Source organism: Miscanthus floridulus, chromosome 16, assembly GCF_019320115.1.
Source record: "Miscanthus floridulus cultivar M001 chromosome 16, ASM1932011v1, whole genome shotgun sequence".
Lineage (NCBI taxonomy): Eukaryota > Viridiplantae > Streptophyta > Magnoliopsida > Poales > Poaceae > Miscanthus > Miscanthus floridulus.
The window spans coordinates 75,550,627-75,622,715 of record NC_089595.1 but is presented as its reverse complement, the minus strand read 5'-3'; the positions used below and the strand labels follow the sequence as shown (position 1 = coordinate 75,622,715).

Sequence of the window (72,089 nt, the reverse complement as noted above, 5' to 3'; positions counted from 1 at the left end):
CAACAAAGGTGCCGAGCTAGCTAGAGCTCTCCTAACCAATTCTAGGAGCAAGGTCACACAAACCTATGCCACTAGTACTTTAAACAACAAGGGCGCTCCTACACATGCTAGTAAGCAAAAGCACAAAGACAACTAAGCTCGCTAGCAATGCTCAATAACAAGGCAACAAATGCCAAATTAGAGAGCATAATTACTTAGCTACACAAACTAAGCAATGTGACTAACAAGGTTACACAAACCAAATTAGCCACGCAAGGGAGCTACTTCTATGCTACACAAGCAAGAAGGTAACTAGCAAGCTACACAAGCTAACTAATTACAAAAGCAACAACACAAGCTCAATGTATATGAAAGTAATCGTAAGCTTGTGTAACGGGGATGCAAACCAACGGAAAGAACAAGGTTGACACGATGATTTTTCTCTCGAGGTTCATGTGTTTGCCAACACGCTAGTCCTCGTTGTGTCGACCGCTCACTTGGTGGATCGGTGGCTAATTGGCATCACCCGCCAAGCCCACACGTCGGGCGCCACAAGAACCTACCCCAAAAGTGAGGGTAACTCAATGACACGCTTTACTAAAGTTCTCTTCACGGCTCCCGCGGGGCGAGCATAATGCCCCTCACAAAGCACTTCTCTGGAGCACCGCACAAACTTCTTGCAGGCTTCAACGGAGACCACCACCAAGCCATCTAGGAGGTGGCAACCTCCAAGAGTAACAAGCACCACTGGCTTGCAACTCGATCACCTAGTGCCACTCAATGCAACCTCATGATGCAACCGCACTAGAATCGCTCACTCACATAATCAGATGATCACTATCAAGTATGTGTGAGATGGAGGGCTCCCAAGCACTACTACACAAGCCACCAAGGCTCTAGTGTGCTCTCCCGCTGGCCCAAGGCCGACCATGGCTTCTATTTATAACCCCACGAACAAATAGAGCCGTTACCCCTTCACTAGGCGTTTTTCGGGTCGACCGGACATAGCACCGGACGCTGCACCGGACACACCGATCGTGAATACCGGACGTGTCCGATTGCTATACCGGACATGTCCGGTAGCTGCCGGACCGCCACGTGTCCAACCGTTGCCTCCAACGGCTCTCTGACAAGACGATCGAACGCTTAGCACGAAACGACCAGACGCTCAGCCGCTATGTCCGGTCGAGTCCAGTAAGCCTCCAAGGCCGACCGGACGCATCTGTTAGAAGCTGACTGGACGTTGAGCCTCAACGTCCAGTCGGGTACAGTAAGCACCCATTGATGATCAGACGCATCCGGTCACACTAGACTGGATGCTGCCAGCATCCGATCGACTGCTCTGTTGAACACTGCTTTTTTATATTCACACCGGACACGTTTGGTGTGGCGACCAAATGTGTCCGATCGTTGAGTACATCGCCAAATACTGGACGTGTCTGGTCACCATACCGGACGTGTTCAGTCACTCTGTAACCAGCGCGACTAACTCCTTTTCGACTCTATCTCCTTCACCCTTGCTCAAATGTGCCAACCACCAAGTGTATCACCTTGTGCACATGTGTTAGCATATTTTCACAAACACTTTCAAGGGTGTTAGCCACTCAACTTGCCATGCCACTCGATCCTAGCGACGATGCAAAGTTAGATCACTCGAGTAGCACTAGATGAACGATATGCAAACAAGTTTGCTCCTCTTGATAGTACGGCCATCTATCATAAACCCGGTCATGAACTTCTCTACACACCTATGACCGGTGAAATGAAATGCCCTAGGTTATACCTTTACCTTGCACATTCCATTCCATCTCCTCCAATGTTGATGCAACACATGCACCAACATGATCAACAATGATATGATCCACTTTATATCATCACGTGATCATATTGGTTCATCGATCTTGACTTCACTTGCTCTTCACCGTTGCCATCGTCCATCGGTGCCAAGTCTTGCTCAAGCTTCACCGCCACGCAGTCCATCACTCTAAAGCCTTCGACTTGCCCTTCACGCTTGCAACCGGTCCATCAAGCCAAGTCTTGTCTTGATCTTCTCCACCTTGATCACATGACTCAATGTCATGTCTCATGTGCAATGAGCTCCTTCATCATCACATGTGTGAGCTTTGCAACATCTCCAAGCCATTTTCACCTTCATGGCATATGTTGCTCACACACATGTACCTGTGGACTAATCACCTATGTATCTCACATAAACACAATTAGTCCACCTAGGTTGTCACTCATTTACCAAAACCACACAAGGACCTTTCAGGGGGGCACCACCCCTACCTGTCCGGTGGTACCACCACCTCTAGGGTGGTGCCCACCTAGCCTCGCTCTATGCAGTGAAGAAGGGGCTAGCACCATCACTAACGGTGTGCAGCCCCTAGCACGACGGTGCACCACCAGGGGGCGTCCGGTGCCACCGCCGCTTTTTACCCGAGGCTAGCAAAGTTGAGTTTGAGCAAAGGGGGTCACCGCCATGGGCACCGTCGCCCTATGGCCGGTGCACCGCCCTCATAATCCAAAGAGAGAGAAAAATAGGCACGGGCACCATCAAGGCCACCGCCACCCCTAGGCGGTGCACCACCTCTACTTGTCCAATGCTAGGGAGTCTAACGGCTAGTTGAAATAGCCGTTGGAATTCAACTGTTGGAGGTGCACCGCCATGTCCGGTGCTAGGCACCGACCATTCCGGTGCCCTTGCAGAAATGTGTTCTAAGGCTCCAATAGCTCTATTTGGCTTAGGGGCTATAAATAGAGGTGGAGCTCGGGCTTGGCTGAGGTTGAGCACCTTGGGGATGTGTTGCCCTTTGTGTGCTTGGTTTGAGATGCCTCTAACTCACTTGTGCTTGCGAGAAGTGTGAATCCATTGTGAGTGAGTGATTCTAGTGCATTGCATTATGAGATTGCATCGAGTGGCACTAGGTGTTCGAGTTACAAGCCGGTGATGCTTGTTACTCTTAGAGGTTGCCACCTCCTAGATGGCTTGGTAGTGGTCTCTGTAGAAGCACACAAAGAAGATTATGCGGTGTTCTAGAGAAGTGATTGTGAGGGGTGTTGTGCTCGCCCCGCGGGAGCTGCGAAGAGCAATTCTAGTTAAACGTGTCATTGAGCTACCCTCACTTGGTCTGTGGGGTTCTTGTGGCGCCCAATGTATGGGCTTGGTGTGGTGCCAATTAGCCGCCGAACCACCAAGTAAATGGTCGATACAACAGGGACTAGCGTGTTGGCAAGCACATGAACCTCAAGATAAAAATCACCATGTCATCCTTGTCTTCCCATTGGTTTGCATCCTCTTTTACACAAGCTTATATTTACTTTTCATATACATTGTGCTTGTGTAGTTGCTCTTGTAATTAGTTAGCTTATGTAGCTTGCTAGTTACCATCTTGCTTGTGTAGCATAGAAGTAGCACCCTTATGTGACTAATTTGGTTTGAGTAGCATTGCTAGTCACTAGGGATGAAAACGGATCGGATACGAACGGATATCACTCATATTATATTTGTTTTCATATTTCTGTTCGGATTCGGATTCGGACACGGATAGCGTTCGGATACATATACGAATACGGATTGACTCGGTTACGGATACGAATAATGAGTATCGAATACGGTATGAATCGGATTCGGAGAAGGTCGGATACAAATATCTATTCGGATATTGAGTAAAAGCAGCATACATATATATATCATATGTGCGCAAACCATTACACCACTCTATGAGTCCATAATCCATCTAGATTAAGCCGAAAGACTAAAGAGTAAAGCAACAAATAAGATAAAGATACAGATACATCATACATCAAACATCATACAAGCACCAATCTTCACGGCATGAGTAGAAATAGCCAAGCTCATGGCTTCATGGGTCTCATGGAGTCATGGTCATGGATTCAAGATCTACAATCCTTATATAGGCCATTTTTTTCATTTGAGAAAGTTTGAACAAAATGTAGTTTAAATTTCATAAGTGTGTGACATAGTTTTAGAAAGTCTGTATGAGATTCAAGAATTTGTGACTAGTGTTTGATAAAACTTTCTCAAATGGAAAAATGAGCTATGTAACAATTGTAGATCCTGCTGAGATGATCAAACTTGGTATTCAAAGTTTTTTCATCTGAGGTCATTTAGTGTCTCATTTGAGCAAGTTTGACCAAGTCAAATTTGGTCAAATGAAAAAACAACACTTTGACTCTAGTATTATCAACTCTAAATGACTTCAAATTAAAAAGTTTTGAATACCAAGTTTGTTCAACTCATCAAGATCTACAATTGTTGTTTTAGTCAACTTTTCATTTGAGATAGCTTGGATGGTTCAAATTTGTGATTTTTAAATTTCGATGCTTACAAACTAGTTTTCGGAACCCTGGATTGTCTCAAATTGAAAAGTTTTGAATACCAAGTTTGTTCAGCTCATCAAGATCTACAATCCTTATATAGGCTATTTTTTCATTTGAGAAAGTTTGAATAAAATGTAGTTTAAATTTTACAAGTGTGTGACATAGTTTCAGAAAGTCTATATGAGATTCAAGAATTTGTGACTAGTGTTTGATAAAACTTTCTCAAATGGGAAAATGAGCTATGTAACAATTGTATATCTTGCTGAGACGATCAAACTTAGTATTTAGAGTTTTTTCATCTGAGGTCATTTAGTGTCTCATTTGAGCAAGTTTAACCAAGTCAAATTTAGTCAAATGAAAAAACAACACTTTGACTCTAGTATTATGAACTCTAAATGACTTCAAATTGAAAAGTTTTGAATACCAAGTTTGTTCAACTCATCAAGATCTACAATTGTTGTTTTGGTCAACTTTCCATTTGAGATAGTTTGGACGGTTCAAATTTATGATTTTTAAATTTCGACGTTTACAAACTAGTTTTCGGAACCCTAGATTGTCTCAAATTGAAAAGTTTTGAATACCAAGTTTGTTCAGCTCATCAAGATCTACAATCCTTATATAGGCTATTTTTTCATTTGAGAAAGTTTGAACAAAATATAGTTCAAATTTCACAAGTGTGTGACATAGTTTCAGAAAGTCTATATGAGATTCAAGAATTTATGACTAGTGTTTGATAAAACTTTCTCAAATAGAAAAATGAGCTATGTAACAATTGTATATCTTGCTGAGGCGATCAAACTTGGTATTCAGAGTTTTTTCATCTGAGGTCATTTAGTGTCTCATTTGAGCAAGTTTGACCAAGTCAAATTTGGTCAAATAAAAAAACAACACTTTGATTCTAATATTATAAACTCTAAATGACTTCAAATTGAAAAGTTTTGAATACCAAGTTTGTTCAACTCATCAAGATCTACAATTGTTGTTTTGGTCAACTTTCCATTTGAGATAGTTTGGACGGTTCAAATTTGTGATTTTTAAATTTTGATGTTTACAAACTAGTTTTTGGAACCCTAGATTGTCTCAAATTGAAAAGTTTTGAATACCAAATTTGTTCATCTCATCAAGATCTACAATCCTTATATAGGCCATTTTTTCATTTGAGAAAGTTTGAACAAAATATAGTTCAAATTTCACAAGTGTGTGACATAGTTTCAGAAAGTCTATGAGATTCAAGAATTTGTGACTAGTGTTTGATAAAACTTTCTCAAATGGGAAAATGAGCTATGTAACAATTGTAGATCTTGCTGAGATGATCAAACTTGGTATTTAGAGTTTTTTCATCTGAGGTCATTTAGTGTCTCATTTGAGCAAGTTTGACCAAGTCAAATTTGGTCAAATGAAAAAACAACACTTTGACTCTAGTATTATGAACTCTAAATGACTTCAAATTGAAAAGTTTTGAATACCAAGTTTGTTCAACTCATCAAGATCTACAATTGTTGTTTTGGTCAACTTTCCATTTGAGATAGTTTGGATGGTTCAAATTTATGATTTTTAAATTTTGACGCCTATAAACTAGTTTTCCATTTGAGAAAGTTTGGACGGTTTAAATTTTGAAGCACTGAATGATTTCAAACGAAAAAGTTGTAAACAACAAAGTTTCATAACTTTTTGAGATCTACAATTTTTATTTTGATCATTTCTCCATCCAAGGTCGTTTGAATAATATCCGGATAATATCCGTTTTTAAATATCCGGATATATCCGATACTTAACCGGATTATCCGATATCCACCGGATATCGATGATATTACATCCGTATTTGATATCCGCCTAAGATATCCGTTTTAGTATCCGTATCCGAAAAAAAATTACGGATATCCGAGTAACTATCCAGATAAGTGTTCATATTTGTTCGGTCGAACGGACGGTCGAATAAATATCCGTACCGTTTTCATCCCTACTAGTCACAGTGCTTAGTTTATGTAGCTAAGTAATTTGCGCTCTCTAATTAGGCATTAGTTGCCTTGTTATTGAGCATTGCTAGTGAGCTTAGGCTTTGTGTTTTTTCATACTAGTTGTGTAGGAGCTCCCCCGTGCTTGAAGTACTAGCAGCATAGGTTTGTGTGACCTTGCTCCTAGAATTAGTTAGATGAGCTCTAACTAGCCCAACACCTTTGTTGTATAATTAAGATCTTTATAAGGTGTTTGAGAACTTAGATAGAGGAGTGTAGTCTTGGCTAGATCGATAGTTTTAATTCCATATTTGTTTCGGTTAGCTGGCGCGATTAATTTTAGAAAGGACTATTCACCCCCCTCTAGTCCGCCATCTCGACCCTACACGCAGGTAGAGGGCGGTGACGCTGTTTGCGTGTGGTCGAGCGCCAAGCGCGCTAGGGTGAGCTGCCACAGGAGAAGATAAGGTTGGGATAAAAAAGAGATTGACACATGGGTCCCACTGAATAGTAGCAGACAACATCGAATCCACTATCCATCAGCAGACAGCATCGAATCCACTATCCATCTTATTCCTATTTATCCCTCCAATCAAACACAAAATGGGTTGATCCCGTCCCTTATCAACCAAACAGAAAATAGAGCCATCCCGTCCCCATCCCGTCTCAGAAATCAGAGACAAGACCGTCCCGCTTCACCTTAACTCCCAACCAAACGCTACTTTAGCCTACGTCGGCCCAAGTGCATCTCAATGTTTTTTCCCCAACTGGACAAGTGGACATTGGAGTTCAAAAAAAAACAAAGAGGGCATTTTTGCAATAATTTTCTCACTGCTTTATTGCGCAAACTTGACACTAGGAAACTGTGAAAATGCAAAGTGTCACTAGAGGCCATTCTTGCAAAAAGAGGTGATAAATTTGCAAATGCCCGCTGCTACAAAACAACTCTTTTTTTTTCTGGCAATTGAAACTCCTACCGATGACGACTGCTCCCTTGGTCTAAGAAAAAATAATAATTCTAGCACAATATCATATTTTAGTATCTTAAATTTGACCAATTATACATAAAAATATTGATATTTATGATATTAAATAAATATCATTAGATTAATTATAAAATGTATTTTCATAGTAAATTGATTTGAAGCCATAAATATGAATGTTATTTATTAGAAACTCGGTTAAACATGAACTACTTTAACTAGCCCGTAACCTACATTTTTTAGACCGAGAGAGCATGCTCCTCCAAGTCAACTTAAGGAAACCGAAGAAACTATCAATGTTGTCCTCTTTCTAGACCATACCTGAGAAATTGAGACCCTTGTGTAAAACTTAAGATATTCTATATTGAGTCGTGGCTATAGCCAAAACATTTTCTTCAAATTATTACTCCCTCTATCAAAAACATAAGACATACACATATTTCAAGATTAAAACTTCATTAATTTTATTAGTAATTAATCTATTTATACGAAAGTTTTGCGCAACAAAAGTGGTTAAATTGGATTTGTACCAAGAAATACTTCTGGTCAAAGTGTGATCTTGAAGGCACCAAATAAAACCAAAAAGTACTTCCTTTCGTATAGAGACATGCTCATGGGTCATGACTAAAAGTATCTCCAAGAGTCTTTCTAAATTTTAATATCTAAATCATCATTTGGAGAGTCATTTACATAAAAAATGTATTTTATATCTTTTCACTGTCTAACAATTTTTCTACTACTCGTCCACACTCTAAAGTCATTCTCGTTTTATATTTTTAACTAGCGAGAAATTAGGAATAAAAGATGACTATATTTGGATAACTATTAAAAAAATTATTGGAGGATAGTTTTTCATCAAAATCTCTATTCCTAGCAATTAGGAATGATATAGAGAGTCTCTTAGAGTTCCTCTAATCTATCCACTAGCTATGCACGTAGGGATAAAGGGCCCTATGACAACATGGAAAAATAGTGTCGCGAAAGGCAGGCAGAGACAATGGCAGCATAGTTAGCCAGGTAACATAGCAACATTAAGGCCCAATTTGTTTGTATTTTGGAGGTATTCGGTTGAATTTAGGGATTTGGGCCTAGTGTTTTTAGGAAGTTTTTGTTGGTTATTATGTTATTTGTAGGAGCCATCTGTATGATGTGAATTTTGCAAAAGCACCCTCGCAAGCCATAGACGGGCCAAGGCTGTCATCTCTTGACGTGACAACAACGGCTCGTGCTCCCAGGCGTGATCGCCAGATGAGGGGGCGTTGTACGAGAGCGTCTTCTCGAGTCGACATGCACGGATCCTACTATGGACGTGCGCGTGATGAAAGTTGCGCCAAAATCCATCCTCATCTAGCCATCTGGTTGTTGTCACCGATGTCGTAACCCTAGGCCGCCGGGCTCAAACCTCCCATCGATGGGTGAAGGGGACGAGGAGGATGTAGCTGTGGATCTCGTCGAGCATGCGCAGCACCACCATTCGTGCCATCCCCATCGGCAACAGTTCTTTCTAGCCATACTACCAGTACCGGCACCCTGCTCCATCGTCCCACGACGTCTACAGGTTCTTTCCGGCCGCCACGGACATCGCGCCGGAGGCGGTGAAGGTGGACCCGCAGCCCAGGGTCGAATCGTCGGGGTCGGTCTCCATTCACGCTCGCTTTGTCGTGTCCCACCGGAGCCCAGAGCACAAGGCTTAGCACTGCTAAGGAAGCATGCCAAACAAGCTAAGGGTCTATTTGGATTCAAGGGTTAATTGTTAGCTAGCTAAAACTTAGTCTAAATTAGCTCTAGTGTATTCAAACATAAGGGCTAATAGCTGCAATAATTTATTTAGACATGTCTTCAACTAGTAGTTAACCAACTAGCTAATCAACTACGACTAATTTAGGCTAATTTTTTTAACTCAGTAATTACCCATGTGTATCAAACATGCCCTAATTACCGCATCTACACTGGCTTTAAACTATTCTCACATTTCGATGAAACATGGTTTAATTTATCTGACTAATTACAGTACTAGCTCTTGTTTTACCTTTTTCTTTCCTTCTCTCCTGATAGATGATGCGTGATTAGATGCTTGGTCCAGCAAAAAGGCACGTACCTTTGAGTTCAGTGCCCCAAGAACTGACCTGTACTCTAAAAAAAGAACGGACCTGTGAGAAGTGAAATTGACAAGCAAAACAGACCAAAGTTCCGACGAAGTTTAAAAGGTAACATTGAATATCACATGGCATATTGTACGAGACGTTTGGATAGTAATAAAAAAATAAATTATATAAATTCTCACTAATCTGTGAGACGAATTTATTAAGCTTGATTAATCAATCATTAGCACATGTTTACTGTGGCAACACATTATCAAATCATGGATTAATTAGGCTTAAAAAATTCGTCTCGCAAATTAGTCTCAATCTATGGATTTAGCTTCATAAATAGTCTATATTTAATACACCATGCATATATCAAATATTCGATGGAATCGGAACTCAAGTTTAGAAGTTTGAACCAAACACGGTCTTTTATAATACCAAACTTTTTCAAGCCTGGACCACCTTCTTTTATGGTAGACACAATTCCAGGTGCGGAAACCACCCCCCACTTAAATAAAAAAACAATTGTGACATACCAGCCAGCTGCTTACTGTTGTTTGAAAAGAAACTAATGCCTGATCATTGTCCTTTACTATTGTTTGAAATAATATATCAAAAAGTGTGTGCAGCATTATTATTGAGAACCTTGAAATCTGATGCATGTCCTTTCTCTGTATTAGTGTTCAGTATTTTTTTTCCTTGCTGAAAATCTACATGTTATTCTGTGTTTCAGGGAAGCAACAGAAGGAAGGCACAAGAGTGATGTTTGTATGAGCAACCAAATTTGAGTTTGGTGAGTCCTTGTCATTAAGGTGTACAGTCCTTGTTATGAATTTGTGAAGCACTTGGCCACTGATATTCATTGTGTTGGGTGCATTCAATAGTGAATTTTGGATGGTTTTAGATGATTGAATAGTATTCTGTGAGAGAGAATAAGCTGAAACAAGCTGAGACTGTACCAGCTGAAGGCTGTGATTACCTTGTCATGAAGGCGTAAAGTCGTTGACCTGTCCATCTTTTTAACTTTCTGTTTGTAATAGTAAAAATATGGCCTGATATTACTTTGTATCAGAGTTGCAAACATGAAGTTAAATCCCTTCTGGGCACTGTGTGTTCTCCCTAAACTGTACTGAAAACAAAAAATGTCCTGTGTTTGCCTGTTCGTTTATACTTTATACTGGACTTATATTCCTGTTTGTCCAGGTGGAACATTTGGTAACTTCTGTTTTGCCTCCATCCAGCACACAAACAAGTTCTGCTCCATCAATCAATCCTTTCACTTCATACGGTCCTACTCCCTCCGTCCCGACGAACGGTAAAGAAGTCAAAAACGATATTTTTAATGGGACGAAGAGGATATGTTGCACACCATTTTTTCAAAAAACGTAATTCACGCCATTTGATTCATTCTCCACACTTGTACTAGGAATCTAGGATCCATGCCGGCAGCATCTTTGTTCGGGACTACCATTCCATCTTGTGTTTTCACTTTTGGCCTCTTGAATTAGACATTAAAAAGTTTGTAAACATGGTCATTATTTGAAATCGACCAGACCTGTACGTTTTTACGATAAGGAAAGCTTTATTAATTTCAAAATCGTTACGTCGAGATGATACAAAGACCTTGAAACACTTCCGGCCTCTGTATAACAAGGATACGCACAGCCTTACAAAAGATCTTGTGAGCAATTTGAAAAGCCACTTACTCAAAAGGGTTGTGTTCTTGATGTCTAAATTGTGAATTCCAAGCCCACCTTGGTTTTTGGGTTGGCATAATATGTCCCATTTGGCTAATCTGTATTTTCGTTTTTGTTCTAAAGTAGTCTAATTTCTTGAGAACTCCTTTTGGGATCGTAAAAAAGTTGGGTTTGCATAATATGTCCCATTTGGCTAATCTGTATTTTCGTTTTTGTTCATCACTTTGCCAAAAAAAAACCTTGACCTAAAGTAGTCTAATTTCTTGAGAACTCCTTTTGGGATGTAAAAAAGGACATCATATACATTGTTAAGCTGCTAAGCACTGAGTTAATTAGTGTCAAGCGCCCATCAGTTAACAGATGTTTTCCTTTCCAGCTGCTGAGTCTTTTTTCACAACGTTCTTCTACTCTTTTTCAATCTACATTTGAGAGCCTCCTATAATGTATAGGTATGCCTAAATACCTCATTGGAAAAGCTCCTTGATTACAACCAAAAAGCTCCCTATATTGGGGCAAAGATTCTTGTACTACTCCAAAGCATAATATTTCACTCTTGTGGAAGTTTATTTTAAGCCCTGAAAGTTGCTTGAATGCACAAAGTAATAACTTCATGTTGCGAGCCTTTTCGACGTCATGATCCATAAAGAGTAACACATCGTCGGCATACCGTAGAATAGATAGACCTTCATCAACTAGATGTGGCACTATTCCACTTATCTAATTATCTGCTTTGGCTCTTTTAATTAGTATAGCTAGTATATCAGCTACAATGTTAAACAGAATAGGGGATAGTAGATCCCCTGAAGGCCTTTTTTTGTTAGAAAGTAAGGAGGTCTGACCGCATCATTAATATTGATTGTCACGCTTCCACCTGATATAAAAGCTTACACCCAAAAGATCCACTCAGAAGAGAAACCTTTCATCGGCATTGTTTGCTAGAAGAAAGGCCATCTAACTTTGTCGTAAGCCTTTTCGAAGTCTATTTTAAAAATAATTCCACTTTGCTTTTTACAATGGTTTGGCACATATCTAAGCCGCTTGATTGTCATGGTTGATTTGGCTATTATTTTTAGATAATTATAATCCTATTTTTCCCTATTTGTAAATAGGTTGTTTTGTCGTATGTGTGTACGGGTGAAAGGAATCTAACGGGAAAACAGTAGCCTCGGTCCCCAAAAGAGTCAATGCGATGCTTCTCCATGCTCCATCGGAGCCAGTTCCCCGTTGGCCGTTGCAAGTACCCAAGTCCGCAGAGTAGGGCTTCGTTCGGCTGAGTATGAAATTTTGCTGGTTGGGTTTTTTTTTTCCAGTCAGAATAGTATTTTCTCTTTCATAACATTTTAGCTAAAACAGTGTTTTCAGTCAGTTTCAGCTAAATTTCAGACCAGCGAACGAGATCTTGACTATCTTCAACAATAACACCTAAAATAAAAGACTCATTCAATATTTGAATAGCACTAAAGTCAAAGGCTTCAATATCCATTCGACATCCTCTTCAACAACAGGACAAAAAGAGAATTCTTTCTATAAATGGATTTTCAGAAGAGATAATACTCATATTTAAGTTGTGTCTCTCAAATAATCTAAAATAGATCTTCTGTATGGATATTTTATTGGAGACTGATTTTAAATCTCCTACCGCTTATTTTGGGTTTGGGTGCGAGTATAGAGACACCGGAGTAGCAATGGCCACCCTCTCTTCCGCTCTCCTCTTCGCCGCGCTCCTCGCGGCCGCCCAGTACGTGCTCCGCTTGCTCCACTCCTTCCTGTGGGTCCCACTCCGCCTGGAACGCCGCTTGCGGCGGCAGGGAATCCGGTGGCCACCGCGCAGCCAGATCTCCGGTAACGCAGCCGACTACCGCGACTTGCTAGCCGCCGCCAGGTCCGCGCCGCTCCCCTCCTTCCGCCACGATGGCGTCGTCGCCCGCGCCACGCCGCAGTACGCGGTCTGGCCGGCGCGGCACGGGCGGCCGTTCGTGTACTGGTTCGGGCCCCGGCCGCGGCTGGTGATCTCCGATCCGGAGCTCGTGAAGGCCGCCATGACCGACTCCACGGGGGCCTTTGATAAGGCGGCGCCGGCGGCAACAACCCGCTCGCCAGGCAGCTCATTGGCGAGGGGCTCACTGGGCTCTTTGGGCAGACGTGGGCGCGCCACCGCCGCGTGATTTCGCCGGCGTTTAACATGGAGAGGGTGAAGGTGAGGAGGTGTTCCTTGAGACTTGGAACATGAAAATTTGAGACCCTGATAAATCAAACCTGGTAGCAATTCTTTTTTTCTATCTCAACAACTAGGGGGTGTATGTCTTGCTAAAATCTTGTGCTAATATGAGCTTAAGTTATTACTTTTGTGATTGTTTCGTAAGAGTATGTGCCAGTGTTCTTTAAACTCATTTATAGAACTACTAGGTTTAGACTTTCAATCAATTTTGCTGAAACATTAGTCCTTAGTAAATGTGATGTTGATGCCCCTTTGATGTGATAAGTGTGGACTTTAGCTTTTACTTAATGAATATACTTGTATTGAACAAGAACCTTATGTGGAACTTAGCATGGCAAGGTAATGTTCATCTGTGGTCAGTGTTTCTTCTTTCTGATTTGCATGGTTATCTGATGGGTGCAGCTAATCAAGTATCATTTACCACTGAACTCAATATTTGTCCCTTGTAGGCTTGGATACCAGAAATAGCAGCTGCGGCTACATGTGTTCTGGATAAATGGGAGGCCGAAGGTGGAAGCCGGAGTTTGAGATCGATGTCCATAAAGCATTCCACACTTTGAGTGCAGATGTCATTTCCTGTGTGGCATTTGGAAGTAGCTACGAGGAGGGAAAACGAATTTTTTAATTGCAAGAGGAACAAATGATGCTTGCTCTTCTTGCAATGAGGACTGTTTACATTCCTGGCTTCAGGTGAGATTGTCTCTTTTCACTGCATTCTTAGGATCCACGCTGTTTAGTGGCAGTGTATAGATACATCATTATATGACCTGTTTCACCATAGGTTCGTACCAACAAAGAAGAACTGAAAAAGGCAGTGGTTAAACCAGGAAATCCAATGCTCCTTGCGCAAATTGATTGAAATCAATGGAACAAAATGCGAGGATTCAAAAAAATTGCTTCAGCAAAGCTGGGAGCGAATACAAAATGGGAATTGAAGAGATAATTCATGAGTGCAAGACATTTTACTTTGCTGGGAAGGAAACAACAGCGAACTTGTTGACATGGGCAACACTTCTTCTTGCATTGCATCAAGAGTGGCAAGTCAAGGCCCGTGATGAAGTTCTTAAAGTGTGCGGAAAGTATGAGCACCCTAATGCAGAAAACCTGAGTGATCTCAAAATTGTGAGTCTATCTATTTGAATAGTTCGTACATTTTTAGTGCTTGTGAGATGATTTTATGCTATATTTATGTAGAATATTTCTGTTTGAATGTAATTAGTAAAGCTTTTGCTGTGTTGCCATGATCAGGTAACTATGGTGTTAAAAGAAACCCTCAGGCTGTATCCTCCAGCTACATTCATCAATAGGACTGCCACTAGGGATATCAGGCTGGGTAAACTAGACATCCCGTGTAACACCCTAGGTGTTTGGCTTCCACAAAAGTGCATTCCATTTCATAAACATATGCATCATCTATCTCATCATGCCATTGTCACTAAAACATACATATGCAACATTCGCAATTCTGTTTGTTTCATACTTGATTTGCTTGTGAATGGTAGTAGTGCAACATGTGAATGCAACATGAGTTTCTCATACCTTGAAACAGGGCAACAGGGTAGGAATGTGACAAGTTAAAATTGCAACAAAGGCATGAAACATGTGAAACATGGAATTGCAACATTTGAGTGAATTGATTGTTTTGTTGATTTATCACATGTGATCATTAGAAATTGGTATAGCACTTGTGTAAAGTGGTTGATTATGGTCTAATACACATTAACTACACTTAGGGTAATTGATGGGACATTGCTCATGTGGATCAAAATGACAAAAATGCCCTCAAGTGGAGGTTTGACTTAGAATGACCTTTAAAGTGCCACTGTTTGACTGATTCAAAAGACCAACCTAGAGACCTTGCATGGTTGTGCACCCTTTACCAAAGTTGTAGCCAATTTATCAAGGAACAAAAGTTGTTTTATGACCAACTCATGAAAATGTGTGGAACAGCCTCAAACATGGCCCACAAGTCAGATTTAGGGTGAAATTCTACACTTAGAATTTTTCTAAGTCCTTAAAACGATTTTCAGTTTCGTGTGTCATTGTTGGGAGCCTTGTATCTCCCTAACCAGGCCGAACAAACTCGAGCTCCAATTGATGAAGTTGTTGTACTCACTTAGATCTTCAATTTTGTTAACTATACCATGAACCAGATCGCCACCGTTTGGGAGTTACGGATCGTCGAATTCACGTTGTCAGTCGTCGTCGTAGAACACTGAATCAACGTTTCAGAAAACCGACAGAGCCCGCCGTGGCCGATCGGCTCAGGAGCTGAACACCGCGTGGCGCGCATGCTCTGCCAACGTCTCCACATCGCGCGTCCGAGCTCCAGATGAAAGCCAGCGCCTCGCCACTCGCTCTTCATCTCGCCAGTTCACAGACTTGCCATTTCCTTCCTCCGTGAGCATGGCGACCGGGACGCCGTGGCAGCCGCCGAGCCAAAATCCACCTCAACCGAGCGCCTTGGTCCGATTCATCCAAGCCACAGCACCACCGTGAGCTCCTCCACGTCCGCAACCACACCGTCATCGCGTTTTCGCCTCAGGTAGAGCTCACCGTGAGCGCGGCTCCACCGGGTCGCCATGACCGCCACCGGCAGAGCTCGCACGCGGTTGTGCCGCTCAAGCCCCTTGCTGTCTCATCTTCTCCTTGCTCTGAGTCCTGGGTGTGATGCTGATGATTGTAGGGTCACCCACTAGGGCCATGACGCCGTCGCCTCGTCGGAGCCGGCCAACCCGTGGCCGTGCGCCGCCATGGCCGTCGCCATTGCCTTTATCCGCGGCAATAGCTTCAATAGATGGTTCCACTAGATGCGCATGGGTGAGGCGAACACCGTAGCACCGATGACCTCGCGCGGAGCTGTCACCGGCGACGAGCTACGCCGCCGTCCTTTCTTCCTCCCCTGCCTGTCTCTCTGTCTTGCGGGACCCCTTTGTTAGTCGCTGAAGCGGAGGCGGGAGTGAGTCCTGGGCCGCGTTGTGGCTGGGTTGCGCTTGCGCGTACGTCGCGGGCCGCCGTGTGCTTTTGGGCCGGCCCAGCAGTAGGGTTAGGTTTTCATTTTTGTTTGTTTATTCTTTTTCACAGATTTGTGTATATTTTCAAAAATATGTATCTCCTAGTTGGTAGATTCAAATGATGTGGTTCCAATTTTATTGAGTTCATGATAATGTCTAGTTTATATTAAAAATATAATTTATGCCATGTTCTGTTATGAAAAATGGAGTTGCTAATTGTCTCTTTTAATCATGAAGGAAATAGGGGTAATTATATCTTTTTCTATGTAGCTCCAAATGGCATAAAATTTTTATGGTGTATTGCTCATATCATGAATAGCTTGTAGTTAAATTTTCATATATTTTGAACACTGTATGTAGGAGATAGAAAATTCTCTTGTTTGCATGGATGGATCTTGTGTGAATTTTTATAATTTTTCTATAGATCCAGTAAAGGTAAAATTTTGTGAGTGCTATTATTATGCTAGGAAAAATGTGAAATCTGTTGCTTGACACTTTTCATTAGGATTTCCTAATTATGCTAGAAATAGACATGTCACCTGTTATTTTGGATACAATAAGTTCTGCTTGCCCAATGGCTTTGAAATTTTTATGGTAGTCTATGTGAAGCATGAGATAGCTACTGTAATTTTTGTAGATTTTTCTGAACAGTTTTACTATATATTGCTTTAATCACCTAATTAACTAAATAAATTAGAAAAGAACATTAAATAATTTATGTAGAGGTTGGCACTATACTTTCTGATATTCCTCTGGTATGTGCAACAAGTTGGTAAACTTGGTTTGGTTCAATTATGCTTTTGCATCATCACTAAATAATTAATTTAGTAAACCTGTCATTTCTGGATAGATTTTAGGTTTACTTGAATTCGATTTGGTTAACGTAAGAATCATGCTTTGATGTTTACAAATGATTTGTAGAGAATTTCATAAGCTTTCCAGAATGTCCTCTTGCAAGTCATTTAAATTTACAGAACTCTGGTTATGATTGAATTAAGGAACTACTCGTTGCATGTAAAACCTTAACTTTGATTTAAGTATGCATTTACTATTTCCTAAGCTTGTGGTAATGTTTCTAGGTGTTAGGCCTTTAACTGAAGATGAGCACCTTTATCTTAGGTTATGCAAGTTAGGTAAGTAGATCTCGTTCTTCAAGTTAAGTTAGATACATGTTTTAAAGTGATTTGACTAGAGCTATTCTTAATCGGTAAACGAGTATCCAGTGATGTTTCGTTGAACACTTATTGTGATCCATTCATCATGAGCATCATGTCATTCCTTATGCATCCATGATATTTATCTTGTGCATCGGCATGCAATAGGTGTACCGAAAGGTGTGACACTGCTGGAATTCGAGGAACCGAACGGGGAGCAGCAGCAGCCAACACCGGAGGTTCAGGAGGTGCAGCCCTCGGGGGAAGTGCCAGACGAGGTCGCCGTTGAGTGCCCGGATCACCGTTCGTGCAACTTTGTGAATGGCAAGCCCCGGAGCATATTAAGCCTCCTAATTTCTGAAATGCAGTTAAAGTATTATTGTTACATATATATATTGTTGCATTAAGTTTAGGTGTTGGATGCAAACATTTGCTGCATTGGTTATCCAATCCTTGTCCAGATATTGATACCCTGAATCCTATGTAGCTCAGGTTCGTGTAGTGCTTAGCCCTGCTTAAACACGGTAGAAGTCAGGTGATTTCCTGTCACCTGCGAGATATAGGAATCTACATATGGCACGGTTGGCTATATTTGCTATCGTGGAAAAGAACCTGTCTTAATTTGAAATGAAGACCGGGCGGAGGCTTGCCGGTTTGCAGTGACTCTGTCTGTGTCGCTTAAGGACTGAATCTTGGAGCCTTTTCTGTTCATGTTGAACGCATGCCTCTCTCTTAGTTGGCCGGGTCTAGAGACCGACCACGAAGCCGAGTAGCTCACATCAGGCCGGGAGTCGATAAGTATAAAGTACGCCTCGGAAGGGAGCCGTAGGCGTGAGCCCAAGGGCAGGTGATTCAAAGTCCTGATCGTCCTGGCAGAAGGGTAATCACTGAGAGCGCTGGTGCTGATCGAACCCGCGAATTTGGTTCCTGAGTTGTACCAAAGGTGACCCACGGCTACTCTTGCTAAGTATGCCAGGGTGAGAGTTAGGAATACCCCCTCAGCTGAGTTGTAATTCGATTCGAGTCGCCGTCTCTCCCGGTTAGTGAGAACTTGACGGGCTTATCTCCAATGTAGATACACTAAATAACATAATGGTTCGGAAATGATGATATGATGATGACAGCCTTATTATACCTGCTATGGTTAATATTGTTTGCTCCTAATAAGTGAGTGCTCTAGTACAGGTGCAAATCTAGTGGACAGATAAATGATAATAAACTTGATGCGAAGTTTAAATTGGTTACTGAAAGCATCTAGGCCCCTAGTTGGATTTCGGTGATTAATGTCAATACAAGATTACTATGACTAACGTGTGTTTTGCAGAGGCAATTAAGTTAGGTCATGGTAATGGAGATCGATTGGGCAATCGAGGTTGTCATGCCCCTACGATGGAAATCATTTCGGTTTTCAAAGGATGGACGACAAGGTTAAGGATAACTAGTTCTAAGTGTCGATTGAAGTTGGAGGGACACTTAGAGTAGTTTAGGACTTTGTTTTTCCTTTGGCCGTACTATGAAGGGGGGTATGAACGGGTAGCTTGACCTAGTTGAGTCTAGTGAGTTAGGTGTGGTGCACACTTGTTAAAACTAGCTCTAGGTAGCTCCTATGAATGCCTAAGATCCTTTAGAGCAAACTTCATTCACATATGTTCGGAAGTTGGAAGTGAATGGAGGGTCAAATACTGACCGAACGCTGGCTCCGGTGCGACCGGACGCTGACCGCAGGGTCCGGTCAGTTCATTTGACCGTGAAGATCAAGTCTGGTGTGACCGGACGCTGGGAGGTCATGTGACCGGACGCTGAGGGCCAGCGTCCGGTCAACTCCAGTAAGGGTCCAGACTTGGAAAAGAGTGACCGGACGCGTCCGGTCAGTGTGACCGGACCCTGTGTATCCAGCGTCCGGTCGTTTACAGTAAGCATCCAAGAGCGACCGGACGCGTCCGGTCAGTACTGACCGGACCCTGACAGCGTCCGGTCATCACTTGAAAACTGGTTCGCGGGTTGAACTGATCGGAGCGTCCGGTCATCACGACCGGAGCGTCCGGTCATCCCGCAGAAGCTCATAACGGTTCGTTTTTCAGGCTGGCTTATAAATAGAAGCTCCACTCGTGAGTGGAGCATCTTTTTCTCATTCCAACAGCTGAGAAACACGTTTGTGAATGCCAAGAAGAGCAAGGTCCTAGTGAGGTGTTTGTGATTCGAGAATCCAAGAGAGTAGCCTCACTAGCAAATCAAGAGTAGCAAAGTGTGCATCCATCTTCTCATTAGGCTTCGCGTGGTCAAGTGAGAGTTCGTGCTTGTTACTTTTGGTGATTGCCATCACCTAGACGGCTTGGTGGTGATTGGGAGTTTGGTGTACACCCGGCGGAGCTTGTGGGTGACCCAACTCAAGTTGTGAGCGGTTTTGGGTGATTCGCCGCGACGGAGTGTCGAAGAATCAACCCGTAGAGAGCACTTGATCCTTACGCGGATCAAGGGGGAGCTACACCCTTGCGCGGGTGCTCCAACGAGGATTAGTGGGGTGTGGCGACTCTTCGATACCTCGGCAAAACATCACTGCATTCCTTTCTCTCTCTATTTACTTTGAGCACTTACTTTGAGCATTTACTTTGAGCAATTCAATACTTGTTTTTGTTTCCATAAGAATTGCTTGCTAGAGTAAGTTTGGAACTTAGGTTGAGAGGTTGTTGTGCTTTAGTTTGATATAAACACTTTTCTAGGCACAAGGGGTTAATTGGGCTATCCGTAGGATTTGATTATTGCAAGAAATTTTAGAATTAGCCCAATTCACCCCCCCTCTTGGGCATCTTGATCATTTCAATTGGTATCAGAGCCTCGTGCTCACGTTTTTAAGCTTAATCGCTTAGAGCAAGATGTCTCACGGGGATGGTCCTCCTCCTATCTTTGAGGGAGATGATTTTCCATATTGGAAAATCCGCATAGAGGCTTACTTAGAAGCTCTAGATGTTGGAATTCTTAGAGCCGCCTCTCAAGGGTTCCCCGCACCTAGGAATGCCGCACAACTTCAAGGTGATGAAGTAAATTATGAAAAATAGAATGCAAAGGCTCGCAACACCATCTTTAGAGGCCTTTGCAAAGATGTGTTCAATCGTGTAAGGAACCACAAAGATGCCCATGCACTATGGTCGGATGTTTGTGCGCTTCATGAAGGAACCAAGAGTGAGCGTGAGGAACGCTATCATCTTGTGATTAAAAAGCTAAATTCTTTTGAGATGTTTCCCAAAGAAAGTGCTAATGAGATGTATTCTCGATTAAATGTTCTTGTAGAGGAAGTCAATGGGCTTGGACTCACTCAAATGTCACTATCCGACGTTGTGAGAAAAATCTTGAGTGTCCTCCCCATTGACAAATATGGGCACATTGTGACCGTGCTACATCAAGGTGATCTTTTCGCCGCTACACCGACACAAATCTTGGGAAAGATCAATGCTCATGAGATGTACATGCACATCACACCACAAGATGGCTCATCCTCAACAAAGAAGAAAGAGAAAGACTTAGCATTCAAAGCTAGCCAAGACAAGGGCAAAGCAAGACTTGAGTATGAGAGCTCAAGTGATGAAGATGATGAAGAAAGCCTTGCCCTCATGGTGAAAAAGACCACCAAGATACTAAAAAGGCTAAACAAGAGTGGCATCAAATTTGATGGCAAAAAGAAGAAGTTCTTCACTAGCTCAAGAAGAAAGCCAATCTCCGAGATGGATTGCTATAATTGTGGCGAACTTGGTCATCTAGCTTATCAATGCACAAAGCCCAAGAAAGACAAGTTCAAGAACAAGGGCAAGAAAGATGATTCAAGTGATGAAGATGAAAAGAAGAAGAACAAGCTATACAAGAAGAGAGATGGCAAAAAGAGGGAGTTCTACAAGAAGAAGAAGAGTGGCAAGGCCTATATTGTCGGTGATTGGCTCACGGACATTGATTCATCAAGTGGATCATCCGATGATGATAGTGACGATGAAAAGGTGGCCGCCATTGCTATTGATCTTGCATCTTCACCACCACCATCGCCATCATCCTCTACACACCTATGCCTTATGGCCAAAGGTGAACGCAAGGTAACTAAGAGTGATGATAGTAGTGATGATGAACATGCTAGTGATGATAGTGATAGCGATGATGATGGCTCACCTACTTATGATGATCTTGTCAAAATACTTAGAAAATATACTAAGATCATTAGAAAGAGTAGAGCTACAAATGAAAAGCTTGATGCTAAAAATGATTCACTCTTAGCTAAGTGTGATACATTAGAAAAGGCTAATGATGAGCTCAAGGAAACAAATGATTCTATATCATCCAAACTCAAGGAGCTCAAATCTTCTAAGAAAGAGCTTAAAGATAAAAATGATAAACTTGAGTGGGTACACAATGAGCTTATCACTAGTCACAATAAGCTAAAAGATGAATATGCAACTCTAAAGATCAATTATGATACCCTTATTATTGCATAAGAATTCTTACCAAATGAGCCACATGATGCTACTAACCATGTTGTTAAGATTGATATAGCTACCTCATGTGATGATTTAATTGATGAAAGCATTGAGCATGGATCTAGTAGCAAGGGCAAGCAAGTGGTTGAATGCAATGACTATAATGAGTATGTCAAGCTCAAGAGTAACAATGAGAAGCTCATGAAAGATCTTGAAGAGATGAAAAGTCACAACACCATTGTGCTAGAAACTCTTGATCATGACAAAGAGGTGATCCTTGAGAATGAGAAGTTAAAAGAAAAAATCAAGAAACTCAAGGAGGAGAAGAACAATGATATTCTCAAGGAAGAGAACAAGAAGCTCAAGATGGAGAAAGAGCATCTCAAGGTGGGATTGAGCAAGTTTGCTAGAGGCAAGCATCTCCAAAGTGAGCTACTCATGAATACCGTCATGAAGATGGATAGAAGTGGTATTGGATATATGGCAAGTGTAGAGAAGAAGAAGGCTCAAGCTCAACATTAAAAACCAAAGCCAAAGAGATGTTTTGAATGTGGACAAGAAGGCCATTTTGCTCATGAGTGTCAAACTCCACCACCACAACCCTTGCCCAAGCATGCTAGACCCTTTGCTTTCAATGCTCACTACATGCTTAGAAAAGATTCGAGTGGAAAGATGAAAGTCATGTTCTTAGGTCCCCCCAACAAGAGTAGGCCTAAGAAAATTTGAGTGGCTAAGTCACTTGTTGAGAAGGTGAAGGGCCCTCAACAAGCTTGGATCCCTAAAGCTTGAATCTCTTGTGTGTAGGTGAACTACAAGACCAGTGGAAGTCATTGGGTTATTGATAGTGGTTGCACTCAACATATGACCGATGATCCTCGTATGTTCACCTCACTAGATGAAGAGGTAGATGGACAAGAGAAAATAACATTTGGAGATAATTCAAAGGGCAAGGTCAAAGGATTGGGCAAAGTGGCAATATCAAATGATCATTCCATCTCAAATGTGCTCTATGTTGCTTCATTGAGTTTCAACTTGCTATCCGTTGGTCAATTGTGTGATCTTGGCTTCCAATGGTTGTTCACCGAGAAGGAGGTAGTTGTATCTAAGGTAGATGACAATCAAGTGATATTTAATGGATTTAGATACAACAACTTATATCTAGTTGACTTCACCTCCGAAGATGCAAACTTGAAGACTTGCCTATTCACCAAAATAACACTTGGGTGGCTATGGCATAGAAGGCTTGCTCATGTTGGGATGAGCTCACTCAAGAAGCTTATGAAGAATGATTTGGTGAGAGGGTTGAAGGATGTGAAGTTTGAGAAGGACAAGCTTTGTAGTGCATGTCAAGCCGGCAAGCAAGTTGCAAACACTCATCCAACCAAAGCTTTCATGTCAACCACAAGAGTGCTAGAACTCCTACACATGGATTTATTCGGACCAACAACATACAAGAGTTTGGGAGGAAATCTCTATTGTCTTGTGATTGTGGATGACTATTCAAGATATACATGGGTGTTCTTCCTTCATGATAAATCCGAAGTTGCATCTTGTTTCAAGAAGTTTGCCAAGAGAGCACAAAATGAATTTGAAGTGAAACTCAAGAAGATAAGAAGTGACAATGGCAAAGAGTTTGACAACACAAACATAGAAGCTTATTGTGATGAAGTTGGAATCAAACATGAAGTCTCCGCAACCTATACTCCTCAACAAAATGGTGTAGTTGAGAGGAAGAACCGGACCTTGATCACTCTTGCAAGGACAATGCTAGATGAGTACAACACCCCCGAAACTCTATGGGCGGAAGCAATCAACACCGCATGTTATGCATCCAACCGCCTATTTCTTCAAAAGTTCCTTGTCAAGACACCATATGAGTTGCTCAATGGGAAGAAGCCGGACGTCTCCTTCTTTAGGGTGTTTGGTTGCAAGTGCTACATCTACAAGAAGCGGCAACACCTAGGGAAGTTTCAAAGGCGTTGTGATATAGGTTTTCTTGTTGGTTACTCATCAAAGTCCAAAGCATATAGAGTATTTAATCATGCCACCGGCTTGGTTGAAGAAACATATGATGTGGAATTTGATGAATCTAACGGCTCCCAAGGAGCACATGAGAATCTTGATGATGTAGGTGATGAACCATTGAGGGAGGCTATGAAGAATATTCCGGTGGGAGACATCAAGCCAAAAGATGATGAAGATGATGTACAAGTCATTAACCAACCCTCTTCATCAAATGTACCACAAGATGGTGATAAAGTTGGGAGAGTAGAAAATGAAGATACTCACATCTCCCATGAGCAAATGGTGGTACAAGCACAAGATGTTGATACTCCACAACCTCCTCCTCAAGTGATCAATAGAAGAAATACACCTCTCCTACAAGATCATCCACAAGATCTCATCATAGGGAGTCCAACAAAGGGGGTGATGACTAGATCTCAAAAACTTACCTCATTTATTGCTCATCACTCTTTTGTCTCTTGCTATGAGCCTACCAAGGTAGAAGAAGCTCTAAAAGATCCGGATTGGATTAATGCCATGCATGAAGAGTTGAACAACTTCACTCGTAATGAAGTATGGAATCTTGAAGAGCGACCAAAAGGTGCAAGAGTGATTGGAACAAAGTGGGTGTTCCGCAACAAGCAAGATGATCAAGGTGTTGTTGTGAGAAATAAGGCAAGACTAGTGGCAAAGGGGTTCTCTCAAGTTGAAGGTTTGGACTTTGGAGAAACCTTTGCACCGGTTGCAAGATTAGAAGCCATCCGTATCCTTCTTGCATATGCATCACATCATGAAATGAAACTATATCAAATGGATGTGAAAAGTGCATTCTTAAATGGCTTTATTAATGAACTAGTCTATGTTGATCAACCTCCCAGGTTTGAAGACCCTAGATATCCTAATCATGTTTATAGGTTGTCCAAGGCACTATATGGGCTTAAGCAAGCCTCAAGAGCTTGGTATGAGCGTCTTCGGGATTTCCTTATTGAGAAGGGCTTCACCATTGGGAAGGTCGACACCACACTATTCACCAAGAAGCTTGATGGGCATATCTTCATTTGTTAAGTATATGTTGATGATATTATCTTTGGATCATCAAATGAAGACTCATGCAAAGAATTTGGTGAATTGATGTCTAAGGAGTTCGAGATGTCAATGATTGGTGAGCTTACATTCTTTCTTGGTTTTCAAGTCAAGCAAATGAAAGAAGGCATCTTCATCTCTCAAGAGAAATACACAAAAGACCTTCTCAAGAGATTCAAGATGGATGAATGTAAGCCAATCAAGACCCTAATGCCTACCAATGGACATCTCGACCTAGATGAGGGAGGTAACTTGGTTAATCAAACTCTCTACCGCTCTATGATTGGTAGCTTGTTATATTTAACCGCATCTAGGCCCGACATCATATTTAGTGTGTGTATGTGTGCTAGGTTTCAAGCTAGTCCTAAGGAAACACATTTAATTGCCGTAAAAAGAATTCTTAGGTATCTTAAGCACACTCCAAGCATTGGCCTTTGGTATCCCAAAGGAGCTTTATTTGAATTAATTGGCTATTCCAATTCGGATTACGCCGGATGCAAAGTTGATAGAAAGAGCACATCCGGAGAGTGCCATTTGCTTGGTAGATCACTTGTGTCTTGGTCCTCCAAGAAACAAAATAGTGTGGCTTTGTCCACCGCCGAAGCGGAATACATTGCCGCGGGTGCTTGTTGTGCATAAATATTATACATGAAACAAACTTTACTAGACTATAGAGTAGTTCTAGAGAAAGTACCTCTTTTGTGTGACAATGAAAGTGCGGTGAAACTTGCAAATAATCCGGTTCAACACTCTCGCACCAAGCATATAGATATCCGCCATCACTTTCTAAGAGATCATGTGGCTAAAAATGACATATCACTAGAAGGTGTAAGATCCGAAGATCAATTAGCGGATATCTTCACTAAACCGCTAGATGAAGCTACATTTTGTAGATTGCGGAACGAGCTCAATGTACTTGATTTTAGTAACTTCACAAAAAATTGAGCTTGTGTTGTCCCTTGCATTCATTGTAATATACAACATGTTTAATTTGTGGAAATGCATATAGGGCTTGTCTAACATGGTTAAGATAACCGCCGAAAAGCGTGTGAAGAAGCTTAACCTTGGATCAAACTTGACAAGCAACTAGATTTACTTACAAGTATTACATATGCATGAATGTTGTTTTGTCGTTTTGTTCCATTTGCCCTCTTGTTGCCTATTTTCTTAAAAAGAATTATAGCCTAAGGCAAAATATTTTGAAAAATATGAGGGTTTGAGAGAGGTCACTCACATCAGTCCCAATTGGTGTTTATTTGGATCTTATTCAAGTTGGGACTTGATTGGGAACAGGCAGCGCGAAGGAAGTTGAAGATTGCTGGAAAAGGTGCACCGGACGCTGCACCGGACGCTGCTGTCCAGCGTCCGGTCAGTTCACAGGAGGTGAACTGCTGTTGAAGGAGTGACCGGACGCTGCGTCTGTGCGTCCGGTCAGAAAGGTTCAGCGTCCGGTCGATCGGAGGAAGACAAATTGTACTGACCGGACCCTGCCTGCGTCCGGTCATGGACCACCGGACGCGTCCGGTCCCGATTCCAGAGGATTTGGACCTCTCTGGAATCGACCGGACCTGGGGTGGTAGCGTCCGGTCGCTACCACCGGAGCGTCCGGTCAGTGGATCTCGCGCGACTTCAAGGATCTTTTCCCGTTTCCTTTTCTGTCGTGTTTGGGGGTTATATATCCGGATTTCTTCTTCCTTGACCTCAGCCCGAGCCGCCGCCGTGCCCTAGCCCAAGCCACCAAGCCGCGCCGCCTGCCGCCGAAGTCGCCGCCGTCCTTTGCGCCACGCGCTCGGCCCCCTTGCCAGCCACGCGCCGCGAGCCTAGCGAGCTGGCTGCGTCAAGCGCGCGTCCGTGCGGCCTAGCGCGCCGTCGTGCCTTCGCAGCCGAGCCACCGCGCCAGCTCGCCTCTGCAGCACCGCGCCGGCCACCTCGCGCCGAAGCTCGCCGCTCCACCGTTGCCAGGCTGCCCGTCTTCACGTCAAGTGCTCTTGCCCTACCCTCCCATTGTTGGTAAGGCAAGTCTTGTGTTTCAATCTTGATCTCCATAGTGATCTAGATCAATTCTAAATGCACTGATTCCTTGCATTCAGGGCGTTTGACCTAACCCTAGCCCGGTTCCGAGGATCCCCGCGTGACATCTTATCTCTTCTCGGTTCGCTGTTTGTCAGGTAGAAAGCCATTCGATTCAATTTCGCATCTACATTGCTTTCTCTGCTAGGGTTTCGTATCTATTAGACATATGGTATTTATTGTATATCCATCTATTCTATCGTGCAGCGAGTCGGTTCCGTTGTGTTCAATTGGCAGTTGGCAGTAACTCGGAGCCAAGCTCGCGAGTAAGGATCGAGGCCAAGCCTCGAAAGCGGCAGTTGACAGTTGATCTCCATCAGCGCAGTTCACCATCTTGTCAGTGGATCGCACCAAGAATGTTGGTGGTGGCCCAGGTGATGATGATAGGAGGCCCCCGCCTCGTCAGCCAGCCGGATCCAAGGGCAAATCAACCAAGCAAGTAACATCCAAGAAGCGGAAGTACCCCGACGCAGAGACAGCTAGAGCAGCAGCTGTTGCAGAGGCCGCAGAGCGTGCCGAGAGAGGTGGCACCCGCAGCGGAGTTGTCATTGCAGATCAGCCAGTTTCACCCGCAGTCAGAGCTGCGATTGAGGAGGTTGAGCGTCGTCACGGTAGTCCAGCTGGGACTGCCACGCTTGCAGGACGACGGGTTGCCATTGAGGAGGGTCCGTCAGCACAGCAGCAGCCTCCACAGCAGAGCCTCAGCCAGCCCAGGGACTCAGGAGAGTCAGGAGACCGAGCCGGCACCTCAGCTAGCCGCTCGAGTCGTACCAGTGCTGCAGTTCCACCGAGGCAGCTACACAGCGCAGGGGTTCACGCCCTCCGCCCAGACCACAGGGTCCGCCTCCAGTGGTTCACCTCGACTTGAGGGCCGCTACAGCCAGGCAGGTTCAGCAGCTGCGGTTTGTTGAGTTTGAGGTCTGGTTTCCTCCGAGGAGGGATGAGAGAGCAGCTGAGGGGTTCTACACGCCACTGCAGGAGGATTTCTACAATGCATATCTAAACAGTGGGGCAGTGTTCAGATCACAGAGGGGTCAGATAGAGTCCATGTGTGGCAGCGGAGAGAGGGCATTCGGCAATACTTGTCATATTTGCCAGGACTGTCAGATCTGATTGGACGGACAGGGATATATGTACCTTCTTGGGTTCGTCAGTTTTATGCCTCGCTCTACATCGATCCTCATCACAGATTCATTCACTTTGCCTTCAACGGCAAAGACTATAGAGTGACGAGTAGCAGGGCAGAGAGATACTGAGACTACAGGAGCAGCCTGTAAGGATGCATGAGGTTTGCTATGGACATCAGGAGCCTCCCAGGCGTCCTCATGGAGGGTTGGTGCCCCCTACAGACTTAGTGCGCCATTGCTTCAAGGAGCCGTTTGGTGAGGGGTCGAGCAGGAACCCAGTGACTTGACTCCTACAGCGAGGATACTAGAGGCCATCATCAGGAGGACATTGCTTCCCAGGTTGGGATACAGGGAGGGCCTGACTCGCTTACAGCTCTGGCTTCTCAATGCCATTATGCAGATGACAGTGTTTGACATCTGGGACCTCCTTCTTTCAGAGATGGAGGATACTATAGCTGAGGGATTCAAGGGGTAGGGCAGCTTCCCTATGCTCACTGGATCACGTTTCATCCGCGCAGAGTTGTGATTGATAAGCCCCCTGGCATGATGGATGAGTATACAGGTGCCACTACGGAGTTCCCAGCTTACAACTGTCATAGAGGATCAGACACGCCACTCCCTGGCACCCAGACAGCCTAGCCGTCGCCCGACGTGCCAGAGTCCGCAGCTCAGCAGGACGAGATCATCAGAGGGATTGCAGCCACTGAGGAGGCGGGGCTAGAGGCACAGCAGGAGGTGAGTGAGTACAGTGACAGCTCCGACGAGACTACCAGCCTATACCTCAGATGCCTCCACGCAGACACGATGATGTAGAGGCAGAGGTAGCTCTAGTTCTGCTCCACTGCTCCACAGACAGACCCCGCTCATTCGCTATTCTTGAGCGGATGATGCAGCAGGATCAGACACGACAGGCACAAGAGACAGCTACGAACTTCGCACAGTTTCAGGCTCGTCAGGACGAGTTTCAGTGGCAGCAGCAGCTCCTTCAGCACCAGCAGTTACTTATGCAGCAGCAGCTCATGGGATTCATGCAGCATATAGTGACAGCCATTGGGATCCCACTGCCACAGACTTCGCCCCAGCTTGCACAGCCTCCTACCACTTCGACGACTCCAGCAGTACAGCCTATCGGGCTTCAGAGTCAGGGATAGCCTCCAGCTTAGTTTCCGTCACCTCCTATACAGGTGTCCCAGTGGTTAGCTTCACCTGGTGTAGCCTCGCAGTTCACTCCTTATCACACGGGTTTTCTCACCAGAGCAGACGTCCTCACTATTCGTGCCTGAGTCATCAGTCTCCAGGAGTCTTGGAGCATCTTTCAGTGAGTTGACCGGCATGCCTACCCCGCCTCACATGCATACTGCCGGTCCGTCTACAGCCGCTCCAGCTATCATGACTACTCAGCGGCTCCCCTCGTCTGTCGCCTCGTCAGATCCTACGACAGACATACTTGCAGCTTCACAGGCAGCACCAGCTCAGACCCAGACCGCTTCAGCGACACTTCCTGCTTCAGAGGGTCAGTCAGTTCAGAGCTCAGGGTCAGATGATGATGGCGCCCAGTTCCATCTTGCTCCACGTACTTCAGCGCCCGACTCATCCGCTGCAGCCCCGCCGTCCGACCCCTAGGTTTTGGTGTTTGACGCCAAAGGGGAAGAGGGTTTGAGTATGTAGACTTAGGGGGAGCGAGTTTCAGGGGGAGCTAGTTATCTAGTATTAGCTTATTATATACTTTTGGAGTTTCATTTGTGTGATACACTATTTCTTATGCATTCGTGTGTTTACTTTCATGCATACTCTTCTTTATATATGATAGTGCTATCTATGTGGTTGTGATATTTGATATGTGTGACTTCTACTTTGCTTTATCTATATGTCATATCACCTGTGTAATGCTCATTTGTTTTTGCTTCCGCGTTTACACTTCGAAGCAAATGAGCTTTGTTATCTGTACTCATGCTTAATTCATATTCTTTGAGTACATTGTGTTGGCTTGGGTCATATAAGCGTGACTAACTCTTTTGTTCTTATTGACAAAAGCTTATATGAACTAAGCCCGTCAAAAACCTCACTCCATAACATACTCGAGGTGGTATTGTCATCAATCACCAAAAAGAGGGAGATTGAAAGCATCTAGGCCCCTAGTTAGATTTCGGTGATTAATGTCAATACAAGATTACTATGACTAACGTGTGTTTTGCAGAGGCAATTAAGTTAGGTCATGGTAATGGAGATCGATTGAGCAATCGAGGTTGTCATGCCCCTACGATGGAAATCGTTTTGGTTTTCAAAGGATGGACGATAAGGTTAAGGATAACTAGTTCTAAGTGTCGATTGAAGTTGGAGAGACACTTAGAGTAGTTTAGGACTTTGTTTTTCCTTTGGCCGTACTATGAAGGGGGGTATGAACGGGTAGCTTGACCTAGTTGAGTCTAGTGAGTTAGGTGTGGTGCACACTTGTTAAAACTAGCTCTAGGTAGCTCCTATGAATGCCTAAGATCCTTTGGAGGCAAACTTCATTCACATATGTTCGGAAGTTGGAAGTGAATGGAGGGTCAAATACTGACCGGACGCTGGCTCCGGTGCGACCGGACGCTGGCCGCAGGGGTCCGGTCAGTTCATTTGACCGTGAAGATCAAGTCTGGTGTGACCGGACGCTGGGAGGTCATGTGACCGGACGCTGAGGGCCAGCGTCCGGTCGACTCCAGTAAGGGTCCAGACTTGGAAAAGAGTGACCGGACGCGTCCGGTCAGTGTGACCGGACCCTGTGTATCCAGCGTCCGGTCGTTTACAGTAAGCATCCAAGAGCGACCGGACGCATCCGGTCGGTACTACTGACCGGACCCTAACAGCGTCCGGTCATCACTTGAAAACTGGTTCGCGGGTTGAACTGATCGGAGCGTCCGGTCATCACGACCGGAGCGTCCGGTCATCCCGCAGAAGCTCATAACGGTTCGTTTTTCAGGCTGGCTTATAAATAGAAGCTCCACTCGTGAGTGGAGCATCTTTTGCTCATTCCAACAGCTGAGAAACACGTTTATGAGTGCCAAGAAGAGCAAGGTCCTAGTGAGGTGTTTGTGATTCGAGAATCCAAGAGAGTAGCCTCACTAGCAAATCAAGAGTAGCAAAGTGTGCATCCATCTTCTCATTAGGCTTCGCGTGGTCAAGTGAGAGTTCGTGCTTGTTACTCTTGGTGATCGCCATCACCTAGACGGCTTGGTGGTGATTGGGAGTTTGGTGTACACCCGGCGGAGCTTGTGGGTGACCCAACTCAAGTTGTGAGCGGTTTTGGGTGATTCGCCGCGACGGAGTGTCGAAGAATCAACCCGTAGAGAGCACTTAATCCTTGCGCGGATCAAGGGGGAGCTACACCCTTGCGCGGGTGCTCCAACGAGGACTAGTGGGGAGTGGCGACTCTCCGATACCTCGGCAAAACATCGCCGCATTTCTTTCTCTCTCTATTTACTTTGAGCACTTACTTTGAGCATTTACTTTGAGCAATTCAATACTTGTTTTTATTTCCATAAGAATTGCTTGCTAGAGTAAGTTTGGAACTTAGGTTGAGAGGTTGTTGTGCTTTAGTTTGATATAAACACTTTTCTAGGCACAAGGGGTTAATTGGGCTATCCGTAGGATTTGATTATTGCAAGAAATTTTAGAATTAGCCCAATTCACCCCCCCTCTTGGGCATCTTGATCCTTTCAGTTACTATATTCATAAGCTCTTTTATGCAACTGTGTCCAGCTAGCCCACCTCATAAGCCTTGCATGACCCTTGGTGTCTTTTATTTCTGGTTTTGACGGGTAAGTTTAGCTGAGTACCTTCTCGTACTCAGGGTTTATCTCCCACCTGTTGCAGATGACCAGTTCTTCTTTGGTTGCTGCAAGTATTGCCTTCTCCCGGCTGGGGATGAAGACTAGACCGTTGGGCACGGTCTCTTCTAGTTCTCGTACCTGAAGATGCTTTTGTGGGACATGACTAAGATCTGGCAATGTATTTGAAACTATGAAGTTATGTACTAAACTATGTTGCTTCCGCAAACTTTGAACTTGATTTGTAATATTTTATTTGAACTCTGATGGATGTAATCCGAATGCTACTTGATGAAATGTTGTAACGAATGATGTGTTGTGTTGAATCACTACGGTCTTGGTTTGTATGTCGAGAGTTGGTTGAAATCCTTCGTGATTTCCGGACTACCGGGATTATGGGAAGCTTAAGTACAGGAATTTGATTACTTCGGTGATTGTTTTTGTACTTACGTTCTTATGATTTGGTCGGTTCTGTACGTCCGGCTGGCACACGGCTTGCCATCCATCGTGACCATGATGTCTGGGGCACCGATGCAGAGGAGTTTAATCCATTAAGGTTTGCCGATGGCAAGAGCTATCACCTAGGTGCTTACTTCCCCTTTGGGATTGGTCCTACAATCTGCATTGGCCAGAATCTTGCAATGGTCGAGGCCAAGGTGGCACTTGCAATGACCCTTCAGCGGTTTGCCTTTACTGTTTCGCCATCTTATGCTCATGCACCAATGCTGATGTTAACCCTCCAACCCCAGTTCGGTGTTCAAGTTCTTGTCCGGAAGATATGAGCTTTCTACGTGGTAAGTAATAAGGTCATAAGGCTTCTATATCTTTGTGAGTAGTCTGAAGAAGCCATGAGGCCTATACTTTTTTTCAATCCTGTTCATGAAAGACTTGTATATAGGACTTGTTCTCTACAGTAATCTGCCAAAGGCTACAAACACTTGAGCCAAAATGACATGTGTTGTACAAAAACCACATCTAAGAACCTGCATGAATCTACCACAAATACGATTTGTAGCTGCAAGCATCGTCTTTATCTTTTTGGAAGAGGATTGTGTGCTTGGGTTTGTTGAAATTACTGCATCTGTATGTAAGTGTTCGTCTGTTGTAAGGTTTCTGATTGTCCTTTTAGTTTGTAATTGTAGAAACTGTGAACTATCAAATCAAACCAAATCCCAATGCCGTTAATTATTGCCTTCTTGGCCAAATTTCTTCAGAGAACATTGGCCACTTACAAGTTGCATAATATCCAATGAGATTTCTAGAACAAACCTAGTTTTCCTTTTCGGGAACCTGGCATACTTTAATTTCTTTCAATTTTTTTAGAGGATGGTAACCCTCCCCTCAATTTAGAAGGCGAGACAAGGAAGGGGAGTATTTACAGATTCACATTCGAGCATAAAATCGACTTATCGAGTGAGAAGCGGTGGAATTTTTTTTAAGCTTAGCATGTTTTGCTTCCTGTCTTTCTGCGGCGGCGGCGGTGCCACCGCTTCTGGCCTCCCTTTGTCCTTCACAAAAAACATCAGGCAAAGGGAGGCATTCCGAAGCCCTGGCGCTCGGGCCGCACGGCAGACGGACAAAGAGCTGCAAACCGAGAAGAATTCGATGGAAAGAGACACCCGCGCATCTGAACCTCGTGTACGTGTTGGTGGGCTCATGGGCAGCCATGGCCTCCGTTAGTCCTTTTTTACAATTTGCCTGGTCTTACGCGTCAATGGAGTCCCAGCAGCCGCCGAAGCTCCCGCGTGGCGGCGTCGTCCACGCCTGGCACCGTCGCGTCGGCGACCGTCCTGGAGGAGAACCGTGGCAGCGGCAGCGCCCGCGGCGACGGCGACATGGCGCCGAACGCCGGCCCCGCGTACGCGTCCGCCACCGCCACCTTGGTCCGTACGACGACCTGCCTCGGCACCGTCACCGCCGCCGAGGGGCTACGCCTGTCGCCGCGCGCGCCACGGCCCTGGCACTGTCCCTGGCGCGCCGCCGCCGCCGCCGTCCTCCTCCCGGCGGCGGGGCGCAGCGGCCGCGGCCGCCTAGCGCGTGCGAGGCAGTCGTGCGGGCGGAGCACCTCCGTTCCCATGGCGCTTCGGCGAGGGAAGCGTGGGAGGCTTCCACTCCACCCCCTCTCCCGGCGCCGGTCGTGCCTAAACGGTTGCTTCTACGTGCTCGCCCCCGTGAGTTCCTCCGTTGCTTTAAAGGCCTCTCTTGCCGTTGCCGGGGTGGCGGGTGCCTTTGCTGGCTGGCGCACCGCGGAATGGAACGGACGAAAGCGCGGGGACGCAGGGGCTGGCGCCGGGAAGCGCGCACGCGCACCACTTCTTTTTCGGCAGTTCGTTCTTCCCTGCGGCCACGGTCCCAGGCCGGTAAGCGGGCTGGGCCTCTTCGTCCATGCCGATTTGGTGGACCAGTCTGTTTCGTTTGCGTCATGAGGCCGTGCAGAATCAACCGATCCTGGTACGGAAGAGAGCCCAGGTGTCTGGTTAGTGTCATATCATCGAATCATCCGTCAAGTTCTGTGCAGTAGCACTTGGACGTGCCTACGGATATGGACCATGTGGTTCTGCGAGAAAAGCTCCGGACGAGTCCATTCCATGCTGTATGACTTGGATCTCTAAACAAAACACGTTGATGACACCGGCGGCCCAATAGTTAGGCCGGGCTATAAAAGGGAAAAGTTCTTTTCAGTTTTCACCCCTCAACTTTTGTTGTCGTCTGATTTACTTCTCTCATTTACAAAACCGATTTTTTTATCCTCCCACACCTCTCAAATTTTTAAAGCCGTTTGTTTTTTACCCTTGACAGTTTTGAAGACCAGTAGGACAAATAATCCCTTTGCCTTTTAATATTATGCTTGCAAAACATGTGCGTGCGTTTCAACGAAAGAAAAAAATATCAAATTTTCATGATAAACGATAATGGGAATGGTACATATCTATTAATGTTATATACTTTTATAAAATGTCAAATCTAAATTTATTTTATGATGACCATGATATTCATAACATAAGTTGATGTTGGTAAAAATATAACAATGTCCTATTAAACTTGTATTGAATTAACTTACAACCTTCATAGATGTTTTTTCTTGTTGCAAAGCACTAAAATATTTAGATATAAATATATCATAACTTTAACTTCATACTACCCATACGTTGCCTCAACTAAAATATCGAGTTTCATGACTTTTTTTAGGACCCTTGACGGAAATATATCATAAATTTGATTTTCATACTATCCATATGTTACCATAGTGGAATATTGAGTTTTGTCACTTTTTGAGGACACATAAATATATGTATTTAATTCTAATCTCTGGTTAAAGTCCAGCAAAGAGTTAGTTGCCGAAAAATTAAAAGTTGCTCTACCCGTCGATGACGACGACAGAATACATCTCAATTTTTTACATCGCAATCCTCAAAAGGGTTTGCAACATTTATTTAGATTGGATTAAACAACAAATTGTTTATAAGATTTTAATTCATAGTTTGATTAGTTGAACCACCGGTTGATCTATATTTTAATGAGAATGAGCTTTTGTTTCTAATCAAAACTATAATTTATTTTTTATGGAAGGATCAATGGTTCAAAAGACCATACTATTGTATTTATTATTTGTTGTTTACGCTTACGAGAAATAAAATAACAGAGTTGAGTTCAAGAAGGAAATCAGAAGAAGAAAAAACACCATATAGAAAACTGAGCGGAGTCGGAATGAAGAAACAACGAAAAGAATAAAACACCAAACTAAAAAAACAATGGAAAAAAGACAAAATACCGGACTAAAAGACGGAGTCGGAATGGAGAAACAATGAAAAGAAAAAAAAACACCAAACTAAAAAACAACGAAGAGAAGACAAACACCGGACTAAAAGGCCAACCTCCAAGCAAAGTCCGAACGAGAGTCCAAGCGGAAAACAAGAGGCTGAAAAACACGGACACAGAGCAGCCTGAAGAAAAAAGCTTTAAAAGGTGGACAACAAAAAAATAGAGAGGCAGACTGGATTTTGATAATAGAATAGATATGCTTGGGTGTTGGAGTGTTGACAGAATTGAAAATATTGAAAAGATGAGCAAGACATCACTGATGCAAGATTACAAGTATTGGCAAAATTGCTAACCTACTACTCCATTCGTTTCCAAAAGAATGCAATTCTGGAACAATGTCATTTTTTTAAGTATATCAAGTTTGACTAATTATAAATAAAAATATATAAATATTTATAATATCAAATAAATATTTAGATTAATTACGAAATGTATTTTCATAATAAACTGATTTAGAGTCATAAATATAAATACTATTTATAGAAACTTTGTCAAAACGTGAAGCACTTTAACAAGAACGTAACCTTGCATCTTTTAGGAACAGAGATAATATTATTTTAGAATTTTAATATGCATCATTTTCTATTTATATATTTATATTAAAAAATAGCGAACGTTTCCACTCGTATCAGAGTTTTTTTGAAACAAAAATGCTTGTATCCACGAAATCCACATGGAAAGAGACACCCGCGCATCTGAACCTCGTGTACGTGTTGGTGGGCTCATGGGCAGCCATGGCTCCGTTAGTCCTTTTTTACAATTTGCCTGGTCTTACGCGTCAATGGAGTCCCAGCAGCCGCCGAAGCTCCCGCGTGGCGGCGTCGTCCACGCCTGGCACCGTCGCGTCGGCGACCGTCCTGGAGGAGAACCGTGGCAGCGGCAGCGCCCGCGGCGACGGCGACATGGCGCCGAACGCCGGCCCCGCGTACGCGTCCGCCACCGCCACCTTGGTCCGTACGACGACCTGCCTCGGCACCGTCACCGCCGCCGAGGGGCTACGCCTGTCGCCGCGCGCGCCACGGCCCTGGCACTGTCCCTGGCGCGCCGCCGCCGCCGCCGTCCTCCTCCCGGCGGCGGGGCGCAGCGGCCGCGGCCGCCTAGCGCGTGCGAGGGAGTCGTGCGGGCGGAGCACCTCCGTTCCCATGGCGCTTCGGCGAGGGAAGCGTGGGAGGCTTCCACTCCACCCCCTCTCCCGGCGCCGGTCGTGCCTAAACGGTTGCTTCTACGTGCTCGCCCCCGTGAGTTCCTCCGTTGCTTTAAAGGCCTCTCTTGCCGTTGCCGGGGTGGCGGGTGCCTTTGCTGGCTGGCGCACCGCGGAATGGAACGGACGAAAGCGCGGGGACGCAGGGGCTGGCGCCGGGAAGCGCGCACGCGCACCACTTCTTTTTCGGCAGTTCGTTCTTCCCCGCGGCCACGGTCCCAGGCCGGTAAGCGGGCTGGGCCTCTTCGTCCATGCCGATTTGGTGGACCAGTCTGTTTCGTTTGCGTCATGAGGCCGTGCAGAATCAACCGATCCTGGTACGGAAGAGAGCCCAGGTGTCTGGTTAGTGTCATATCATCGAATCATCCGTCAAGTTCTGTGCAGTAGCACTTGGACGTGCCTACGGATATGGACCATGTGGTTCTGCGAGAAAAGCTCCGGACGAGTCCATTCCATGCTGTATGACTTGGATCTCTAAACAAAACACGTTGATGACACCGGCGGCCCAATAGTTAGGCCGGGCTATAAAAGGGAAAAGTTCTTTTCAGTTTTCACCCCTCAACTTTTGTTGTCGTCTGATTTACTTCTCTCATTTACAAAACCGATTTTTTTATCCTCCCACACCTCTCAAATTTTTAAAGCCGTTTGTTTTTTACCCTTGACAGTTTTGAGACCAGTAGGACAAAATAATCCCTTTGCCTTTTAATATTATGCTTGCAAAACATGTGCGTGCGTTTCAACGAAAGAAAAAAATATCAAATTTTCATGATAAACGATAATGGGAATGGTACATATCTATTAATGTTATATACTTTTTATAAAATGTCAAATCTAAATTTATTTTATGATGACCATGATATTCATAACATAAGTTGATGTTGGTAAAAATATAACAATGTCCTATTAAACTTGTATTGAATTAACTTACAACCTTCATAGATGTTTTTCTTGTTGCAAAGCACTAAAATATTTAGATATAAATATATCATAACTTTAACTTCATACTACCCATACGTTGCCTCAACTAAAATATCGAGTTTCATGACTTTTTTTAGGACCCTTGACGGAAATATATCATAAATTTGATTTTCATACTATCCATATGTTACCATAGTGGAATATTGAGTTTTGTCACTTTTTGAGGACACATAAATATATGTATTTAATTCTAATCTCTGGTTAAAGCCAGCAAAGAGTTAGTTGCCGAAAAATTAAAAGTTGCTCTACCCGTCGATGACGACGACAGAATACATCTCAATTTTTTACATCGCAATCCTCAAAAGGGTTTGCAACATTTATTTAGATTGGATTAAACAACAAATTGTTTATAAGATTTTAATTCATAGTTTGATTAGTTGAACCATCGGTTGATCTATATTTTAATGAGAATGAGCTTTGTTTCTAATCAAAACTATAATTTATTTTTTATGGAAGGATCAATGGTTCAAAAGACCATACTATTGTATTTATTATTTGTTGTTTACGCTTACGAGAAATAAAATAACAGAGTTGAGTTCAAGAAGGAAATCAGAAGAAGAAAAAACACCATATAGAAAACTGAGCGGAGTCGGAATGAAGAAACAACGAAAAGAATAAAACACCAAACTAAAAAAACAATGGAAAAAAGACAAAATACCGGACTAAAAGACGGAGTCGGAATGGAGAAACAATGAAAAGAAAAAAAAACACCAAACTAAAAAACAACGAAGAGAAGACAAAACACCGGACTAAAAGGCCAACCTCCAAGCAAAGTCCGAACGAGAGTCCAAGCGGAAAACAAGAGGCTGAAAAACACGGACACAGAGCAGCCTGAAGAAAAAAGCTTTAAAAGGTGGACAACAAAAAAAATAGAGAGGCAGACTGGATTTTGAGAATAGAATAGATATGCTTGGGTGTTGGAGTGTTGACAGAATTGAAAATATTGAAAAGATGAGCAAGACATCACTGATGCAAGATTACAAGTATTGGCAAAATTGCTAACCTACTACTCCATTCGTTTCCAAAAGAATGCAATTCTGGAACAATGTCATTTTTTTAAGTATATCAAGTTTGACTAATTATAAATAAAAATATATAAATATTTATAATATCAAATAAATATTTAGATTAATTACGAAATGTATTTTCATAATAAACTGATTTAGAGTCATAAATATAAATACTATTTATAGAAACTTTGTCAAAACGTGAAGCACTTTAACAAGAACGTAACCTTGCATCTTTTAGGAACAGAGATAATATTATTTTAGAATTTTAATATGCATCATTTTCTATTTATATATTTATATTAAAAAATAGCGAAACGTTTCCACTCGTATCAGAGTTTTTTTGAAACAAAAATGCTTGTATCCACGAAATCCACATGCGTCCAATACTGATAGACGTACCATGCTGCGTAAACTGTAGCCACTCGCGCGGCAGAGCCCAGGAGGCCGGAGCTGGATCAGGCTCTCTGCGTCTTCTCGATCGAATTGCCTGGAGCCAGGAGCCTCGTCGTCCGGAGCCACAGGCCGCGAGACGGGATAAGGTGAGCAGCCGCTGCGATGGGGGCGCGTGTGAACTCCGTCGCTCGACACGGACGGTATAAGACTAAAGGCAACTAAAGGCATTCCTCGCTCAACTTTCCGCGAGCTCACTCTGCCAGTCTGCCTCGCGCGCGCGCGCTCCCGCCGCACACGCACGTTCGGTTCGAGCTCCGTTGGAGCTCGGGTGCCCACGCGGACAACAGCCAGCGCTAGCTCCGGTCACGTAAGCAGCTCTCTCTCTCTCTCTCCTTGCGCCATATGATCATCGTGCACGAGCTGACGCGCATGGACTTCTGCCTTTCTTCCCTGGCTGGGTGCAGGCGGAGGGGATTGGAAGGATGGCGACGTCGGTTTCCGGGGCCACCATCTGCCTTCAGAAGCCGGGCTCCAAAGGCAGGAGGGCCAGGGATGCGACCTCCTTCGCCCGCCGATCGGTCGCGGCGCCGAGGTCCCCGCACGCCGCCAAAGCGAGCGTCATCCGCTCCGACGCCGGCGCGGGACGGGGCCAGCATTGCTCGCCGCTGAGGGCGGTCGTTGACGCCGCGCCGATTGCGACGAAAAAGGTATATCTTGCAGCTCTTATAGAAACTGAATTCGCGAGAGCATTTTGTTGGCTGGATACATGTTGCCATGGCATGCATGGCCGCATGGGTACGTATATAGGGGTAAAAACGGACAGAAAAAGAATAAATACGGACGGAAAGTTAAATTAAAATCACATAATTTAATATTAAAATCACATAATTTAATATTTTCAAGTAAGTATATATAAACTCACACAATAATATACACGTAAAACCGGTCTAATATTCATTTACATGTCATGTGTGTTATTAATATGCATATTTGGTGATTAATAGGTATATTTACCCAACGTATAGGACATGTGATTGTTACACATATCACGCATAGATTGAAAGCAGGATAAATATAGGTCTGTATTAAAACAAGATCCCACAAAAATAGATAGGAAACAATATATCCTAGTTCCACAAATACAGAACGAGGTCTAGCAAATATAGAAACAGGACGGCATTTCCCGTCCGTTTTCATCCCTAGGTACGCATACACACACCATCGCTAAGTTGATCCCGGCATCGAGCGCGAGCTCATGTCTTCCCACCAAGGTCAAGGCCGGTGTCCTCGTAAGCGTGGAGATGAACAAGTATTTTCTGAAATGCTTATTTCCATGCTCACCAACATATAGACAATTCCAATATGGTGAGCAAGCTGGTGTCTCCACGACTAAGACATGTTTACATCCATTAGCATAAAAAATTAGCAGGATCCAATCAAACCTACTAATAAACCTGCTAATTATTAGCTGCAGGGATGCTAACTATTGGGTCCATTAGCAGGTTTGGAGTTGCTAATATGTGCTAATAGTTCATATCCAGCTTTAACTTACTATCCAACTACCTTTTAGTAGGCAGATCCAAACAGCCTCTGTTAAAAATTAGCTAGTTAGAAATTAGAATCTACTCTTTTTTTCCCCTCGAATACGCAAAAGAAATTAGCAGCTACTCTTAACTATTAGCTAGCTAATTTTTAGTACTAATAAATCAAAACATGCCCTAACTGCCCACCGGAAGGTTCGATGTTTCCATTTTGATTTGCTTGGGCCAGTTTGGGGACCGTTCCGTTGCGTTACAGTTACAGCATCTTTGGTCCTTGTGAGTACCTTTGGTTCAATTTAAACCCAATTATTAGACGGCTAAGCCCAAATTTTACTGATCCAAGCAAAACTGAAGCTATGGTTCAGTGGCCAGTGACTGGAAATGATGTCAAGGAGCTCCGGTTCCCTGAATTATGTCTAGATCGTTTACTCGACCAAATTAATGACTAAAGCGTCGGCCGATGTTTCCAATCTCCCGTGTCTGCACACGAAGTTCGTGAAATGATCATGCACTAAGAACAAATAGTGATTTTGGAATAAAAATTTAAATTACTCTTTGAAGGTGTGGAGTAGTCCCATATGTTTGAATCATTGGTTACCATTATTAGTGTCAGGAAGTAGAGTTGATCCAACCTAGTGAAAATGATTTATGCAGAGAACATCGAGACTAGTACATTGTAAGAACTCCCGAACATATTGTTGAAAGCATTCAATTTTTCATCATCATAAGAATAAGATCTTCCTTTTTACTCCAAACGTGGGGCTAACTGGACTAGAGCATTTTGGTCTTGGCCGCAATTGGTCTGGCCCAAAAAGACCCATAAGGTAGGCCCATGCAAGTTGTTGGAGGTGCTTGGGTAAGGAAAATGGGCATCGAACAAATTAGGCTCATCCCAAATCTAGCATAAGTGCACATTTTTTTTCATCTCTCGTAGTGTAATGTAGCCCATGGCCTGAGCCCAACCCAAGCATGGTTCAAATAGAGGGCTCAATCATGTCAAATGCGTAGTGAGGTTTTTCTCAACTCAAGAGCATCTCCAATAAATGTAAAAACCAGTTAGTAAATTAATGAGTTTTCTAAGTTACTAAATAAGTTAGAAAATGTTTGTTGGGTTCTCCAACCGCTTCGAAAATCTCGCTCCTAAAAGATAGAAGATAATTTTGGATCAGGAGTTTTGGACTATTTCCAAATCACTCCGACCACATCTCTTATACTTTTGGATCGGGAACTATGAGCTTGTTCGGTTGAGCAATAAGTCAGCTTGTTCGACTTGTTTTTTCAGGTGGGACAGTATTATTCTCTCACAGCAACCATTATAAACAATGTTTTCTAGTATGAACAATGTTTTTAGTCTAGCCGAACAAGCTCTATATCCTTAATCCTTATTCTTCCCTAAGTCCTTCCACATCTAGATTGGCTGATACGCGCACATATATTTTCACACTATTGGATATCTAAATATATGGCCCTGTTCGGCTTACCCCGTATTCGGCTTGTTCGGCTTCTTTTTTTAGCCGGAACAGTATTTTTCTCTCACAACAATTCAGCCGGAACAGTGTTTTCAGCCAGTTTCAGCCAAATTCCAGACCAGTGAACAGGTCCCGAATCATCTATTCTGGATATCTTACTAGCCAATAGCGATGATGGTTGATGTTCAATCAAGACTGTCGAACCATTCGATGTTTTAAAACCTTTATCTTTTTTAAGAGAGTATAATAGGACCCACACAACCCACACACTCCGTGCGTATACGTTTGCATCCCACTACCCTACCACCGGACCAGTGGCACTTTCACTTTGGAACTTTTATTACAACAAGACAAACTGCCGCATGACTATCAATATAGAGTGACGCCGTCTATTTTGTAGCCATACTAATTACCTTGGGTAAGATTTAAGAATGAGATAAACTACCGGGCAGTACGTTTTCCCTGTATACTGCAGAGAGTCCATGCCCATGGTTTTCGCCAAAACCAGACGAGCACGATGACAATGCTATCATGCTACAACTACAACTCTTGGTCACGCAAGCATTTTTCCATGGCTCATTCAGTACATCCGCACATACATCAAGAACGTGTGTGAACGGAATCGAGTATGGAATCCACGGAATGGATAGACAGGGGCGCCATCAGATCAGGTGAACCTTGGCAACCTTAGCTAGCAATTTGATTATTACGGTAGGATCGCTCGACCATCCGGCAAGTGGCCTCGCCTCGCTCTCTTGTGATGACGCAGCTAAAAAACAAGAACCGGAAGTACCTTTTCTTTTCCCCTATCTATGCGGCTAAATCCAAGAAATCACGGGGACTTTTGTTGGTTCAGCAAGGTTCACTTCACTTGGCACATGATCAAGTGACTGGGGACATGTTATACGGCGTATTTTTCTTTGCCCGTTCGTGCCAATGACACACACAATGGCATCTCACTTCCCCCACAAATTCTACCGACAATAATCAGGGGCAAATTCTGGCTTCAAATAGTAGCAGCCATTTAATTACCAGCAAGAGTGGTGGCAGGCAGAAATTTTCTACGGTTGTCTTGTCTCAGTTATGTCCAGTGTTTGTCTCCCAGGACTTGCAAGTTTCAACTTCACTGATGTGTTTGCGATGAGGTAATGTAGGGATCCTAAGGTCATGGGCTCATAGGACCCATAAGGCCACAGAGCCTTTTTATAACTTTATATCACTCTCGATTCGTATGAATAGAAATTTTGATAAAAAAAAAATACTCTCCAACACCTTCTGTAGTTAGACATCCAGATATAAACACCCTCTATTTTGAATTTCACATTAGCTAAAGATGAATGGCGTGTTTAGTTGGAACCCTGAGCCAAGCAACCACGGCCATGCATTCATCTCAACCCCAAGCGTGGAAAATCCAACGCTGGGTTGTGATGCCTGGGCCAGGCAGCTCGGATCAGTCCATAACCAAACGGATCCGAAAAGTGGCGGTACAAGTGTAAGTGGGATGTAATTGCATTGCTCCGGTGTGGCAATGCAAATCCACTAACTCCTGCTAAGACGGTGGATAATGTTTAAAAATACATTTTTGTCAACCGGGAAGCTCACTTTAATTTGAGTTGCCCCATTTATTTGGTTAGAACATGGAGCACGTTTTGCATATAGTTTTTCTCTAGGTAAGTTAAGATTACCTATAGCGATCTAGTTTTCGAATTTTTTCAACGGATGCACTCCGTTTTTCCGTCGTCATACGTAGCGGTCCGCCTCATTCATTCGCTGATAGGAAGCTCCGAACGGCGTACCACCACACTCTCCACTCCTTTGCCCAACTGAAACGACAGCGTCAGTCACGTCTTGTACAACCTGACGGTGACGGGCATGGATTTGCTCCACTCCACCATGTTTAGCCCTGTTTAGTTAGTGTTTACATAGGAGAATTTGGATAAAAATTGTAAGCGACAGCCCAAAAGTTTATAAACATACGGACGCACGGTGCTCTGCTTCTCGCGCGAACACCGTGACGGCACGGGGGTATGGGACCGGGATACCAGGCGGAGACGGACGGACGGCCGCGCGCCCGCCCGCGGGTTTGCGGAAGCGTGCCGCCGCCAAAACAACCGTTTTTTCTCTCCTATTGCTGCTGTCCAGCTACTCGTCGTATAACTCAGTGACATCACGGTAGTCAAGAAACGATCGGATTGCACGTATGCTCCTGATGCGAAAAGGCAGTAATTTAAATAAAAAGGGGGAAATCAAATGTAATCCTTGCCGAGATCAGGGACGTGCGTGTAGCTCGCTGAGCTGCGATCCCATCATCGTCTAACGCGGACGCAATCCTGACACGACGAACAACGCTATCCGCTCAACCGCTGCGCTTGCTTGCGCAGCCATGCCATGGCCATGGCCTGCCGGCGTGTGCTTGACAGGGGACTCCGATCCGGCCTTATCTTACTGTATGTACCAGCTAGCCAAATCAAAGTACTCCAGTGTCGATCGGAACGCCACCCACCACTCACAAGACCAAGTCTCAACTCTCAACAAAGCTAGTAATAAAGCCTCAAAACACTGAAGCAAGCAAGCGAGCAACGTTCGTCAGCGCGTCGTCCTTGTGAAACACAGAAAGCGCGCTAGCTGCACCGTGTCTACCGCGTCATGTGTGCTGGCGGTGCGTGCACGACAGCGTGAGTCACGTTTCTTTTTTCGGCCGAAATCTCCTGATATTTTCGATATATCCTTTTTATCCGTAGGTGCCGATAAGAGAAATATCTATCTTTTTTCATACAAATTTGTTTAAATTTACTTAAATTTAAATTAAATTTTATTTGAACTTGGTCTGATATTTTCGATATATCTTGTTTATCCTTTTTATCTGTGACCCCCGATAAATTTTAATTTCCAAAAATAAAAACCTTGGTCACAGAAGCGGCGCCTGGACCACTATGATCAATTCAGTTTTCAGTTTTTTTTTTCTGTCTGGATGCATCACGCACGCATGGAACAAGGCAAAGGGTGACACGGCCGGTGGTGGTTCTTGCATTGTTGGACCATGACGGGCGCGGGCGTTTGGTAGGAGTAGAAGTGTAGTTAGCAGACCATTTACTGACCATCCAGTTCGATTTTTCAAGCTTGATGCCATTATGACAAAAATGCTTCACAATAACTTTTTGGTTCGAAAAGAAGAGTATTCCCCACACTAATTTTGTTTCTCAAAAAGAAGATAAAGATGCTCACACTAATTTCACATCACTAGTTTCCTTACACTCGATTTCATTCGGAAAAAGGTTAATTAAACAATGTGCGCAGGGGTGTTTTAGAAAACAAACTAAATGAAAACCACCTGCACGTACACGAAAGCAAGCAGTGCACACATCAACTAGTTTGTCATGGATGAAATAGAAAGGGGGCACTGTAGGTAAGGCACGGCGGTGGCTTTTACAAGCATGGTGGTGATGTGGCCGCGGGCGTCCGGATATGTATGCTCGATCTTGATCTAGTTAGCTGGGCCATGCGTGTGTTCACTTGCTTGACACCGTTTCTAACTTTGCAAACAACAACATCAACAACCAGAGTACGTGTAAAACTCATCCGAACAGGGAATTTTTTTTAAGTCATCCGAACAGGGATTTTTGCTCAACCGATTTTGTGCCCAAATGTCTCGTCTTCTATTGTTTACAAGGTGCTCCCCCCCTGGGTTTGTGAATGAGAAAAAAAAGTGTTACGTGCTTGCAAGTTTTGGGCTGCTGATGCACACGCTCGCCCTGTCACGTCACTCGCGGCGCCAGGCACCAGGCGCCAGGCTCGGCTGCCGCCGCCGCCGCTATAAATAGAGCCCGGGGGGCAGGGCCCTGCTTCATTCATCAGTCACACACAGCGGCTGTTCTGTTCTGTATTTGTCACTGATCAAATGATCAGCACTGCTGGTGTGTGTTTGCCGTGTGTGCTAATGGCGCCCGCTCAATGTGACCATTCGCAGAGGGTGTTCTACTTCGGCAAGGGCAAGAGCGAGGGCGACAAGAGCATGAAGGAACTGGTGAGATCGGAGTCTTTTTTTTTTTTAATGATTATGATGAATACTGCAGTACAGGACTCCGTCCTACTATATGGTGTTGATGTGCTGCTGCTGTTACATTACGTACATATATACATACTGATGGATGGTCTGATGCATGCCATGCATGGTGATGGTGTGCCTTCATTCAGCTGGGCGGCAAGGGCGCGAACCTGGCGGAGATGTCGAGCATCGGGCTGTCGGTGCCGCCGGGGTTCACGGTGTCGACGGAGGCGTGCAAGCAGTACCAGGACGCCGGGAGCATCCTCCCCGCGGGGCTCTGGGCCGAGATCCTCGACGGCCTGCAGTTCGTGGAGGAGTACATGGGCGCTACCCTCGGCGACCCGCAGCGCCCGCTCCTGCTCTCCGTCCGATCCGGCGCCGCGGTGTCGATGCCCGGTATGATGGACACGGTGCTCAACCTGGGGCTCAACGACGAGGTGGTCGCCGGGCTGGCGGCCAAGAGCGGGGAGCGCTTCGCCTACGACTCCTTCCGCCGCTTCCTCGACATGTTCGGCAACGTCGTGAGTATTCATTCCTCCTAGCTTCCAGCCTTCTACTACCTGCTGCGCCCTGACTCAGCACCATTTCCGTCCGGTTTGTTGTTACTACTAGCCCCAGGTACACTAGCTAGGAACCTAGACCTAGGATGCCTAGTTTTGCGACGACCCATCCATGATCCATCCTCCGTCGCTGCCGCCGTGGCGTGGCTGACCCGCGTCCGTCCGCCCGCCTGGCTGCGGCGCTGCGCTTGCGGCCGCCGGCCGGATGGGTCCACCAAGGCTGGAGTTTTTGTCTGTTTGCCAGGCATTCCTTGGGTTAAACGAACGTGGTTGGGGCCTTGGGCTGTGCGCGATGTTCAATTCACGCGTTCGAGACAGCGATTGGACTAAGCGCTCTTGTTTTAGCACCAGTATATACTAGGATTCCCTAAAAAAACCAGTATTTACTAGGAGTTGCAAATTATAGCAAACTTGAGCTTTGGTCTAAACAACTCATTTTTTTTTTGGAAAAACAAATTCATGGCAAACTTTATGAAGATTTTTTTTAAATAATGTTGTGGATGCTGGTCTATTTTTTTTTTATAAACTTCATAAAAGCTAAACTACTTTAACAGTTCCATGACCTGAGAAACATGTTTTTGTCACACAAATGCAAATTGATGATGTAAAAAAAAGACTTTCAGGAAAGAAACAAAAGGTGAACATAGTTTCGTCAGATCAGAACCAAACCTTGTAGGCCAATGCGCACAAATGAATGCATATTCCTGCGCAGAATTTAATGTAGAGGTCGTTGTCAGTGTTGAAGCTCACGCTACGAACTATTTATATACGGCATGTAAACTTGGTTTGTCGGACTCAAGGAAAGAAGGATGACCGCGACGTCTGTCTTTACCACCAGAGTTTGTCACTCTTTTCACTTGGAAATACAATGAAGACGAAACACAGGAGACAAGGAGAGTTTCTTTAAAACAATCCCACCGCAAAGTGAAAGTAAATGAATAAGAAAATAATTAAATTATTCATATAGTCTATTTTTCTGTCGTTTTTGTGAGTCTGCTTTTAGTATGAGTGTGAGAACTTCTTTGTAATAATGTTGTCTGATTCCTCTCTTACGAGCGAGAATGAAGCCAGATGTTTATTCTATTATCTAAAAAAAAATCGACCTGACTAGAGGAGAGGAGGGCTCTGTTCCTCAAATTGCTCTCAGATTTTGTTTTTCCAATGTAACTGTGGCTTAACGTACGGATCCTTTTTTATTGTTTATTTACCAGGTCTTGGACATTCCCCGCTCACTGTTCGAAGAGAAGCTTGAACACATGAAGGAATCCAAGGGGGTGAAGAATGACACTGACCTCACTGCCGCTGACCTCAAGGAGCTTGTGGGTCAGTACAAGGAAGTCTACCTTACAGCTAAGGGAGAGCCATTCCCCTCAGGTATTACCCGCAAAAACGCATGCAGTTCCATCCATCCTGATGCTGAAGCTGTTTTCCTTGTGCACTAAAATCATGTGCTACAATCCACAACCTTACCGTGTGTTTGCCATGCAGACCCCAAGAAGCAGCTTGAGTTGGCAGTGCGGGCTGTGTTCAACTCGTGGGAAAGCCCGAGGGCAAAGAAGTACAGGAGCATTAACCAGATCACTGGACTGGTAGGCACTGCCGTGAACGTGCAGTCCATGGTGTTTGGCAACATGGGGAACACTTCTGGTACAGGCGTGCTCTTCACTAGGAATCCTAACACTGGAGAGAAGAAGCTGTATGGCGAGTTCCTGATCAATGCTCAGGTATATATGACCTCAGTCAGGCTCAGGCTTCCATCCATTGCTAGCTCCTGTTTGATCCTGAACCTTAGCTTCTGTCCTGTTCATACATGAATACACGATTACTTGACACATGTCCTGGTAAACGAAACATGAATGCTGTGGATTCGATGAATTTGCGTCATGCAATTAATTTGTTTCCTATATATTCAGGGTGAGGATGTGGTTGCTGGAATTAGAACCCCAGAGGATCTTGATGCCATGAAGGACGTCATGCCACAGGCTTATGATGAGCTAGTTGAGAACTGCAACATACTGGAGAGCCACTACAAAGAAATGCAGGTACATTAGCTTTTGTGCCTTCAGATTCTGCGAGACGAGGTGGTAGTACTTCCTTTGGCTATGAACTCAGCTAGGCTGACTTGGTTTTTGATGTGTGTGTGATGCAGGATATCGAATTTACTGTTCAGGAGAACAGGCTGTGGATGTTGCAGTGCAGAACAGGAAAACGTACAGGCGCAGGTGCCGTAAAGATTGCTGTGGACATGGTTAGCGAGGGTCTTGTTGAGCGCCGTCAAGCGATTAAGATGGTAGAACCAGGCCACCTGGACCAGCTTCTTCATCCTCAGGTAATCTATTGTAACCATGAACGGCTTATCAAATCAATGTGTGTGTCCTAGATGTATGTATATTAAGTAGTAGTTGATATGCATGCATTGATACCGGTTTTTTCCCCCCTCTCTTGTTTTATGGAAAACCAGTTTGAGAACCCAGCGGCATACAAGGATCAAGTTATTGCCACGGGCCTACCAGCTTCACCTGGGGCTGCTGTGGGCCAGATTGTGTTTACTGCTGAGGATGCTGAAGCATGGCATGCCCAAGGGAAAGCTGCTATTCTGGTAAGGGCGGAGACCAGCCCTGAGGATGTTGGTGGCATGCACGCAGCTGCTGGGATTCTTACAGAAAGAGGTGGCATGACTTCCCATGCTGCTGTGGTCGCTCGTGGGTGGGGAAAATGCTGTGTCTCAGGATGCTCAGCCATTCGTGTAAATGATGCTGAGAAGGTGAGTTGAATTCTTGTTTGCGCATGTTCAACTAAGAAGCCAAAACATGCTGAGAAGTAAAAGTTTGTAGTGAGATTGTGATATAGATGCTTACTTTGCTATGTTTATATTTATAGACTGTAGCGATTGGAGACCATGTGCTGAGCGAAGGCGAGTGGATATCGCTGAATGGATCAACTGGTGAAGTGGTCCTTGGAAAGCAGCCGCTTTCCCCACCAGCCCTTAGTGGTGATCTGGGAACTTTCATGTCCTGGGTGGATGAAGTTAGAAAGCTCAAGGTAAAATCTCAGAAATACTAACCAATATCTACTAGTATTAGTCAAAACACAGACATAATTTTCTTTTTTTTTAAGTTCAAACCAGCTAAAGAGGCTATTGGGTTTATCTGTTTAGATAGGTCATTAAAGCTAGCTAACCACATTACGCAGTTTTCATCAGAAATGAAATGATTGTTTGTGCATATGTTCTAGGTTCTGGCTAATGCGGATACCCCTGAGGATGCATTGGCTGCACGGAACAATGGGGCACAAGGAATTGGACTATGCCGGACAGAGCACATGGTACCTATTTAGTACTTGGTTATAGTTACATCCAACATATTTTGGCTAGGATACGGACATTTTACTCTTTCTTTATTTAATTTCTTTGTTCTAGACAAGGAAAATAGTTTCATGTTTTTCTTTCCCCTGTACTTTGGCAGTTCTTTGCTTCAGATGAGAGGATTAAGGCTGTAAGGCAGATGATTATGGCTCCCACGGTTGAACTGAGGCAGCAGGCACTTGATCGTCTTTTGCCTTACCAGAGGTCTGACTTTGAGGGTATTTTCCGTGCTATGGATGGTAAGTGAAAATCACAATGAATGCAAGTGTTATATGCAACAACACCATAGAAGCAGATATCAGAATAAATAACTAAATTAGGCTTGAACATAAATGATAGCTACTCCAGGGTCCAGACTGTATTTTATTTTGAAGTGCAGGACTGGTTTGAACTTTCATGTTTGCGTTTCAGGACTTTCGGTGACTATTCGACTTCTGGACCCTCCCCTCCACGAGTTCCTTCCAGAAGGGAATGTTGAGGAAATTGTGCGTGAATTATGTGCTGAAACGGGAGCCAATGAGGAGGAAGCCCTTGAACGAGTTGAAAAGCTTGCAGAAGTAAATCCAATGCTTGGCTTCCGTGGGTGCAGGTTGGTTTTCTGCTATTCTATTCACAGAAAAATCAGTTTCCACACGTGCCTGATCCATTTGGTTGTGTGTTCTCTCTGTTCTTTTATAGCTTTCTTGTTAGTGAAATATTGAGAAAGAACAAAGTCACTGTGCATTAATGTATACCTTGACTAATGTTGGAACTGCCAAAATTTTCAGGCTTGGTATATCATACCCTGAATTAACAGAAATGCAAGCCCGTGCCATCTTTGAAGCTGCTATAGCAATGTCCAACCAGGGTGTTGAAGTTTTTCCGGAGATCATGGTTCCTCTTGTTGGAACACCACAGGCATGCATCTTCTTTATTTTCGTATTAATGTATAATATAGTATCTCTGCAGTTCAAAATGACAACATCCATTTGATGCCAAAATTGCATAAACAACTAATTTCTGTACACATGTAAGTTTCGTTTATCTGGTCACTTACACCGAGTTTGTCTTCCACCAAATTCATTTTCTTGAAATACTTTTTCATATTCTAAGTTTGTTACAGTGACCTGAGTTTCCTTTAGACAACTGACATTTGATATTTCCAGGAATTGGGACATCAAGTGAATGTTATCAAACAAGTTGCTGAGAAAGTTTTCACCAGTATGGGTAAAACTATTGGCTACAAAATTGGAACTATGATTGAAATTCCCAGGGCAGCTCTAGTGGCTGATCAGGTAGGAAACAACTAGCTCCCTTATTTCAGAAAATTTAAAATATGACTATTTAGATTGGCTTTGTAGATTATATTTTAAATGAATTGGTTAGTAATAAAACCCTCAGAATCACCCAAAACTTGTGAAGAAGTTTATCTGAACATTCCTATGCTAATTTGAAATCTGTCATTGTTGTTTTGGTTTCACAACCTGGCAGATAGCAGAGCAGGCTGAGTTCTTCTCTTTTGGAACGAACGACCTCACACAGATGACTTTTGGCTACAGCAGGGATGATGTGGGAAAGTTTATTCCCATTTACCTGGCTCAGGGAATCCTCCAACATGACCCCTTTGAGGTAACTGTTGCAACTCTATCACCCTCTCATCTGAGGTCATACTTGTATTTTTCTAACATTTACAGATGTGAGCATCTCATGTCGTCTTGGCATTATGCATATCCCCCCTGACTTTTGAATGTCCTTAAACTTATCAGGTTCTCGACCAGAGAGGAGTGGGCGAACTGGTTAAGTTTGCTACAGAGAGGGGCCGCCAAACTAGGCCTAACTTGAAGGTTAGTTTCGGGATCTGTGGACATTGCTTCGTTTCCTTAGAAACCATGGTTTGATTGTTTGGTGTTGTATGTAAACAGGTGGGCATTTGTGGAGAACATGGTGGAGAGCCTTCATCAGTTGCTTTCTTCGCCAAGGCAGGGCTGGATTATGTTTCTTGCTCCCCTTTCAGGTTGGTCAAGTGATAAAATCACGATCCAATCCAAGAAGTATATCTCTTTACATCCCGGTTATGTTAACGGCAGCAAAATCTTAACTGTTTTTTTATATGAAATACCTTCTGCAGGGTTCCGATTGCTAGGCTAGCTGCAGCTCAGGTGCTTGTCTGAGGGTGCCTCCTCATTCGCAACCGGATCGCATGCTGTTGGTGCATCTGGTGATTAATAATATTGTTACAGAGCCATGATCTGTGAAGATTATTAGTAGCAGGGCTCATAAAAGCTACAATTCCATCTCTTTTTGCAGTTATGTAAAACTTTCAAACTGTTTATGCTCAAAAACTCTGTTCTTCAATGGATCATCAATTATCAATTATATATGTGTCAATGCTCAAAAACTCTGTTCTTCAATGGATCATCAATTATCAATTATGTATGTGTCAAGGGTTTTTCTTTCTTTTTTTTTTTGTGTGTGTTTATGGTTTTCTTGGTGTGTGAGGTGTGCATGTCTTTGTTGAGGCCATTGCTGCACATACCATACCACCTATTGAGGCCGCCTCAAGTTAAGCCTCGAAAAAGCTGATATTTTGTAGAACTCTGGACTCTGGTGAATGCAACCGACTGGTTTGCTACTGATGCTCTCCGTGTATTCATGCAAGAAGCTAAAGGAATGATCTATAACAGCAGAACCCCCTCTTCCAAAGTGATCGTTCCTAAGCCCTGACGTGGCTGATCATGAGTTGTTACCACTGAACTGTAAAAATAATGTGTCATTCGACCGTGAAGGTTGTGGGTTTCAAGCAAACGGTAGTTGCCATTCACTCAAAATAACCAAGCATACATCTGGCAGTCGTGTGCCATTAACAACTTGACTCACAGATTGGAACTGATGATTCATACAGTGGGGTTTGTCAATGCTTCAAAGAAACATCCAGTTCAGATCCTGACGTAAATCCTCCACCATCGACATACATAGCGAATTCTGGTTCAAGAAATGTCGCATCTTCCAGTCCCATGTTTTGAGCATTTGGAGTACATACTACTCAATAGCAAATTAGCAATGTACTAGCGAAAAGACCCTCCACGAGTACAAGATACTCATTTTGGGTTCCCGAACAATGATGACTGAACTCCCACGGAGGAACATCTTGCTTATGAACCAGTTTTTGTTCACTGGAAGAGCCTTCTTCTTGCCTTTACCGGTCTTTGGCACCTGTAACACAAGTAAAAAATGTTCAAAAATGATTCATGAACACAGCAGTTTTCAAGCCAGGGAAACTGTACAAAAGCTAAGAGACCGTGTCCACACATCTCCCTAACATTCTCGAAAACCATGTTGCAACGCCGATCAACGGCCCTCACGCGACCAAGTAACTTCCTGTTCTTCCGGTAGTTGATAAGAACCTAAGACATAAGAGACAACACATTATCAAAATAAGGAGCAGTTGAAAAGCACTATCTGCAGTCAGTGGTATGCAACTTGGCACATGGCGCATAATATGTGATACATGAGAGAAACAAAGATATATATCAGTTAAGTAACACTGGCATAGCAATCATATTAGCTCGAGGGTCCAAACACCCCAGCTAAAGTTTAGCTTAGTCCATTAGTTTAGTCTATTAGCTGGAGGGTCCAAACACCAAACACCCCAGCTAAAGTTTAGCTTAGTTGACTAAAGTTTAGCTTTGGAATTTTAGCTTGCTAAACTTTAGTTGGGTTGATCAACAGGGCCTTATACGTGCACATTTGTTGAAATTGAAAGGATCAAGATGTCCATAAGGGAGGGTGAATTGGGCTACACTAAAATTTCTAACAATAATTAAGTCCTACACTTAGCCCATTTCATCCAAGTGCCTAAATGTGTTCTCTATTGTTCTACCGCACAAAAGCTTTACACCTTAGGTTCCAATCCTACTCTAGCATGACAATTTTAGGAATGTAAAGACATTAATTGAATGGCTTGAAAGTAAGTGCTCAAAGTAAAGAGATCAAAAGGAATGTGGCAATATTTTTTCTAGGTATCGGAGAGTCGACACTCCCCACTAGTCCTCATTGGAGCACCCGCGCAAGGGTGTATCTCCTCCTTGATCCGCACAAGGATCAAGTGCTCTCTACGGGCTGATTCTTTAACACTCCATCATGGTGAATCGCCCACAACCGCTCACAAGACGACTTGAGTCGTCCATAATCACCACCGGATGATCACCAAGCTTTCAATCACCACTGAGCCGTCTAGGTGATGGCGATCACAAGGAGTAACAAGCACAAACTCTCACTTGACCATGGCAAGCCTAATGAGAAAGGTGGATGCACACTTGCTACTCCCTATGCACTAATGAGGTATTTAATCTTGGATTATCAAATCTCAATCACCCCACTTGGCTCTTGCAATTCCTTGAACTCTAAAGATGTTTCTCAGCTAAGCAAATGAGCAAGAGAGCTGAATTGGACGAGTAGGAGATGTATTTATACACCTCACACCCCAACATAACCATTGGGGTTCAACTCAACAAAATTTATAGTGACTGGACTCACCTGTCATAGTGACCGGATGTGTCTGGTCCTTTCCCAACGGCTACGTGACGTGAACTCTGACAGGAGACCGTTATAGTGACCGGACCCTGGGGGCGTCCGGTCATAAAAATCCCACTCTAGAACTCTCTGTTCCTTGACTGAACTCGGGCGCGTCAGAGTCCGGTCAATAATGCGACAGCGTCCGGTCCATCCAGTTCACCGAAGTCCTACTGCTACAGTTGTAGCGGTGCGTCCGGTCGATCTTTCAAGCTAGCGTCAGATTGGTCTTCAACCCTAGCTGCACACCGGTTGCACTGACCGGACTCGGTGCGTCAAGGTCTGGTCGCTGCACCTTCAGCATCCGGTCCTCCTGTCATATCCCTAATCACTTCTAATTCGAAATCCTTTGTGAATGGGATCGACTTCAAATGATCTTTGGGCTAAACATAAGCTACCTAGTGCTAAGTTTGACAAGTGTGCACCACACCTAACACATTAGACTCACCTAGGATAAGCTACTAGTTCATACCTCCATTAATTGTATGGCCAAAGGAAAAACAAAGTCCTAAACTACTCTAAGTGTCTCTTAGTCTCTCAACTCCAAATGACACTTAGAACTAGTCCATCCTTAACCTTGTCGTCCATGCTTTGAAAATCGAAATGATTTCCATCGATAGGGGCATGAAAACCATTGATTGCCCAAACAATCACCATTATCGTGACCTAACTCAAATTACCTCTACGAAACACATCTTAGTCACAATACTCTTATATCATCATTAATCACCAAAACCAACTAGGAGCCTAGATGCTTTCAAAAATAAAGAACCTACGATGCTTTGCCGTTAGTGTCCCTCGCTGGATGTTCAGCCGCTCTAAAAAACAAGATCAATAAGTGGAACATCCTGTCACGCAACAAGCTCCCACTTGGTACCAATGACCTGAGTAAGCTGGTCTCGGCGACTGGTGTCATGGTGTCGAAATCGCAGCAAGCATGTTGTTCGAGTCGGTGTCAGAGTACGAGCCTCTGGTGGCTTGGGTGGACTCAAGAACACAAGAATCACAAAGAGGACGCAACGATTTATCCTAGTTCAAGCCAATCGATGCCCTATGTCCAGCAACTGGTGATCCTTATACTCAAAAGCACCCAAAATGGGGGGGGGGTTACAACAAGGTTGTCGAGAGATTTGGTAGGGGGTTAGCTCGGTGCTAATCCTAAGGTTGCATCGCTGCCGATGGAGCCTTCCCCTCGTCAGAGAGGAGGAAGGCAATGGGATGCGGTGGAGGAGCTCTCGGTGCCCCTCTGTGGTTTGCCTTGCTCTCGGTCCTGAGCAGAGGCCAAGGAATGGAATGTCTTCTGATGATCGTTTCTCTTCCTCCTCTAGGAATGGAACCTGTCTAACTCATGTGTCTCTGTTACCTTTTTGTTCTTGATCTCACGCTCCTCTGCCGATCAATCTACCTTCGTAGGATACCCCTCGGAGGACTACCGACGATATTATGTGGATAGTTGGTGCGCTAGGTAGGGGGCTGCGTGCTGTTTCCTTGTCGAACAAGATGGTTTTTTCCACAGGCTCTTCGTCCCTCCCGCAGCCCGGCCAGATCTTCATGGTCAGATCGATCTCGTGGATCGTCAACGCTGATGGAGTCGGAGAGCTCCTCGAGCTGGTGCAGATCAATTCTTCATCGATCACCCCTGCACCTACGACTGTAGATCCAATCTTGGAACCACCTCTGAGGTCACCTTCATCAACAACTCGCCGCCTGCTTCCTCGCTACTAGAGGAGGCAGATCAGCAACGATGATTTAATCATATCCATCGATCGGTTCGGTCTAAAGCTTGCTGATTGCCTCTACATCGTCGAATCAACTCTGGACACTTTGGTACAGCGCCGACCACCCTCCGATCCAGGTCTATCGGAGGCTGCTCGGGAAACTCCAGGGGTTATAGCCTTACCCTTTGGGTTCAACAACACTATCGCTGCTTACCAACATGCCCTGAGGGGCAGATTCACCGACCAGGTTGAAGATGTCCATCCACTCGCTGACCAGATAGCACCATACGCTGCCGATCAATCGTTTTGTCTAAAGCTAAGTCACGCTTTAATATTTTTCTAAATATTCTCCAATCTTCGTTAATCGCCATGATGTTTCTCCGACCTATTTTCTTCATGTTTACTCTCCAAACGATTTTTTGAACCCCCGAACAGTCCTTTTGATGCTCGGACGCCTCCAGAAATGGCCCTATCTCCGGCTCCTCCCTACACGTGCATGGGCGTCTGCCCTCTACGTTATGGGTGGTCGGTAGTGGCTCCTTAGCGATGCCTGTTCCTCCTACACATGCACGGGCTCCGCGCTCCGCGTTAAGGTTAACAGGCTAGCTAGGGCTGGAGACTCAGCTACACACTAACTGTTCGGGCGGTTTATCTTAAATACATCTTCGCACCAACTAATCGCCGAGCTACTTATGCTATTTCATCGCCATTGGTGATTTTTCTCTGAAGTTCATGTATTTGTACATCATGTACTACCCGTTCTATATATTTGTATTGCAGGATCATCGTCTAGGTGATCGGATCACCTGGTGCTCGGACTGCACCACTGATCAACTGGTCGGACCGCTAGGATCATCGACTTCGTCACCGACCAGTTGATCGGACTGTTCGCCGGTCGCTTCTGCTCAATGCTCACTTCACCGCCGATTAGTTGACCAGACTGTTCGTCGCTCGTGCTTCATCGCCAGATATGTCGGCTACTCCTCGATGCTCGGATTCTTCATGCTCGAGGACTAAGTGGGCACACTTCACTGCACAAACGTCACCAGCTACGCTGGGGACTCCTCGGTGCTCGAACATCACCAGCTATGCCGGGGACTCCTCAGTGCTCGGACCTCACCGCCTACATTGGGGACTCCTCGGTGCTCGGACATCGCCACCTATGCCGAGGACTCCTTGGTGCTCGAACATCACCAGTGGTCCCGAGGACTCCTCGGTGCTCGGACATCGCCAGCTATGCTAGGAACTCCTCGATGCTCGGACATCGTAATGGAGACGGGGATCCCGATCTTCCGTCAGGTGATGATAACTATCGTTGTGGCGGAGAATGACACACCGATCCGGCTTCAGATCGAACCCTGCAATCTTAGCACCATAGCTCCTCTGGTTATCAACCAAGTCTCGGACCAGATTGACCTCGCCAAGAAGGCTAATCCCTGCCTGCGTAACGAAGAACACAAGCAAGAACAAGAAAGATCGCAACCAAATTGCAGATGTATGATTAATCTCACGAGTTGGGGTCTCACAAATCGATGAACGGCGAAACTGTTCTTGATAGAATAATCTAAGCAAAACCCAAATCCTAATGGAGGGCGGCGGCTATTTATGAAGACTCTAGGGTTGTGCAAGACCCCTGGACATGCCCCTAATGGGCCCAAACTCGATACATGGTCCAACGGACCAAAAGACGGTGTCGCAGCACCCTGGCAGATTCTGGATGCTGACTTGTTTCGACGATTCCCGTTGATTCCGAACAGCTTTTGACGTGAAACCACTTGGATTGGCTTCCTTATCAAATTAGCTTTCCATCCATATGTGGATCATTGAAAACGGAGTCCGGATGCGTCTTGGGCGACCAATTTAAGGCAGACTGGTCCTGGAGGCCGAGGCAGACTCGAATTCGTGTTGGACTGGGCCTCCGGCTTGTGTTGGACGTCCTTGCTGGTCATCATCACCTCCTCCATGTCCTCTTAGTCCCTCTTGACCCTCTCCAATGTTCCTAAGCAAGATAACATCATTAGGTAGTAGTCTATTCTCAAAAGTATGAAAAGGATCGCTTAAGAACGAGCTCACCTGTAAATTGAGTTGACGCATTCGAGCCCGGGTCATTGGACCTTGCATGACGGTTGGAGGATCAGCTGGTACATCCAAAGGAGTGATGTCCTCATCATCCTCCCCCTCTTGAATTGGAGTTATCCTCAACTCAAGCTCATCTTCTTCTCCCAAATAAGGTTTCAAATCTGCAATGTTAAATGTAGGACTAACCCCGAACTTGGGTGGCAACTCAAGTTTGTATGCATTATTATTTATTTTCTCAATAATCTTATAAGGACTAGCTGCTCTTGGTATTAATTTAGACTTACGTAGCTCAGGAAATCTATCTTTTCTTAAATGTAACCAAACCAAATCACCCGGTTCAAGTTTAATCTCTTTTCTACCTTTACTACCAGCAATTCTATACTTTTCATTCATGCTTTCAATATTTGCTTTAGTTGTTTCATGCAACTTACGAATAAAATCAGCACGCTCTCTAGCATCACTATGTATTCTCTCAGTGGTAGGTAAAGGCAAAAGATCAATAGGAGCACGGGGGTTAAAACCATACACTACCTGAAAAGGACTTACCTTAGTGGTGGAATGTTCTGCCCTGTTATATGCAAACTCCACATGCGGCAAACACTCTTCCCACATCTTCAAATTGCGCTTCAAAATGGCTCTCAACATGGTGGATAATGTTCGATTCACAACCTCAGTTTACCCATCAGTTTGGGGATGACATGTTATAGAAAATAGCAGCTTGGTCCCCAATTTATTCCACAACGTGCGCCAAAAATGACTCAAGAATTTTGCATCATGATCTGAAACTATAGTAGAAGGCATACCATGCAAGCGAACAATTTCTTGAAAAAAAGGTCAGCAATATGAACAGCATCGTCGCTCTTATGACAAGGAATAAAATGTGCCATCTTAGAAAAACGATCAACCACCATAAAAATACTATCCCTCCCCCTCTTAGTCCTTGGCAATCCCAACACAAAATCCATAGATATATCTACCCAAGGAGTAGAAGGAACAGGAAGAGGCATATACAAACCATGTGGGTTCAATCGCGACTTAGCTTTTTGACATGTGGCACACCGCGCCACGTACCGCTCCACATCATGCCTCATCCTAGGCCAAAAGAAGTGTGTGGACAGCACCTCCTCCGTCTTCTTGGCACCAAAATGTCCCATCAATCCGCCTCTATGTGCCTCCTGCAACAACAAAAGACGAACGAAACCAACTGGAATGCATAGACGGTTAGCTCTAAACAAAAACCCATCGCTGATCATAAACTTATTCCATGTGCGTCCCTCTCTACAATTAAGCAACACATCCTTAAAATCAGGATCAAGCACATATTGTTCTTTAATGGATTGAAGACCAAAAATCCGGCAATCAAGTTGAGACAGCAATGTATATCTTCTAGACAAAGCATTAGCAATCACATTATCCTCCCCTTTCTTGTGTTTGATAATATAAGGAAAAGACTTAATAAATTCAACCCATTTAGCATGCCTACGATTCAGATTATTTTGAGAGCGAAGATACTTAAGTAATTCATGATCAGAATGAATAACAAATTCTTTAGGCCATAAATAATGACGCCATGTCTCTAAAGAACGGACAAGTGCATACAATTCTTTATCATATGTGGAATAATTAAGAACAGGACCATGTAATTTTTCACTAAAGTAAGCAACAGGTTTACCATCTTGCATCAAAACACCACCAATGCCAACTCCACTAGCATCATATTCTAGCTCAAAAGTCTTACCAAAATTTGGAAGTTGCAGCAATGGTGCGTGTGTAAGCTTGTCCTTCAAAGTGTCAAAGGACTCCTCATGTGCCTCTCCCCAATGAAACACCACTCCTTTCTTTGTCAACTCATGCAATGGGGCAGCAATGGTGCTGAAATCTTTGACGAAGCAGCGGTAGAATCCTGCAAGACCAAGAAAACTCCTCACCTGTGTGACAGTTTGGGGAACCGGCCAGCTCTTTATGGCTTCAATTTTCATCTCGTCCACCTCAATTCTCTATGGAGTTACAACATAGCCAAGAAAAGAAACTTGATCCGTGCAAAAGATGCACTTCTCAAGGTTACCAAATAAACGTGCATCACATAAAGCATTAAAAACAACACGTAAGTGATCCATATGTTCATCAAAAGACTTGCTGTAAATCAATATATCATCAAAGTAAACTACCACAAAATGACCAATAAAAACTCTTAAAACCTCATTCATTAAGCGCATGAAAGTGCTAGGTGCATTTGTCAGACCAAAAGGCATAACTAACCACTCATACAACTCGAATTTGGTTTTAAATGCAGTTTTCCATTCATCTCCAAGTTTCATTCTAATCTGGTGGTAGCCACTTCGCAAGTCAATCTTAGTAAAAATTATAGAACCACACAACTCATCAAGCATGTCGTCTAGCCTAGGAATAGGATGACGATACCGAATAGTAATATTATTGATGGCTCTACAATCAACACACATACGCCAACTTCCATCTTTCTTAGGAACCGAAAGTACAGGAACGGCACAAGGACTAAGGCTTTCACATACATACCCACGGTCCAAAAGGTCTTGGACTTGCTGTTGAATTTCCTTAGTCTCCTCAGGATTGGTTCGATATGCAGCTCGGTTGGGCAAGGTCGCTCCCGGAATCAAATCGATTTGATGCTCTATCCCTCTCATAGGTGGCAGCCCCGGGGGTATCTCAGCTAGAAAAATGTCCTCATACTCCTGCAAAAGGTTAGTGATAGCAGGAGGTACCGAGCTAACAATATCATCAACTGAAAACATAGCTCGTTTGCATACCAAAGCATAGCAAATATCATCATTAGAAATTTCAGCAAAGTCACATTTTGTTGCAAGCATAACACCACCCTTCAATTTAATCCCCTCAGCCTTTGAAATAGATGTAGACTTATCCTTTTTAGGTGAGAAAATAGAATTAGCAACTTGCTGATTTTTAGATTGAACATCATTCAAACTAGCAGCGCGTTCTCTATCAGCTTGTACAATTTGAGCAGGGGTCAAAGGTACCAAAGTAATTGTCATTCCTTTATGCACAAAAGTGTATTTATTACTTCTACCATGGTGTGTAGCATCATTATCATGTTCCCAAGGACGACCCAATAAAAGTGAACAAGCTTGTATAGGTACCACATCACAATCAACAGAATCTGCATAAGAACCAATGGAAAATAAAACTCTGCAAGTTTATGTTACCTTTGCTTTACCAGAATCATTTAGCCACTGAATATGATATGGGCATGGGTGTGGGCATGTGGTCAAGCTAAGCTTCTTGACCAAATCAGAACTCACCAAATTATTGTAGCTACCTCCATCAATAATGACACGTGCTCGACGGTCGCTGATGACAAAGAAAATCTGGAACAAGTTATGGCGTTGTAGCTTCTCAGGTTGCTGGACTTGTGAGCTGAGCACCTGCTGTACAATAATGCTCCTATAGGACGCCATGGCCTCGTCACCAAGGACTTCATCGTCCTCCTCATCTACATCTTGGTCTTCTTCATCCTCAATGTCAGAGGTGCTGATGTAACCATCTTCTGTAGCAATATATGCCCACTGACTTGGGTAGTCCTTCTACACATGGCCAATGCCATGGTAGCGGTGGCACTGAATACCCGAAGTGCGTCCCGTCGATGCAACGGATGAGGAACTCTTGGTAGGCATCTGCAAAGAATTTTTACCTGAATCTGAAGGTCATGCAGAAGGTGTCTTAGGTGTAGCGGAAACTCCAGAGGAGGCTGTTGGTCGCTTGCTCGCTGGTGGAGGCGTCCGAAAAGTGGTTGGCTTGGTCAGCCCCAAAGATGGTGCCGAGCGTGGCGTGTATGTGCTGGTGCTGACCTTGCTCTTGCCCTGCTGTTCACGCCCCTGCAATTCCTTTTCTACAAGCATAGCAAACTGAAACAACTGGTTGACAGTGTTAAATTCTTTATAATCAACAATGTCCTAAATGTCATGCCTCAAACTAGAATAAAAACGACAAATGGCATCTTCGTTTCCCTCTACAACACTACAGCGCATCAATCCCTTTTGGAGCTCACCATAGTAATCCTGTACAGATTTATCTCCTTGTTCTAAATGTATCAATTTCTTACGCAAGTCTCTATGATAAGAAGGAGGAACAAAACGATCACGCATAGCTACCTTAAGTTCTTCCCATGTACCAGGTAAAGCATCCTGTGCAGCTAGCCCATTCCACCAAATAATAGCAAAATCCTTAAACTCACTAGTAGCTTGTCTAACTCTATGCTGCTCAGGTACAAGGTGGGCACTAAACTTTTGTTCTACCGTCATCTCCCAATCAAGATATCCCTCAGCATCATAATGACCCAAAAAAGATGGTATTGTGAACTTAATCTTATCATAAGGATCATCGGGCACACGGTGATTATTACCTTGGCAGTGGTGGTGGACACCACCCATACCTGTCGTGTTGTGGCGAAGACGTTACTGTAATCTCTCTTGTCGGATAGCTGCTCGACCTATGTTTCCAATGGCATCATGCACCGTGTCTTGACCATCGGTGTTGCTGCCGAAAACGTCGATGTTGCCCGCCACAATGGTTTCCAACTCAGTAACCTTATCGGTTAGCGTGGAAATTCGCTTGTCCAATCTCTCCATGCTATTGCCAATGTTGAGTTCAATGAGTGCATCAGTGATGGCCTTCCTGATGGCCTCATTCATCCTTTTTTGGGCATCCTCTACAATAGCTTGTAGTTGCTCTTGGCTGACACACTCGCTGAAACCCTTAGGATTGTTATCTGCAGTCTGTTCACCTCCTGCCATTGAAAACACAAAAACAGGAACAAACAGGTGAAAGTTATCCCTACCAAATGACTACGTGGGTGTAGTGGTGTCACTTTTCACAGCAAGCGGAAGCGTCTTACCAAGCTCTTACCAAGTTCTTACCAACGCAAGCAGTTTGCGGTACAACCGGTGGCTGGTTCATGGTACCTGTGAGGTAGTGGTACCGAGATTGCAAGGCCCTTTGTCTATACTGATCTGAAGAATTTGTGGAGCTTGGAAGGCAAACAAAGAGTAATATGTATATCTGGCACACAAGTCAGTAACAGAAAGTAATGCTGAATTATAGTCCAAAGTACTCATTCTCGTTGCTGGTCTAAAGTGTTGCAAGTACCAGGTTGTGACAAAAGTATGGTGGATAGCAAGGTGATTGGTATGAGAAAACAAGTATGGTGGATGAAAACAGCAACACAAACAAGGAACCAGACAGCACACGCAAACACAGCTCACTTTGGGCTTCTCTATGTGCTCCTCTAGATATTGTTCCTCTTTTGCCCCTATCTTTTTTTTCTATTTTTTGAGCTGTCGTTGTTTTTTTGGGAAATTTTGACTTTTTTATTTTATTTTTTTGATATTTTTCCTTTACTTAGGAGCACAAAAGCAGTAACCATAGAAAATATGAGCTCAAACAAGTGTAAGACGTGGCCTGTGGAATTTTCAGAAAACTGGATGAAAATTGACAAAAACCTTGTGACAACGAAACGAGGATCTTGTGACCACTTTTTGGCCAATCTAAAAATTCCGAACCCCAGTAAAGCCAGGGATGGACGGATCCGAATTTTTTTCTAATCGATTTGCATATATGGAACGTCGAAAACGGAGTTCGTATGCGAAAACTAGACCAGTTTTAAGAATTGGCTCCGAATTAGAGGACAAAACAAAAACAATGTGTGCAAAATTCATCACAACAGCAAGATTTGATGGAAACGATGGGGGAAAACACACGAACTGGACTCTAACATGACCTAACCAGCAACAAGACCTCGACCAGGACACAAATTCAACACGACGGACTCTGAAACTAAAATATGCAAAGGCTATGGCACGGAAGGTTCTAGGATAGGAAAAACGAGTATGGCACTGGACTATGGGACGAATACGAAACACTCAAACTAGGGAATAAAAAGTGAACCTGACGGTATACCTTAGCTCTGATTACCACTTAATAGAGATGGGGATCCCGATCTTCCGTCAGGTGATGATAACTATCGTTGTGGCGAAGAATGACACACCGATCCGGCTTCAGATCGAAAGATCAAACCCTGCAATCTTAGCACCACAGCTCCTCTGGTTATCAACCAAGTCTCGGACCAGGTTGACCTCGCCAAGAAGGCTAATCCCTGCCTGCGCAATGAAGAACACAAGCAAGAACAAGAAAGATCACAACCAAATTGTAGATGGATGATTAATCTCACGAGTTGGGGTCTGACAAACCGATGAACGGCGAAACTGTTCTTGACAGAATAATCTAAGCAAAACCCAAACCCTAATGGAGGGTGGCGGCTGTTTATGAAGACTCTAGGGTCATGCAAGATCCCTGGATGCGCCCCTAATGGGCCCAAACTCGATACATGGTCCAACGGACCAAAAGACGGTGTCGTAGCACCCTGACAGATTCTGGACGCTGACTTGTTTTGATGATTCTTGTTGATTCCGAATAGCTTTTGACATGAAACCACTTGGATTGGCTTCCTTATCAAATTAGCTTTCCATCCATATGTGGATCATTGAAAACGGAGTCCGGATGCGTCCTGGGCGACCAATTTAAGGCAGACTGGTCCTGGAGGCCGAGGCAGACTCGAATTCGTGTTGGACTGGGCCTCCGGCTTGTGTTGGACGTCCTTGCTGGTCATCATCACCTCCTCCACGTCCTCTTAGTCCCTCTTGACCCTCTCCAATCTTCCTAAGCAAGATAACATCATTAGGTAGTAGTCTATTCTTAAAAGTATGAAAAGGATCGCTTAAGAACGAGCTCACCTGTAAATTGAGTTGACGCATTTGAGCCTGGGTCATTGGACTTTGCATGATGGTTGGAGGATCAGCTGGTACATCCAAAGGAGTGATGTCCTCATCACATCACCAGCTAAACCAGGGACTCCTCGGTGCTCGGACATCGCCAGCTATGCCGAGGACTCCTCGGACATCGCCAGCTACGCCGGGAACTTCTCAATGCTCAAACATCGCCAACTTTATCGGGAACTCCTCGGTGCTCGGACATCGCCAGCTACACCATGGACTCCTCGGTGCTCGAACATCGCTAGCTGCACCGATGACTCCTCAGTGTTTGAACATTGCCAGCTACGTTAGGAACTCCTCGGTGCTTGGACATCGCCAGCTACGCCGGGGATTCCTCGGCGCTCGGACATTGCCCTTGGTGGTCAAATCTTGCTACGTCTCATCGGTGTGCTATCAAGCTGCTCCATGCTGTTCGGATTAGGGTGTTGATCTTGGGCAGCACGTCTGTGGTCTTGATATGCGCATGTCAGATGACATCGGCAAAGCTTTCGGACTTCTTTTTCTTTAACCCTGCTATAAGATTTATTCTTCATCTTTCAGCAGGCTTGGGGACTAAGTGGGCACACTTCACCTTACGGTGAATGTGCTTGTTCTCATCTCATGGCTACGCCCGGGGACTGGCTGCCTGCTCAGCTGGTCTTCTACTTTCTGACCCTAGCACCACGTGACCACGTCATCTACTATCAGGCTTGGGGACTAGCTATGGGGGTATGGCCCCCGATGTCCATAAGACAAGACATGGGCCGCACCATCAGAGGTGGCCCAGCCCACAAGATTAAGGCATGCACGGCGCTGCTCGGCGTGTACCGTAAGATATTGTATAGTACCAAATAGGATACTTTCCTTGTAACCCTACCCCTCCAGACTATATAAGGAGAGGTAGGGGTTCCCTAGCGAATAGGCTACATCAAGATACATACATCTGCACTTACGCAATATCATACGATAGCTAATACAAACCAACAGACCATAGGAGTAGGGTATTACATCATACTGATAGTCTAAACCTATCTAACTCATGTGTCTCTATTACTTTCTTGTTCTTGATCTCACGCTCCTCTGCCGATCAATCTACCTTCGTGGGATACCCCTCGGAGGACAGCCGACGATATTCTATCGACACCCTAGGTCTGACCTTATCCCTTATATAACAAGATAGGTTAGGTATATGGTGGTTTGGGAGAACTCATCTATGGTCTACATGTGCTGGAGTCCAGGAGGGCCTTGTAGCGACGCGCTATGGACTGTGGCACTGTCGTGGAGCCGAAGAAGCTTTATGTGTCATCCGGTTGCTCTGTTCTGACACCCTGCGTGTCAGACTATGTTGGTTTGGACCGGCCTTCCCCGGGTGGACCTTTTGGAGTCTTCTTAGTGATGAAGGAGGTCAGCTCCAGGGGCTGACGTGTGGGCTTGGGAGCCCTCGAGCCCCCAGAGGCCATTGGGAAGCTTTGTCTTCTTGTGTCACGCCCCGTGCATGACCTTGTTAGGAAAGTGGCCGACATTGCCGTGCCCAAGGGGCAGTGCCGGGGAGTCCCCGAGCCTCGATAGCTCAGGGCTTGTCTTCTTGTTCTCGGGCCTTGGCTATCATCATTGGTAAAAGGTCCTAATGGCTAGAGCAGGGGTGAATAGCCTATTTAAAAATTTCTACAACAATACTTAACAAACCGGTTAGACAATTATGAGGCGAAGCGAGTGTTGTCCTAGCCTACTAAAAATGCAAGCCATCTACCACAATTCTAGTTTATATAGATTCTATCCACACAATAGCTATGACACTACACTAAGTTAGTGTGCTCTCAAAAGCTAACTAAAGAGCCACACTAACCAAACTAACAAGCTCTCACAACTAGCTACACTAAAGAGCTTGACAACTAGTTTGCGGTAATGTAGAGAGTGAGCAAGATAGTTATACCGCTGTGTCGAGGAGTGAACCAATCAATCACAAGGATGAATACCAATGAAAACCAATCACCTCGGAATCAAATGATGAACACAATGATTTTTACCGAGGTTCACTTGCTTGCTGGCAAGCTACTCCTTGTTGTGGCGATTCACTCACTTGGAGGTTCACGAGCTAATTGGCATCACACACCAAACCCTCAATAGGGTGCCACACAACCAGCACAATATGAGGATCACACAAGCCATGAGCAATCCACTAGAGTGCCTTTTGGCTCTCCACCGGGGAAAGGTCAAGAACCCCTCACAATCACCACGATCAGAGCCGAAGACAATCACCAACCTCCGCTCGACGATCCTCGCTGCTCCAAGCCATCTAGGTGGCGGCAACCACCAAGAGTAACAAGCGAATCCCATAGCGAAACATGAACACCAAGTGCCTCTAGATGCAAACACTCAAGCAATGCACTTGGATTCCCTCCCAATCTCACAAAGATGATGAATCAATGATGGGGATGAGTGGGAGGGCTTTGGCTAAGCTCACAAGGTTGCTATGTCAATGCAAATGGCCAAGAGAGTGAGCTTGAGCCAGCCATGGGGCTTAAATAGAAGCCCCCACAAAATAGAGCCGTTGTACCCCTTCACTAGGCACAACACAGGGTGACCGGACGCTCCTGTCATATTGACCGAATGCTGGACCTTAGCGTTCGGTCACGCGATGCGTGCCATGTGTCCCCTCTCTTCAAATGTTGATCACCTGATCTCAACGGTCAAGTGATGACCGGACACGCTATTGTGAAGTGACCGGACGCTGGACCTCAGCGTCCGGTCAATTCCAGTAAGCATCCAGAAATGATTTTTCACGACCGGACATGTCCAGTCATGCTCAACCAGACACACCCAGCGTCCGGTCACTCGACGACTCCTCTATGCATGACCATGTTAGTGTGACCAGATGCAGCCAGCCAGTGTCTGGTCATTTCAGCGCCAGCGTCCGGTCGATGACCGACGCTGTGCTTTTTCTGCTGCTACTGACCGGATGCATCAGTCCTTCAGAGACCAGCGTCCAGTCACTTACAATGACCTCCATCTTTTCTATCTAGGGTGCTAGTGGCACCATCGGACTCATCATGGCATCACCATCATCATGTCATGGTCTTCATTTGCTTCATCACTTAGAATGTGCTACCTATCTCATGATCACTTGATAAACTAGGTTAGCACTTAGGGTTTCATCAATTCACCAAAACCAAACTAGAGCTTTCAATTGGCGGGGCAAGAGCCAAGGGCCGGACTAGAGCATCGGCGTAGATCGGATGCCTTAGGGCTTGGGCGAGCCCTCGAGCCCCAAGCAGAGGTCATGGTGGAGTTAGGCTCGACTGGGTTTTTTCTTAGAGGGTGCACGTGAGTGTACCCGATGGGTATAGCCCCCGAGCCCCTAGGCGATCCTAGAGGGGTCAATCGGGGGGTCTTCTTTATTCGGGAACCATTGAACATGAGGCTTAAGATACCCATATGTTAGGATCTCATCAGCTGGTTTGGGCTGCAACAACATATCTACAACTGATGCGGTGCCTATTAACAGTGTTTGACGTGGCTCTCCTTGTTGGTCACCATTGCTGGGTCTCTTGTAGTGGCTCTCGCTCTGAACACTGTGTTTGCTACCTTACCATTGGGTTAGGTGTTGTTCACTCTGGTGCTCTTGTTCTGCATCCTGAGCACAACCCTCTAGGTTGGTGTTGTTGTCTTACACTACTACACTTGGACCTTTCATAGCTACATCGTAACCCTCATCGTAGTCTAATTTTAGCCTCGGTAGTAAGTTGTTGGCAGTGATGATCATAGCCCTCACCGTCGCTATTAGAGACCGACTACAGTGTACACTAACACTACTATGTTGGCTTATGATTGGTCCATGTTAAGGTCCTTACTTCCATTGCATTGGAGCATGACCTAGCTGTGTGGGTATACACTAACACCGTTGTATTAGCTTATGATCCGTCCGTGGTTAGGTTCTTGTTTCTGTCACATTGGAGCATGACCCACCTGTGTCGGTGTACACTTACACTGCTGTGTTATCTTATGATCCATCCATGATTAGGTCGTTGTTTTCATCATGTTGTACCATGACCCGCCTGTGTGGGTGTACACTAACACCGCCGTTTGGCCAATGATCAGGATCACAGTCGCCTTGCACAACGAGTCGATTGTGTGTAGTGCATGTTCACCGTTGCTTTGGTGGCCGATGCGTGTTGGCGGTGCTTAACTCATATTTCTACCGCCAACATTTGAACAAAAAAATATGAATACCAAAACTTAGAATTAGGGATTACAACTCATATTTTCCATGAGTTTTGGTATATACATGTTTTGCAGGGCAACACATGAAAATGCACCAAGATATGTAACCATGAAGGCGTATTCAAGCAAAACATATGCAAAAGCCCATTCATACTCCACATCAGGGCAGAACACTAGCACAACAAAGGCCCAGGCCTAGCTAGGAGCCCACATGCTGAAGGCAGTGGTGACTAGGCTAGCCTAGGGTGTGGCCACACCCATGGTGTAGGCACACCACCCCCAGCTCCACCCAGTCCCACCTTGCCCATGCGGTGCATTCAATGCTAGGGGAGGCGGTTGCATGTGGTGCTTTCCTAAAATACAAGCAAACCGACCTCCTCCAAGCCTATATAAGAAGACCCCCTCTCCACATTCAAGATATATATACACATTGGGAGATGAAGAAGAAAGGCTACACTCATTCCATTAGCTTCTAGCTAGACTAGTTAGGGAGTGAGAGAGGGAAAAGTGAGAGGAAAGAGGAGTAGCGGTACCCTCTACTTCTTATACTTGGTGAGCCTTGTACATCAGGTGGATAGAGTGCTGGACTTGTCGCCCCCCTCTACACTTGTACCTCTACAATCGTCTTACTACTTGGAGTAAGAAGTTCATGTTCATCTTTCGGTTTTGATCCCTTAAGTTATCATTGTTACTACTTACTTATGGGTTTGTTGTCCATCCTCATGATGGGTGCTCTAGTAGAGGACTCCTAATAAAGACGGATGGTCTTGGCCAACGCTAGATTAGTAATGGTTAGCGTAGACGTGGTGTCTAAGCTACACATTAGCTTCGTTTGCCTTGTATCCTCTAGTTGAGGGGTAGGCGGCTGGTGGTAATAGCCCTATATGTCCTTTGTAATACCCCACGTCCGGATACAGCGTAGAGCTATAGACCGGTATCGCCTAGTAGGCCAAGCATAAGCCGATGTCCAAAGTGAGTCTGTAGTACCAAAGTTATCTTCACTTAAGGTTTCTACCCTTAGAAGAACCTCACTACCGAAGTTACCCTTCATCTTGTTCTCCTGGGTAAACTAGCCAAAAGACTACTTACACCTCTATTCCTCGTGGAAATACGATACCCTGAATACCACCGGGTGAAGTGCTACAACGATACTTCCATGCGCTTACAGACTTTTCTGCTTATGCTAAGAAGCACCAACAAGCATTTATGGCGCCGTTGTCGGGGAGCGGTTGTCGTTTTAGTCTCTGAACCTAGTTTGCCCGTGTATCCTTTGTTTTACCTTTCTTTTCTTTTTACTCTTCTCCAATGGAGCAACCTACCATTCAAAACCTTTCTGCTCCCAAGGGTGAGTTCATAGAACCACCACATTCCTCGAAGCCAATCACAACTTCTAGTTATGAACAGTCGCCCTGGCTTTATAGCCATGGTTCGTGTGGGGGGTATGACCCTGGATACCCATGATAGACCACATGGGCTACGCCCCTAGGGGTGGCCTAGCCCACAAGATGAAGCCTTACGGGGCACGACACTGCTTGGCGCCTCCCGCAAGATACTAGGAAGATATTCTAAAGATACTACGAGATATGTTAGGATACGTATGATCCTATAATTCCTGTAATATATTATTACTTTCTGGTTATATCCTAGATCTAACCGACTTGTAACCCTACCCCTAGACTATATAAGGTGGGTAGGGACCCCTCCAACCTCACGCAATATCATACGATAGCCAATACAATCCAACAGACCACAGGAGTAGGGTATTACGTCGTACTGACGGCTTGAACCTATCTAACTCATGTGTCTCTGTTGCTTTCTTGTTCTCGATTACACGTATCTCTGTCGATCAATCTACCTTCGTGGGATACCCCTCAAAGGACTGCCGATGATATTCTGTCGATAGTTTAGGAACAAGCCTTCTTAGGGTTAGATTATGAAAACCCTTATCATCACTTAAGGGAGTTTGAGCAACTCTATGCTTACCTGACCATTTCGGGCATGTCACAATGAAACACTTCGGTGGAAGTTGTTTCCTTTCTCACTCGATGAGAGGGCGAAACAATGGTGCACCCACAATGTAGGGAATGTAGCTAGCGATTGGGAAGAACTAAGGAACATATTCTGTCTTGCGTTCTTCTCTATATCCCAAATTGCTGCCCTATGATAAGAGATACTCAACTTCCAACAAAAAGAGAAGGAAACTATAGGTGCAGCCTAGGATAGATTCTCAATTTTAATGAGATCTGACCTAGACTTGTCTATACCCAACCATGTGCTTTTGTAGCATTTTTGGTTAGAGCTTAGCAAGGAATCTGCCCTATAGCTTGATATAGCTACCGGGGGTTCGTTTACTTACAAA

At 44.4% G+C, this 72,089-nt stretch overlaps 4 protein-coding genes across 4 annotated transcripts; 2 read left to right on the top strand and 2 right to left on the bottom strand.

Moving 5' to 3' along the window:
- Positions 1–12,730: 12,730 nt before the first annotated feature.
- Positions 12,731–18,482, top strand: LOC136513965 (cytochrome P450 734A6-like). The gene is made up of 5 exons (XM_066507944.1): positions 12,731–13,242; positions 13,713–13,953; positions 14,045–14,385; positions 14,512–14,596; positions 17,600–18,482. Exon 1 carries the CDS (start codon positions 12,731–12,733, stop codon positions 13,208–13,210), a length of 480 nt encoding a protein of 159 aa, XP_066364041.1. The 3' UTR covers positions 13,211–13,242; positions 13,713–13,953; positions 14,045–14,385; positions 14,512–14,596; positions 17,600–18,482.
- Positions 18,483–33,267: 14,785 nt separating this feature from the next.
- On the bottom strand, positions 33,268–34,145 carry LOC136509961 (uncharacterized). The gene has a single exon (XM_066504540.1). The coding sequence runs from the start codon at positions 34,053–34,055 to the stop codon at positions 33,690–33,692; it is 366 nt and encodes a 121-aa protein (XP_066360637.1). The 5' UTR covers positions 34,056–34,145; the 3' UTR covers positions 33,268–33,689.
- Positions 34,146–36,480: 2,335 nt separating this feature from the next.
- LOC136509989 (uncharacterized) lies at positions 36,481–37,020 on the bottom strand. Its single transcript, XM_066504565.1, has one exon. The coding sequence runs from the start codon at positions 36,942–36,944 to the stop codon at positions 36,579–36,581; it is 366 nt and encodes a 121-aa protein (XP_066360662.1). The 5' UTR covers positions 36,945–37,020; the 3' UTR covers positions 36,481–36,578.
- Positions 37,021–39,593: 2,573 nt separating this feature from the next.
- Positions 39,594–52,716, top strand: LOC136509969 (pyruvate, phosphate dikinase 1, chloroplastic). The gene is made up of 19 exons (XM_066504549.1): positions 39,594–39,749; positions 39,847–40,089; positions 46,360–46,416; positions 46,587–46,958; positions 48,209–48,371; positions 48,486–48,721; positions 48,911–49,039; positions 49,147–49,326; positions 49,459–49,761; positions 49,878–50,039; positions 50,232–50,321; positions 50,462–50,600; positions 50,773–50,950; positions 51,129–51,258; positions 51,507–51,635; positions 51,832–51,969; positions 52,107–52,184; positions 52,263–52,354; positions 52,469–52,716. Exons 2-19 carry the CDS (start codon positions 39,865–39,867, stop codon positions 52,509–52,511), a joined length of 2,844 nt encoding a protein of 947 aa, XP_066360646.1. The 5' UTR covers positions 39,594–39,749; positions 39,847–39,864; the 3' UTR covers positions 52,512–52,716.
- The last annotated feature ends 19,373 nt before the right edge of the window (positions 52,717–72,089 follow it).

Coding starts and splice junctions, on each gene's coding strand:
- LOC136509989 (XM_066504565.1), bottom strand. CDS start 36,944: ATGGGAACGGAGGTGCTCCGCCCGCACGACTCCCTCGCACGCGCTAGG.
- LOC136509961 (XM_066504540.1), bottom strand. CDS start 34,055: ATGGGAACGGAGGTGCTCCGCCCGCACGACTGCCTCGCACGCGCTAGG.
- LOC136509969 (XM_066504549.1), top strand. CDS start 39,865: ATGGCGACGTCGGTTTCCGGGGCCACCATCTGCCTTCAGAAGCCGGGC. Junction 49,040..49,146: donor GCCACTACAAAGAAATGCAG/GTACATTAGCTT, acceptor TGTGTGATGCAG/GATATCGAATTTACTGTTCA. Junction 51,636..51,831: donor CAGCTCTAGTGGCTGATCAG/GTAGGAAACAAC, acceptor ACAACCTGGCAG/ATAGCAGAGCAGGCTGAGTT.
- LOC136513965 (XM_066507944.1), top strand. CDS start 12,731: ATGGCCACCCTCTCTTCCGCTCTCCTCTTCGCCGCGCTCCTCGCGGCC.